The sequence below is a fragment of the Acomys minous genome (genome assembly GCF_964271855.1).
Source record: "Acomys minous genome assembly, chromosome: 6".
Classification (NCBI taxonomy): Eukaryota; Metazoa; Chordata; class Mammalia; order Rodentia; family Muridae; genus Acomys; species Acomys minous.
The window spans coordinates 104765053-104836414 of NC_140487.1; the positions used below are offsets into that span (position 1 = coordinate 104765053).

Consider the following 71362-nt stretch of genomic DNA (forward strand, 5'->3'; position numbering starts at 1 on the left):
CCTGTGGGCACACAGGCTGTGCCCATGGTTGACAAGAAGGCTGCCTGGTCCTCTGCAGCTCTGCAGTGCGAGAACAACAACCTCGGGTTTCATGATTAATGTAAGATAGAAGGCAATGAGATAATAAGGTACCAGATGCCAGATATTAGACTATATGAGATTTATTAAATGAGCATGGGGAGAGAAGGAAAGGGGGGAGGGGTACTCCAGAGAGACAGACAGACTGACTGACTGACTGACTGACTGACAACGACAGGTAGAAAGAGGAGAGAGAGTAAGAGTAAGAGAGAGACAGAGACAGAGGAAGAGAGAAAGGGTGCAAGGGGGTAAGAGGAGAGAGGGCCACAAGGTGGGGCTGTCCTTTTATATAGCCCTGGGCAGGGCCACGCCCCCATGGCAGGCAATGACATCACAGGTAGGCAGACTGAAACAGAATCCTAACATCAGGGTCTACTCCTGGCTTTTCCTTGATTCGTGTTTACCTTAAAGTGTCATTTCTTCCTCTCCTCACCTACAGGGTGATGGGGGCAGGGTTAAACCAGATCCTATAAAGACACTAGATGGGTCTTTATAACCTAGAGGTGGGACTAAAGAGGACCCATAGCAATCCCTGGGTTGTTTGAGTTCCTAGGCAGAGAGATGTGGACAATAGGAGGGGAGGGGCTAGAGGTAGGGAGATGCAGCATTGAAGCCAGAAGCCTGGGGTGAGACCTGGGGGAGGGGAACGGAAAGGGGGGCGGAGTGTCAGGCTGGCAACACAGTTGAGGGGGGAGGCTGACAGAGAAGGACTAATGATCGGCTCACACCCATTCTGGGTCCCCATCTGCAGTCTGTAAGAACGAGCTCGTACGTTTTACACTATCTCTAACCACAGAGAGGAGCCCGTGGGGATGGTGTCATTATCTCAAGGTTAGAACCACGAAGTAACACCGCCCAGGGGATCCACAGCTATTCCTCGGCAGAGTTGGAAGCAGGTCCTGCAGCACTAAGGCCACACTCTGCTGGAGGGACAGTTCTCAGCTCTGATGACTGCTCAGTGGCAGGGCAGCCACCAGAACTGGGCCTTAAAAGAGGGACCTTTGATTTAAAGGTGGGCTCATGAAGTTTGCCGTGCAACTTTGAGCACGCTCCTCGCCCCCCCCCCCCGGCCTCAGTTTCCCCTATGTCTACTGTGGAGAGCTTAGAGATCTACTTGACCACCAGGGTAAGTGGAATGTTGGGTCCCACAGCCTGGGCCACTTGGTCCCCAATATATGAGGCTATTATCTCTTTGTCCCTCTCTCTGGGGTGGTGGCAGAGACAGAAAACAACAAAGATAGAGTCTCTTGGCAGTACACAGCTCACCTCGGAGGCTCCGGGGACAGCTCTTCCCTCCTGCTGGGGAGGTCATCCCAAGAGGCTGATTGCTCACACTTGGAGAGATTCCTCACCTCCTGCCTGGGTCTCAACTCTGTTCAACACTCGCATGCTCACATCAGCTCAGCTAGAATCAGGACCAGCATACCAGGAGGTCAGTTACAAAGGCATGAGTCACAGGCTTAAATGCTGGGGTTGGGGGGGGTGGTGAGGGGGCTGGGTAAAGGCCAGAGGGAGGGGAGGGTGCTGGCCACGGTGCTGAATTGAATCCTAGCTGTCCACTAGGTATTCATTCTGCAAATTCTGGACCACCTGAAAGAGGAGGGGTCACGGAGAGCAAAGCAGAAATGGGGTGCACAGAAATACCAGGAGAAAGATCAATGTCTTTCTTTCAAAATGTGCTCATCTTCCTGTTTTTCTCTTCTATCTTTATATTAAAAAAAAAATTGCCCTAAGTATAGAAGTCTTCCAGTAGTTAGGGAGATAGCTCAGTGAGCAAAGGGCTTGTTGTGCAATCCTGAGGACGTGAATGTGGGTCCTCAGGACACACGCAAAAGCCAGGTGCATCAGCGCACATCAGCAGGCCCAGCACCAGGGGGAATGGGTGAAGACAGGCACATCAGGGTTCGGTAAGACCTTATCTCAAAACTAAGATGCTGAGCAATAGAGGAATTACACCCAGCCTTGGCATCTGATGCCCACACATGGGCAAGCACACACATGCTCATGCACATGTGCCCATACAACATACACATAGAGTGTATCTGTTTTCGAGTTGTTTTTTTCTCCTTTTTGTAGAGTTCTCATTTTTCTCCTTATTGTAAAATGCTCCTCCCTTACCCTAAGAATGAGGTGATATAAGGAACGTGTTGATGAGGTAGACCAGATGTCCAGGGGGAGTCCTACCCTGATATCACAACACTCAAAGCCTGTCCAGGGGACTGAGGTTAAAGGCACAAAAGGCCAGGTCCAGGGGCAGTCTGCCTAAAACAATGTGACTGAGCCTGAGTCCTGAAGGAGCCTGAGTCATCCCTAGCATAACCTGAAGCCCAGAAAGGGCTAGTTTAGAGCTCCAGGTTCACAGCATGGGACAAAGCTAAGACAAGATGTGTTTTGATTTCCAAGAGGCTCACAAGGGAGGGAGAAAAGCCAGCCAGGATGGCTCCAGCCCAGACAAGCAGAGATGCTGCAAGGGTGAGCCCAACATGGTAGGGGCAGGGATGAAGCTGGGCAGGGGTGCTCAGAAGAGAGGGGCCTGTCATAGTCTGGGACTGCAGCACCCCGAAGATGAAGGAGGACATGGGAGTGACAGAATTAGGGAGTCTACTGAGTGGAGACTGGGCATGAATGGGCATTCTCTCAGGACGACTGGTAAACGGCTCGAGAGGCATCTGGCCCCGACCCACTCTTATTTATAATAGAGACGTCTCCCCGGGGGGGATTGGCAGCTGATGATGGGGTTTCAGGCACTGTGGCAAGCATGAGGGATAAGATGACACCGGGGTTGCATATGATGCTGTGCAGGTGGCAGCAGCTGCCATTCTGTTGTCACAGACTGGCTGGTGACACCAGGGTTCTTGCCAGCTAAGGCAGCCTGACCCTCAGCCCTTCCTCTTCCTACCAGCATCTCAGTGTGAGATGATGACCACACATCTGGCCCAGCAGTTCCTAGGGGCCTCCTCCCAGAGGCAGAAGATGATGTGCATATAATAGCAGTTACAACACTAGGGCCATTAAGGTCCCTAATGCAATGGACAGTGTGCTTCCACCCGTCACACCTCTGCTTGGGAAATGCTCTCCCCAATGCCTACAACACCCACCCAGTCTCCTCTTTTCCTTCCCTTCAAACCTGGCTAGCTGGTCATGTCTAGATCAGCCAAGGCCAGCAGAGTCTGTGGCCCTGGGCCTGAAACAAACACTTTTGGTCTCCCAGTGTGATGTGTCTTAAGATGGAGAGCAATCTTTTTCACTTCTGCCAGCTGCAGACAAAGAGATGGGCCCGGAAAACAGGTGCTGACTGACATGGCTGATGCTGCCGTCATGGAACCACCATGTCTACAAGTTGGGAGAAATTTTAGGACCAGAAATATAAGGCTATCATAGAGAAGCTTATATAGAAACTGGGCTGCCAGGAGGCACCTGACTGGCCACCCAGGCTGTACTCAAGGAGAAGTAGGGAGAATTGGCAGAGATTCAGTGAGTGGTATGTCTGCATTTGAAACAAATTATGAAGTAGCTTACATTCATTTAAAAAAAACTCAGGGGCTAGAAACATGGCTCGGGGGTTAAGAGCACTGGCTGCTCTTCCAGAGGATCCAGGTTCAATTCCCAGCACCCACATGGCAGCTCACAACTGTCTGTAACTTCAGTTCCAGGGGATCCTACATAGCCCACCCCCTCACACAGGCATATGTGCAGGCCCAACACTGATACACATAAAACTAAATAATAGGAAAATCAGACAAAGAGAAGAACAGAATTCCCTTCATCCTGCATTCAGAAAGCACCAACTACTGACAATCTATGTGTGTTCTTCTAGGCATTTTTACCTTTACATTAACAAAAATGTCATTTTTTTTCCTACTAAAGAATGATTTTTTTTTACCTTATCCCTCTTTCTATATATTCTGTAGTAGATTCCTTCTTATGGAGCAGTGGGTCAAGAGACTGGCTCATTTCTTTCCCAAGTATATGTTTTTCATACATGCATTATGGAAAATACAATCAAGATGCCCAAAGTAAAACTCACCCATTATTAGTCACTGTTCAAACAGACAACAGAGCATTTTCCCCTGAGATTTAGTCCCTCCCCCCACCAAGTGATTCTGTTTTATGAGGGTCAGGATGCTGGGAAGATGGCTCAGTTAGTAGCAATGCTGCTCACACATGAGGACCTGGGTTCTGGTCCTCAGTATCCACGCAGAGCCCCAGTGGGATGGAGCCACCCATACCTCCAGAGCCAGGAGGATGGAGACAGGTGGGTCCCTGGAGCTCAAGGTGTAGCCAGCCTAAACAATCAGTGAGACACTGACCAAGGCGGAGGAGTCAGTCAATGAGTAAAGGCTTACTGTCAACACTGATGACCTGGATTTGATCACTGAAGACCCAGTTCTCCAGGTTGTCCTCTGACCTACACACACACACACACACACACACACACACACACACACAATCACTCAATCATTCAAAACATGCTCAACTTCCTGTTTCACAGGCTGGATCCCCCTCCCGCCCACCTCCCCCAGTAATAAAAGGCTATGAGCACACCATCCTGTTAAATGCATTTCTACAGCATCCGTTTAACATGGTGTTTGACCTGGATCTACTTGTCCTGTTCCGTTCTGAGCAGGGAGGTCACTGCAGCGGGGAGGCTAAGGCCTGTTGGCCCAGAGTGCAACACTTCCTGCCCACCCCCTCTCAGGAATGAAATGCTCTCTCGAAGACCCTGAGCACCTGCCTCATCCAGCCCCCTGAGCTGAAGTGTGAGCTTCCCCTCCGATGGGCACGGGGTCTTCCTGCAATTTCTCCACTGCTGCCCACCTGTGCAGTAAGTAGATGCTAGCCCTTTCCTTTGCCACTTCCCAGACCCCAGGACCCTCTAACTTTGCTGCCAGCTCGAGGCCCAGCACGGGGAGAGTGTTGACTTTGAGAGAGGCGGGTCTCTAGACTCAAGCTAGGTAAGAGGAAGTGTCATTTGCTTTGGTACCTTGGCCAGCTTTCTCTCGGCCTGGTGGCCTTGAGGGAAGGACAGGTTAGCAGGTGTGGGACAGGGGTTGAACTAAGTGTGACTTGAGGCAAGCAGCTCTCCCCTGCTCCGGGGAGCTCAGTCTCCCCCACAGTTATGTAATGGGACCCACGGGCCATGTGGTACCTAAGGCACATCCCCCACTCTAGAATGTAAGGCCCAATTCAAACCCATGTGTTCTTTTCTTCTAAGAAGTCGCAGCCTGTCTTGTGATTGGTTTAATCCAGTCACGCACCAGGGCCTTGAGACATTTTTAAACACGATAATTATTAGCTGTCACCTCATTCAGCCCTCACAGTACGCCTAAAACAGGAGCTGCCATTTTTATCCCCTCCTTACAGAAGAAAACACTAAGTTCAGATTTTGCAGCTCAACAGGAGAGGCCAGATTCTGAGCCAGGGCAGGGCACCTCCAGACACATGCCCCTGAGGAGCAGTCACGGCCTGCTTGGTGACACACGTGGAAAGAACTCCTACATGGATGCAGTCGATGGAACTGAGGCCAGAGGGGGAAGATGACCTCTTCCAGAGCACACAGCAAAGCCATGGCAGAGCTGGGAGAATCCAAGCTATGTACCCTATTGGCCCACCATCACCTCTTGCCCTGAACTGTGTTCAAAAAGGGAATCATGGGAAAGCGGATGCAGCCTTGGACCAGAGTCAGATGGCCAAGATGAGTGGAAGCTGGGGGAGGAGGGGGCTGAGAAAGCCTGTTTGTTTAGCCCCAAAATCACCTCATGGAAGTGTTGACTTTGGCCAAGTCCCCAGATTGACTGTGGGGCAGGAAAGGGTTGGTCCAGGAAGCTCCTTTCTCCCCATCCCTCCTCAGACAGCCCACCGTGGTCCCCCCTTTCAGTCACTCACACCAGAGATCCCTGTCTATTACCTACTATAGGCTAAGCTCTGAGTGTGCAACCTCCAACAAGGCCCCTGGGTTCTGTCAGAGTGAGTGTGCAGGGACCGGACCCCCTCACCACAGCGTGTATACTCAGGGCTAGGAGAGGCGGGGTCAACTCAGACAACTCCAGGCACCTCCCGGAAGCTGAGACCTGGAGGTTCAAGAGGAGCTAGGCAAAGTGTTTCTGGACCACAACAGTCTCTTCAGGGACAGGAAGTGGGAAAGGAGATCTCTATCCTAAAGATTGAATGTGAAGGTGTTCCTGTTTCCTTTTCTATTGCTGTGATAAAACACTGACAAAAGGCAACTGAGGAAAAGGGTTTATTTGGCTTACACCTCTGGGTCACAATCCATCTCTGAGGAAAGTGAGGGCAGGAACTGAAATAGAAACTATGGAGGACTGCTGCTTACTCCCTCAGTCTCTGGCTAAGGCCTAGCTAGCTTCTTATACAGCCCAGGTCAGCCAGGTATGACGTCACTCAGAGTGGGCGGGGCGTGATGGGGGCGGGGCCCTCCCAGGTCAATCGCTAGTCAAGGCAATCTCTCACAGGCAAGGCCACTGGCCAATCTGATCTGGGCAGTTCTTCAGTTGAGGTTTCCGCACGCCAGGTGACTCTAGATTATATATCAAGTTGACAAGAAACCTAACCAGCACAGAGAGCAAAGCGCAGAGCAGTGGAGCTGGAGAGGGGAGCAGGGATGGATTGGGCCATGCCATGAGCCACCCTGGGGAGCAACAGGGAGCCATGGCAGGGTTTTAAACAGTGAGTGTAGTTCTGCTGTCCAAGGTGCAGCAAAGATGGAGGCAGGGAGACCTGAGAGAAGGTGGCAACACTTGGGAGGCGGAAGCGAGGGGGCGGATGAGAAGTGAAGGAAGCAGGAAGCCAGGGGTTCCTGCTGGCACCGTCTTAAAGGTGGATTTGCTCACCCTTGACCGCCTGTTTCATAGGCATAACAGCTACAGTACTTGACACCTGGCTATGGGCACAGCCTAGCCCCACATATCCCTGGCCCCACAGAGCCTTTTTGATACTTGTACTCACTCTCTCCCAGAACCACAGTGTCCCTGGGTAAGCGTCTGTGATGACAGAGAGCTCACAACTGTGTCCCACTACTGAATAAGAGTTATGCCTGGAGGTGGTGGCAACGTTCCTTTAATCCCAGCCCTTTAGAGGTAGAAGTAAGTGGATTGCTCTGAATTTGAGGCCAGCCTGCTGTGCAGACTGAGTTCCAGGACAGCCAGGGCTACACAGAAAAACTCTGTCTTGAAGAAGAAGAAGAAGAGGAGGAGGAGGAGGAGGAGGAGGAGGAGGAGGAGGAGGAGGAGGAGGAGGAGAACAAAAAAAAAAACTAAAAAAAAAAAAAGAAAAGAAAAAAAAAACAAATAAAAGTTACTAAGTATGCACCTGTGTCCACTGGTCCCGGCCCTGTCTTCTGAGCACCATATCTGTTTGCCCTCCTTTCCTTCCATGAGAGAAGGCTTTTGTGGCCCTCTCTCAGTGCCTTCTCAGGGACCCCCTCTGGCTTTTCTACAGAACAATCAGAGGCAGAGCAGACCTGGAAACTGTAGAGCTAGTCTGTGTTTGAACCTGACCTTTCCACGTTCCAACTGTGTGGCCTTGAGTCAGATCCTCACCACACCAGCCTCGGTTTTCCCATCTACCCCTGGGGCCCATGAGAGAGCTTAGCAGGTAAAGGCCCTTTCCGCCACGTCTGAGGGACAGAGCTCAATCCCAGGGGCCCAGAGGTAGAAGAACAAGCTCCTAGAAGTTGCCCTCTGACCTGCATCCCGCCTCCCCTGTACACACACACACACACACACACACACACACACACACACACACACACATACACACACACACACGCACACTATGGCATGCATATGCCATCTGCCTCCCAGAAAAAAAAAAATGAATGTGTTTTTAATGTCTACTTTTGTTGGGTTGCCATGTAGACCGAGCCTATCTGCATAATAATAACGCTTCGTGACAGCTAGAGTTTTCCGAGGACCCTTGAGCACCAGTGAGTTCTTACTGATCTAGGCCACGTGCCTGGCTCAGCCATGGTCAGTGTTCAGAACACGCTTGGGGGAAAGCGCGTGGATAGCATGAAGGCACAGAAGCTTGCGGATCTGGGTTCAGGTTGCTCTTCCGTCCTGCAGCCTCCCCGGCTGGTGAACAGTGCTATTGGGGGTGACTTGCTGGGTTAAGATGGAAATCACAGAGTGCTGCTGTCGCGTCTCCCCATCTCAGTCCACAGCCTCCACCAAACACCTGCTAGACACCCAAACAACTCACCCAAGCTCCCACGATCTTTTTGCCTCTGTCACCCTGGACCATACCTTCCCCCCCCCCCCCACGACATGGGAGCCTAATGTCATCTGGGACATGGCTGCAGAGGTACACCTGCCTTGGGTGAGCAGTCCACCTGATACCCCATCCTTTTGTCCAGACAAGGGCAGCCTGCAGCCTGCGGTGGTCATTGTCCCAGCACTGAACTCCCTGGCCACACTGCTGGTCGTCAGCTGCATCCTATGGAAGACATGCCGACGGCGGGCCCGGCTCACCTATCCCAGCCCGCCAACCCCATGAAGGACCCAGGTAAGCCACTCTAGAACCCTAATGAGCATGGCGATTGGTACAGGTGATCCTAGCGCTTGGGAGGAGGAGAGGAGGAGGATGGTGAGTTCAGAGCCAGCCTGGGATACATGGGAAGAGCCTGTCTGGGAAAAAGGAAAAAAGGGGTCACTATAACGAGAGGGAGGGCTGTTTGTTTGTTTGTTTGTTTGTTTGTTTTTCCGAGACAGGGTTTCTCTGTGTAGCCTTGGCTGTCCTGGACTCCCCTTGTAGACCAGGCTGGCCTCAAACTCACAGCAATCCGCCTGCCTCTGCCTCCCGAGTGCTGGGATTACAGACGTGTGCCACCGCGCCCGGCTCCGGACTTCTCTTTTACTTAGTTACATCATGAAAAATACCCAATAAAAGCCCTGCCACGTCTGCACACACCTGTGCCACTTGGAGGCAACATAAAGAGAAGAAGTTGTCTTCACTTTCTCAAGGCCACAAGTGATGCTGTGCTCCACTGCCCTGAGCCTTGGTCACCACGAGGGTACCTGCCTCTTAGATTTTCCCCTGCCCTACCCAGGTGGCCATTCCTCTACAACCCCTTAGGTCAACAGCAGTTCATTCCATCACCCTTGTCATCATGGCCATGGTGACTGAGATCCCTATGAGTGTGTACACCTATGTGTCTGGGGCGGGGGATGGGAGGGAGAGGGAGGCGTGAGTGCGGGCCCACAGCCCATGGCATATATGTGCAGGGCAACTTTGTGGAGTTGGTTCTCTGACCTGGACCAGCAGGTTGCTCACCAGTGACAGATCCTTGAGAAGAACCAGGGCCTCAGAAAATAAAGAAGAAAGGAAAGTTGGGGTTGGGAGGTCTTACACAAGCTGTGTCTTATGCCAGGTGTGTGTAGTAAGCAGTATGGCATCTTATATACAGTTGTCAGAGGGGAGGAGTGAGACAGAGTCAGCAGGAAGCTAATCAAGCAGTGTGCATGAAGGAAACAATATCTTAAGTGTGTCACAGGAACACACACACACACACACACACACACACACACACACAGCTGCCTTGGGACTTAGCACCATAGCTTAGGACGGGAAGATTGAGTTCTCAGGATATGGTCACAGCTCTCCCAAGGCCCTGGACCCGCGGCCATTAGTGGCCTTGCCACACATATCCCTGGCTTTAGACAGGGAGCTATGTCCTTCTCCATCAGAGCCTCAGGAAAACGCTCCCCTAAGGCTCTGACCCCAGGATATCACTGGCTCTGCCAAGCATGTTCCTGGCTTTAGACAAGGATTGCCATTGTTTTCCCACACATCAGGAACGCCTTAGACCAGCCTGGCTCCTAACCGTTCCCTCTGTGGGTCGAGCTCAGGGCATCCAGCTGGTGCAGCAAGCAGGTGTGCTGAGCCATCTCCTTGGCCCTAGTTTTCGTACTTTTAATGAAGAATGAACACACACACACACATACACACATATACACACACATACACATACACACACATGCATACACACACACACACACACACACACACACACACACACACACACACACACACACACCCCAGTACTATGGATATAACTTTGGGCTTTGACCTGCTAGGCAAGCACTGTACCACTAACCTATACCCCCAGCCTTTTTTACTTGAGACTAAATTGTTCAGGCTTGCTTTGAACTCAAGCTATGGGTTTTCCAGTTTGTGATCCTTCTGTCTGAACTTCCTAAGCATCTTAGACTGCAGGCCTATGCCACCAAGCCAAGCTGGGGGAGGGAGGGGGGCTTTTATTAGCTAAAATTAAAAGAGAGAAATAAAATGGATGGGCACAACTTTAGTCAGCATAGCACAGTACGTGTATGAAGCACATATATAATTTTAAACTTTCTAAAAGCCACATTGAAAAGTTTCATAAGTGAAGTGAATTTACTTTAGCAATATAGTTTATTTAATTCAATATATACATAAGATTATGTTTCAGTGTGTAATTGATATTTTAAAATTATTGACTTTTTTGCAATCTCCTTTTAAACTATTTCTTTGAAATTGATGTGAATTTTATGCTTACTCGTCTCAGACTAAACACACTTCAAGGGCTCCACAGCCACAGGCATGTGGCTGACATAATGAGTGATGTGGGTTTTGGCCCCCAGGAGTGGGTGGGGCTGGCATAAGTCTTTCTCTCTGAAAGCAAGGGCTATCCCCTTAAGGAGATTCAAACCAGGAATTCGCATGGTCAAATCTGACTTCTCCTTAAAGACCAGGCTGGAGAAGAGCTGAGTTTGGGAGACAAATCACAAGGCAGCTGAAGAACTCCAAGTGGGGCGAGGCTGGCTCGGACTTAAGGTCGGTGAGGAGATAGATCCTAGCAGGACTAGGAGGCTGAGGCAGCAGACCATCATGATCACGGCCCTCACACGCTAGCCCTGGCTCCCATCTGTACACCTGTCTCCTCTGTCCCACACCAAATGTCTTCCTTATCCTGTCTGGAAATGAAAATGGTGCGTCCCTCCCAATGTTCTTGGTAGAGACACACATAAAGTGCTTCACAACAGGAGAAAAGAAACTCTTCCTTCCTTCCTTCCTTCCTTCTTTCCTTCCTTCCTTCCTTCCTTCCTTCCTTGTTCAGTCTTCTCACGACCATGGCCCACACCTGAGAGCTCCATCCCACACATAACCCCCAATCCAGACATCTAAGAACCTAGAACAATATGGTGTCCCCTGAAAATCTCTAGGATGGGGCAGAAGTGCTGCAGTAGGAAGTGCTGTCTGTGGTAGGGATGTGGCCAGGGTTGTACGTAACTGGCCTATGGTCCGGCTAAGACAGCTCCACAAATGAAGGAGAGGTGGGGGTTGAAGGTTAATGTAAGGGAGTGGTTGCAAACACTACCTGCGGAATTGAAGCTGGAAAGAACCTGCAGGCTTTGAATTTTTTTTAAAAAAACCATCTTATTAAACCCGGCATGGTGGCACATGCTTTTAATCCCAGCACTCAGGAGGCAGAGGCAGGCTGTGAGTTCAAGGCCAGCCTGGTCTATAAAGTGAGTCTAGGGCAGCCAAGGCTACATAGAGAGACCCTATCTCGAAAACTAAAAGCAAAAACAAACAAAAAAAAAAAAAAACATTTTATTTGGGGCTATTTAATACCTCTACCTCCCTTCCAACCCACTTACCCTAGATAGGAGAGAAAGAAGGTTAGTAGGGACAGTGGAGGCGGACCTTTTTTGACTCAGTTCCTTAGAGTGGTTCCATTCTCTGTCGTCAAGATTTCAACAGCAAACAGTGCAGCAGGAACAAGCAGCAGTGGGAGCAACAGCAGGGACCAAAAGCAGCCTCTTCAGAGTTTTCTCCGGAACATTTCTCTTTAGGAGCATCTAGAATTGAAGCGATGCACAGCCAAGCGACACGAAGCAATGCAGAGTATATGAAGCGACGTCTCTCTGGCTTGGGGGGGCTCCTGTTTACCTCCTCTCAGTGTCCACGCCAGGCTGTTTTCCAGCTGACAAAGATCATGCGCCCTCTCACGAGTCTGTTTCCAGCGGACAAACATCACACACACTCACACGAGGCAGTTTCACACCCCACACTTGGGATCAAAACAAAAATATGTTTACATCCACTATTTTAAAAATCTTCCCAGCTGGGCAGTGGTGGCGCACGCCTTTAATCCCAGCACTCAGGAGGCAGAGGCAGGCGGATCGCTGTGAGTTCGAGGCCAGCCTGGTCTACAAAGTGAGTCCAGGACAGGCAAGGCTACACAGAGAAACCTTGTCTCGAAAAAACAAACAAACAAACAAACAAATAAATAAATAATAAAAATCTCCCCATGCTGTTCACAACTGTTCCAGCTCTCCCATCTCACCTCTTTATCCTACTTTTTTTTTTTTTTTGGTCGTTTTTCCCGTTTTTTGAGACAGGGTTTCTCTGTGTAGCCTTGGCTGTCCTGGAGTCACTTTGTAGACCAGGCTGGCCTCGAACTCACAGCAATCCACCTGCCTCTGCCTCCCGAGTGCTGGGATTAAAGCGTGCGCCACCACACCAGGCTTTCTTTATCCTACTTTTAAACAATGAGTAGGAAAGCACTTTTCTGTCCACTTACGGTTGGGTGTGGCCATGTGCCTGATTTGGGCCAATTTGATGGTGGTAAGTCCTAGATGGAGCAATTGCGAACGATACACTCTAAGTAAGCTCTCTTTTTGTTCTAATATAGTGGCCAGCATTATTTGTCTAAAGGATTATCAGTGGAGCTCACAGAAGGCCCATAGTGTTTAAGTATAAATACCCTTTTTAAAAAAAAAATCTTACAGTCTAAACCACTGAAATGTGGGGACTGTTTGTTCCTGCAGCAGCACTTAGGCTGCCTGACTTACAGAACCGGAAGAAAGGACATTAACACGGAAGAGTTAACACGAAACTTGGACTTCATTGCGGTGCCTGGTGTTGGTGGCATCAGATTACAAGAGGGAGAGACTAATTGGAAAGACAGCACATCCTGCTTAGAGAATTAGATTCACGGCCTAGCACAGGGCCACTGTAGTGGGTGGCAGAGGTGGGGAGAGGGCAGGGTCTCGGAAAGAGGCATAGAGATGAGGATGGCAGCACTGGAGGCTCGTCAGTGGGCAAACCAAAACCCTCAAAGACTGAAACTGTTACACAGCACTGGAGTGGCAGCCACAGACTAAAAGGCTTATTATCTCTACCTAAGATTAAGTGATGAATGCAAGGAGGGTGAGGATTCTGCGTCCACTTTCGTGTCCCCAGTACCTGAAACAGCACCCGTCACAGAAGACACATGCTGAATACATGATCTGATGAGGCGGGAGCGCCACACCACGCACCACCTGGGAGGTACACAAACCTCCCAGGGGAAACAGAGTTCCTTCCAGCGCAGTGTGTTTTTCTGCACTCTTGTCTTCTCTGGCCCACAGTGGCTGTTTTCTCTCTCCTCATCCCCCGAGTCTTCACAGTTTATCTTCCTCTTGCAGGAGATCTCAAGGAGGCTCCTTTTACAGCTCACCCCCAGTGACGCGTACGCAGGAAACACTTCAGATACCGTCCCACACCCTACTAAACACAGACGCCATTCTCCCCTGCCTTCTCCTGTGTCCTCATCTAGTTCCACTGACAAATGTCTTCCATCCCTTCTCTGAATGTACCTAAGGTCCTCTCTCGCTTTTTACCCCTACAGCCAGTGCCTAGTTCAATTTGTCATCATCTCTGCTCTGGTCCAAACCTGCCTGCTGTCTCTGTGCATCCAATCTCAGGAGAAGGATCTATTGTGTGCCTTGAAACTAGGCAGAACTTAAGCCTCCAGTTTCTTTTTTTTTTTTTTTAAAGATTTATTTATTATGTATACAGTATGCATCAGATCACATTATAGATGGTTGTGAGCCACCATGTGGTTGCTGGGAATTGAACTCAGGACCTCTGGAAGAGCAGTCAGTGCTCTTAACCACTGAGCCATCTCTCCAGCCCCAAGACTCCAGTTTCTATGAGTCAGGAGCCTAGCAATGGTTTAGCCAGGTGCCATTGACTCTGGGCCTCCCACATGGCTGTCGTCAGCTCTTAGTCTATGCTGCCATGGCCCCAAGCCCAGCCTGGTGGCAAGTCCACTTCCATATGATTGTTAGAAGACTTCAAATCTGGCGATTGTTCAGAGTCATCAGTTCCTGCGTGTACAGGCCTGCCCACAGCCCAACTCAGAGCATGGCTGGTGTCTTCCCCCTGAGCCAAGAGCAGGCACCCTAGATGAAATTTAATCTCAGTCTTGATGCCATTGCTTCTAACGTAGTCTGTTCATTAAGATGGGATCATTAGGCCCCGCCCCTACTCAAGCAGAGAGAATTGAGCCGGGATGTTGATACAGCAAGGCAGGGTCATTGGTGACAATCTGGTGACAATGGAGACTGCCTGACATGTCCCTCCTAGCTCACCACCTAAAGTGTAAATGACACCTTCTCTCCCCTTCTCAGAAATTCGGAGGACTCGCTTGAACACCCAGAACATGCTCTTTCGTAACATGCCCCAACCTCCAGCCCGTTCTCACCTTCCGTTCTGCACTTGAACTCCCAAGGGCTCCGAATTATCATGTCACCGTGCCTGTCACATGACATCCCCATGAAATGCCACTGCTTCTTGGCAAGTCTGTTCCGGGCTGCGCAGGCAGTTATATTTATCTCTGGTTAGACATCCTTTGGAGAGCTCTAAAACAACCCTCAGCACAGCAAATTACAACTCTCTCCCCTTGAATGTGTCATGGGCTGGCAAACTGAACCTGGTCAGAAGCTCATTTCTTCCCAGAGTTGCATTTTGGAGCCACCCATTCCCATTTTTTACAGAAACCTAGCCCCTTGGCGTGGTTTATACAAGACCCTCACCAACTCCAGTCCTGCTGTTAAAATGTCTAGAAAGCAGTCGTTTGCGATAGGGTGCTACTAAGCTGACACACATGCTGCTAATGAAGGCAATTACGCTCCCTGCCAGCTGCCTACACATACAGGAAGGAACTGGGTGAGGACAGCGATTATGAACTCTCTAGGGCTAGGCAAAGACGCTTCCTGACTCTAGCTGCTGTCTATTCTTAGACAAGTTACTTCATATTTGAGTTTGTTTCCTCATTTGTAAATATAAACAATTTAAGGTAGTCACTGATCGCTACTATATACCAGGGACTGTATGTTTTAAATATGTTAATTTAAAAACATATAAAGATGGTACTATAATCTCATTTTACAGACACAGACATCGTGGCACGGAGTAATTTACGACGCGAGACGCGGCTAATAAATCATAAAACTAAGCTTACGACATAGGCAGTGGGGCTGAAAGTCTTTGTTGTAAAATTCATTCCACAGGGTTGTGTGGGTAAAATGAAATAATGTGATTAAGGGCAAGGGCAGAGCAAGGAGTACCCGACAATAGGCATTCTTGTTTTGAAATGCGGGTTTTCTGCAGGATCTCTGCAGAGACACCCGCACTGCTTTGCGGTTCTGGACTCCACTTAGATGGAAGCAATGGTAGCTGATGGACCAGAGGGCGCTTCCTGCAGGGTCTGGGTCCCGGGCATCTCTGAGCCGGAGATACCAGGTCGATCCCTCTCCTGTCCCGGCCTGACCAGTTCCCCGTGGGAGCCCCGCCTCGGCAAAGGCTCGAGTTTCTATTTGTTGAAGTTGGGGGCGGAACCTCGCCTCTTGCTTTCCACCTAAGCACTCGCAGTTTTTTCGGATTGGTAAAGTCGATTCCTCCTCCCGTAAGGCAGAGGGCGCAAGAGCACATGGCTCGAAGCCGAGGCGCTTCTTGGGTACGGAAGTGACGTCAAGAAAACGGATCTCTCCGGGGCTTGAGAGCAAAGTTAAGTAGTTTCCCCTGAAGCTGGACTCTCCTTCGCACATTTGGTTCCGGGAGGTGACTTAAGTGTGCTTTCCAATTCTGACGATCTCATTTCTGTTTTTAGATGAAAAATATCAGTGTCCTAGAGAGAGGGACCTCTCATTCATTCAGTGCTTCTCCCGCGGCCCTTCGGAGCAGGAGAACCCCGAGAAGCGGGCGGTGCTCCGCCTAAGGAGGTCCGGGCCATGTGTCTAAACAGTATCCAGATTCAGTCGCAGGAGTGGTTTGCCCGAGTTAGAAAATAAAACGCGAGACGCCCTGTTAAATTTGAATTGCAGATAAAGGAGTAATGTCTTTGCCTAGAAATAACTCCAGATTTGTCACGGATACACACGTACACGAACACAAGAATTTATCTGCATTCAAACTTACACTGTCTCTTACCTGGCAATCCTACCCCTAAATCCTCCTAGGAAGCCGTACTAAGGCTCTCCATATGCCCACGTGTCTCTCGTAGAAGCTAGCGCTAAGTGTTTCTGAGCTCCGTTCAGCCCAGGTGTAACCCTTAGATTAATCCCAATGGTGACTGCACAATCTGTTTAGGAGCTGAGCTCAAATGTTCCCTCCTTGGGCTTCAAAACCACCCTCCACCTTAAAGGCCAGTGTATTCCAAAGACACTAAGGAACTTAAGTGTGAACCCGAGAGGAGGCTGGGGAGCTGGACGGAGGAAGAGTAATAATATATCTTTTAGCGGGACCTCAGTGGGGAATCAACGGAAGGATTTTCAGCTGAATTGGGAAATCACCCAAAGGGAAATGGGACTCGTGTTTCAGAGCATTACTCAGATCGCCAGGATATCGCGGCTGGTGGTTTTACACAAGGGACTTACAGCCCCACCCCCACCCCTACTCCTGTCTCTTTCCTGCAGAAGTGAGCCAGCTTGGACAGATAGGTTTCCTGGGATTCGGGTAGGGAAGAGGGCCCTCAGGACAACGTTTCTCCGTCAGACCTCAGGAAGCTCTGTGGCTGGGCCTGCTTCTCCTAGGTTGGAGGAAGAGAGATAGGAAGGGAAAAGCCACCGCCAGTTTTCCTCCCTCTGGTCTTTGAAAACGCCATCTTTCCAAAGTCTTGTCGTACTTGTGTTTCAACAAGTGTGTAGGACTTTGTACGCAGCCATTCCCTAGTGCACTGTCACTACTAAAGGACGCATAAGGATTTGTCTCTATGCCAGCCTCTACCACCGCCCACACACACATTAAGTGTCGAATTTCTGAGGAAATCACCTTCGATGTAAATGCTAGCCCTTGGGCTGGGGGGCTTAATAGCCATTTACTTGCCCTGAGACATTTTCTGAGAGACCGATATTTAGTGGTCAGTGTTTTGTAAGCGAATTAACAGATTCAGGCACTTGGAATATACTTTTGGGCACTTGTTCTGATCTGGGTGACGGGAACACAGTGAACAAAGACGTCCCTGCTGTCAGGGAGCTCGCATGCTAGACAGCCTGAGAGATGACGCACAGACAAGCACGCTGCCAAGTGTACTGACTGATGATCGCTGGGCCGAGGAAAAGGAAAAACCAGTTAAGTGGAAGGGCAGGCTGGGAAGTGCTGCTTTTCAAAGGCTGATCTTAGATGTCTGCACTCAAAGAAAACATCCGAGTACAAGAACCTGAATGAAGTGAGTGAGCCGCACAGATGGTTCTAGGGAGAGAGGTCAGCCGTGGAGTGTTAGCAGGAGAGGAGGCGGTGTGCCTGGGACTAGCGAGAGTGGATAGTACAGGAAACAGAGTTGATTAGAGCTTTCAGTGCCATGCTTAGAGAAACGAGGCCAGGATCATGACAGGATCTGGCTTCTGGCTGAGGGGTAGACTGTGGAGCAGGAAAGAGAAGAGACCAAGCCGGGCGTGGTGGCGCACGCCTTTAATCCCAGCACTCGGGAGGCAGAGGCAGGCGGATCGCTGTGAGTTCGAGGCCAGCCTGGTCTACAAAGTGAGTCCAGGGCAGTCAAGGCTACACAGAGAAACCCTGTCTCAAAAAACCAAAAAATAAAATAAATTAAATTAAAAAGAGAGAGAGAGAGAGAAAGAGAGAGAGAGAGAGAGAGAGAGAGAGAGAGAGAGAGAGAGAGAGACCAGCCTCTAGAGAGAGAGCTTGCGTGTCTGCTTTGGGCAGCCGCAGGTCGGCTGAGTTCCTGGGAACAAATGAATGCAAGGAGGAGCTTCAGGAGGCAGGTGGGGGTGGGGAGTGTTGGAAGGAACATGTCCCTCACTGAGGTCTAGGAGAGAATGTGTCTGTGAGGGCCACTGGCAGTAGACTGTGACAAAGCCCATGGTGGCCAAGGGTGGAGGAGACCTATGGTCAAATTCCTCAACACTGACCCCAAAGCTCTCACATTTAATGCTTTTTTCTTTTTTCTTTTTGGAAAAGGAGATTAAGAAACGATGCGAGAGAGGGAAAAACAACGGGGAAGAAATGATTACTGCGATTGGGGAGATGGCTCAGTGGTTGCTGTTCTTACAGAGGACCAAGGTTCAGTTCTCAGCACCCACATGGCAGCTCACAACCACTGGTTCAAGGGCTCTGACACCCCCTTTAGGCCTCTGTGGGCATTGCATCCATGTGCTGCACACACATGCATTCAGGCAAAACATAGGAACTATAAATAGTAAGTCTTTTTTTTTTTTTTAAAGAAACAGGTATGCATTAATATTCTCAAATAAGCCCTACATAACAAAGTCTGTCCTTGGAAAGGAAGTGGGACATAAACACACAAAAGATGCTGTTCTGGCTCCATATCAAGCTGGAAGTCACTTCAAAAGCCACCAAGGCACACCAGGGAGGCAGCGAGTCAGGCCTGAGCTACAGCTCAGCCAGCCATGGCTCCACAGGACCTTCCACCTTTGGGGCCAAGTGCCAGTTCCAGAAAGAGCCACTCCCATTCCACTCAGCTCCTCTCAAAAAATAAAGCACGAGTGGGTCCAGATGTCCCACGCAGACACCTCAGCGTGGGAGTCCCTGTAAAGCCTGGCTCCAGGCAGCTGACGGGAGCAAGGGAGTAGTTTCTTGTCGTTCTCCTGAGCCCACATCCTGAGCTTTCAACCTGTTGTCAGCATACGAAGGCGAGGTGCAGCCTTGAAGTGGAAGACACTCTGGACTGTGGTGAACATACGGCTCCCTGACTCATTAGATGACCACAAAGCCATGTGCAAGCCCCAGACCGACTGAAACCCCGATGCCAAGTGGCCGCGCTGATCCCAAGAAGCACTCCACAAAGGCAAACACTGCCATCCTGAGATGGCCCAGATGGGTAGGGCACAAAAATGGAAAGATTAATAGTGCCAGGAGTTCGGGGCGGGGCGGGGGGAGGGGAAGGGTGAGAGCTCAGTGCTAGGAACACACTGAGGAGCGCTCCTCCTCTTACGTCTTAAAGGGTGAACTCGGGCCAATGAGATGGCTCGGCAGGTAAAGACGCTCTCTGCCAATATGACAACCTGAGGTCACTCCTCAAGACCCACACCATGGAAGAATAACAACTAAAAGCTGTCCTTACACACACACACACACACACACACACACACACACACACACACACAAATACACACCTGCCAATTCCGTTTCTCTCTTTCTGAAGTTTCTCTGGCCCAGGCTTTAGCCTTCATGGTGGGTCACACAGAGGCCACAGCCAGTCATGACTCTAGGGAAAGGTCACAGCTCTGATTGCCACCTCAGTTCACCCTACCTCATGATGCGCTCTCCCCTGCCCCCCCCCTCTCTCTCCTAGACTGCTATGGGAAAGACTCCAGTGAAGTATTTTTAAAAAACTAAATATTTATTTGCTTCATATTTACAAAGGTGGGGAGGAGATTAACGGTGACCCCAAACACACCCCCCACACCTGGATGGCCAGGCCAGTCACGCTGCAGAGGCAGACACGGCTGGAAGGGACAGGATTTATGTTGCATACTTGAACTACAGCGAGTGTAAGACTGGTCCTATTTACAGGGCAGAAACACTACAGGTGGAGCATGGGAGCGGCAGAGCGAGCACCAGAGTCCTGGCCAGAGGGTACCAGCTCGCCGCCTTGCCCACCTCTCCCGAGGCATCTCCTTGGCCCCGCTGGGATTCTCCGGGGAAATAGGCCTGCTCACATGATGCTTGCTGGGGTGAAGACAGGGCCCATACACAAGGTGTCCGTGATCTCCCAGCCGCAGGACAGGGGTTTGCACACGTCCTCAGCATCCTGGTCTTCTTCTGCAGGCAGCAGCTGCCCTCGAAGCGCTTCCCTGAGAGCAAGAGACAAGTGCTGATGGCAGCCGGCAGGGGGACAGAGGTCCAGAGCTTCCGTGGCCCCTGCTTCTATAGGTCCTGGCCTCGTTACACACAGGACTCTCACCTGAACCCCAAGCCCAGACAAGAGTAATGACAGGGGGGCCTGTGACCCTTGTCCCCACTGCTTCTCACCCGTGGTCCCCAGCCCTAATAAAGGAAAGATGCTCACATTTACTGAGATTTTCTGTGCATCAGACATTGTGCCCGCTACTTGCCCCGCCCCCGCCCCCCCCCCTAAGTTCTCAGTAAAAGCACTGCAGGAAACCAAGCAGTTTCCCAAAGAGGAAGCTGAGACTTAGAAAGGAGCAGCCACTCAAGACTCCTCCCCAGCAGGTGGGGAGACTAGGACTGTGCCCAGCTCTCATCTCCGCACCCCAGGTTTAAAACGGCCCATTGCCTGCCCCACCCCGATGCCACAAACTGGCTCGAATCCTCTCTCCCCCATGAGGATGAGCAGTCCCGCCATCTGATCAGCTGCTCCAGCCACAGCCAGGAGTCTTGCCGCACACCCCCGTCCAGTCCTGCCAAGCCCAGCTCCCAAGCAACCCGCTTATTCATGTGTTTCTTGCTGGGGTCTGCCAGCTCCCCTGACCTGCTGCCGCGCCTCCAGACAGACACAGCACAGACGGCAAACTCTCCTCCTGCACCTCCATCACCTTCCTGTCACACTCAGAGTCCACTAGATTGGCTCCTGAGCACCCCCAGTGTTCACTGTGGCAGCCCCAAATGCCATCACATCAGCTCCTACACCCCAGTGCCGTGCTATCCTGCCTACATTACCCAGCCTCACTGACTCGCACCTCCTCAGCATCCAGGTTTGGAGCCCTACAGACCCAGCAGGGCCCTACTCCCTGAGCAGCTCTCCTCCACACCAAGGCTTCAAGGCCTGCACCCCCAGCATCCCTTCCCCAGCAACAGGGCTGGGGGTGTGGCTGTGTCTCTTGCTGCTGCCATGCTGCCAACAGGCTAGCACCCTATGGTCGCTCACTGGGAAGACAGGGGTCGACACTGGGGGACAGTACAAGAAGCATGTCGGCTTGCCTTTTGCCTCTGGACGCTACCCTCTCTCTCCCATGCAGCTCCCCCCAGTCATTTCCCACGCTGCCCACACATTCCAGTCCCCCAGCGGTAGGAAGACCTCCCTGGACACTTCATAGGCAGCAAAGCAAAGGCAGACGGGAGGCTCGACACCTTCATCTCCTTGTCTGTAAATGCAGGTTGGCCCAGTTTCTTATTCAAACCCATTGGTTACCCCAGGGCCTTCAAGACCAAGTCCAGACCAGGCCCCGAAGGGTCTCAGCTCAGTCTTCCCGACATGCCGCTGGTTGAAGACAGACCGCTATTGGCAATTCTGTGACAGAACAGGGCCCTCTCGGGCCTCCTCCCTTTTCAGTCACCTGGGCTTCCAAGGCCTAGCGGAATCCTGAGAATCTTCCATGAACACCCTTTCTCACAGACTTCCCTTCCCAGGGCCCTTCCTACTCCGCCAGAGCCTTTGGATATAGATCTGTACCTTGGCTCACTGGACAGCATTAGACACTCCTGTACCCTCAGGGCCTGGCACTGAGTAGGCCTCAAAGCAAAACACGGTAGCCGTATTTTTGCCCCGGGAGACTTTCTGACATGCCCACTTCTCTATGTCAGTTGTTGCAGGTGATGAATGCAGGTGACTCTCCTCAGCCTCATCCACCTGTAGCTGCCGGTGACAGTCAGGGACTCACAGTGAAGCCTGCACGTTGTTTTAGGGGTTTCCCCCCTCTTGGCTTTGTCAAAAATACACTCCAAGCCAGGCACACTGGCACACGCCTTTAGTCCCAGCACACAGGGAGGCAGAGGCAGGTGGATCGCTGTGAGTTCGAGGCCAGCCTGGTCTACAAAGTGAGTCCAGGACAGCCAAGGCTACACAGAGAAACCCTGTCTCGAAAAACCAAACAACAAAAACACTCCAATGATAAAATGACTGCATAGGCCTACCCTGAATCCCACACAGGGTAGAAAAAACAAGTGTGTCGGATACAAGAATGAAATGTGTACCCTGTCAAACCTGGCATTCGCTGATGCTCCTGGGGGCTCGCAGGATAAAGGCCCCACTCAGTTCTGAGAGGCCTGCATGCAAGCCCCTCCCAGCTGCTCTTGCCTTCTGAGCCCAGTCATAACCTGACAGCAGCTGTGTGACCTCTCTGGAAATGACCATCACAGAGATTTGTGAGGTGAAAGGAAAGAATGTGACGTGCCCCACAGAAGGTCTGACAGGAGGATTCCACGGGCATTGGCAAGCTCCACTTCACACAGCTCTCATCTTGTAGGAGACAGGCAGGATTACTGTTACTCCCCACTCCTAGATAGGAAACCTGAGCTCATTGGCCCTGCAGGGCTTTCCAGGGTCACAGAGCTGCCACCAAGCTCCCACTGCCACCTGCGCCTGCTCACACCCTCCTCCCTGCACCTACGGCTACAACAGTCTTTAGAAAATGCTGACCGGACCAGACCAGACCATGCCTCAAACGTGTCCTTACCTTCTGTACCCTTCATTCCATCTCCAAAGCCTCCCCAGGACTGGGCCTGCCTCCCCATACAGCCACAAGCAACCTCCATTGAGGAATACAACCCACGCCTTCCCATAGGACCGTGCGTCCCTCCCCGGCTCAGCTTCACCTGTGACCACGGCCAGGTGCCCAGCGCAGACAGGGCCTTACCCAGGTAGCCAGGAGCTCCTGAGCTTCTGGGCTCTGCCTCCCTACTGCTCTGCCCAACTCGGCTCCTCACCCCACTTCCCAGCAGGACCCCCTTACCAGGCTAGCCGGGACATGGCATAAGTGATTCTGTAGGCCTGGGTCCCCCCGACGAGGGACTTTGTGTCCATGGTGTAGGCACCCATGTTGTCAAAGACCAGCCAATCCCCTACGTGTAGTTGCGGCAGCCAGAGGCCCTCAGCCACACAGTCGCAGCCATCAACTGCCGGGCCCCACAGGCTGCTGCTGTACAGCGGTTGATCCGCAGATGGTTTCTGTAGGAGAGAGGGGGGGATGCCTCAGCCCCGTGGACATACCACACACACACACACACACACACACACACACACACACACACACACACACACAGCACTTCCTCCTTCAAACACCTGCCGTGACTCCCACAGCTAACGTGGGTGGTATTTAAAGGACTCCTCTGCATCTGCGCCTTCACGCTTTATTTAATCCAGGTCTCAACACCAGTGGGGTGACTTTGGGCTAGAACACAAACTTCTCTGTGCCTCAGGTTGCTTATTTGTAAAACAGGGGCAAATACTGCCTGCTCTGCAGGGCTGAGAGAGCAGCTAGCAGAGGGGAGGAGTCCAAGGAGCTCACGCTAGTGCTACTGTTGCTCTCGTCGTGGCTGCGCTTCTAGCTGCACTGCTGCTCTCAGAGCTCCGCTGCCTCCACACCTCCACTGCCCTTCCCACGAGCTCACTCCCAGCCTCTCTTCCAGCCCTGAAACTTCCTCTTCCAGGATGCCTGGCCAGGAGACAGAAGCCAGAGACCCACAGGAGAGCAACACTCGCCCTGACTCAAGTCCCAGTCCAACAGACTGTCACCGAGTCTCGGGCCTGGCAGAACAATGACAGTCAACACACTGACCCCCACTTCCGGGAACCGGGGTTCTGAAGGCTAAAGATTTACTCCAAGGCAAGCTTCCTCCCTCCCCCCACCCTTCCTCCCCCGTGTAACTCTGGCTGTCCTGGAACTTGCTCTGTAGACCAGGCTGGCCTCGAACTCACAGAGATCCACCTGCCTCTGCCTCCCAAGTGCTGGGATTAAATGTGTGTGACACCTCTACCCAGCTAGCTTCATATTCTTATTTACAAGCTTCTGTAACAAGAGAAGTTAGCCGTGGCTACTCTGAACTCTTTCCTGTCACCCCAATCTCTAGAAAACATTGAGTTAACAGTCTAAGTCTGGAGGGACCAGTGTTCTTTAAATGTGTCCACAGGACCTTCGGGAAAACAGCCTTTAAAGGCTCCTCTACCACAGAGAGAAAAGACATCATTTGGATTATAAAATTAGATTCTCTTGCTTGTTAATAGCACAAGCGTAGAAACAGTTGTGTGTGTAATGCTGGGGTCAAAGGCACGACTTCATGCATGCTACTGTTGAGCCACATGCCCAGCCCTTTTGTTTTATTTTTATTTTGAAATAAACACTTGTGGTTGCCCTCTGTCCCTCACTATATTTGTTTGTTTATTTACTCATTCATTTTTGCGTGACTAGGCATGGGACGTAGGGCCTGGCACATGCTACACAAGTGCTCTACCACTGAGCTGTATACACAGCTTGCTTTGTTCTGTATGTCTGAGACAGGCTCTCCCTCAGTTAACCAAGCTGGCCTTGAACTCACTCTGTTGCCCATGTGGCTTTGCATTTGACATTTCATCAAGACTGCCTCAAAAATAGGAATAGCTAAGATGTTAGGGGAGGGGCAGGGACATGGCACTTGAGGGCCTGGGTTCAGATCTTCACCACGCATGCACAAAGCCGGCCATGGCGGTACATGCCTGTCATCTTGGCCTGGGAAGGCAGAGGTGGGAGGGTTCGTGGCCAGCTACTCCTGTAGGCAGTGAGCTTCTGGCCCAGTGAAAGGCTTTATCTTAAAAAAGAAAAAGGGGGGACATGGAAAGGTGTGGTACATGGCCTTGAGGGGACCCCACCAACCTTCTAACTCTTTTTTCCCCTGTAACTTTTTAAAGTAAATAATTCCTCTATATACCACATAAAATATTCAAAATGTTTTTACTGGAAAACAAGATGAGTAGACAGGGCAGCAGTCAAAAGCAGAGTGGAACGCCAGAACAAAAATCCTATTTGTGGACATACAGGCAGGGGTCTGAGGAGAAAGCTCAGCTATATAGCTTATAGCCAAAGAACCACCTTCAGCAACCATGTGACTTACCGCTGGGAGGGAAAGAGGAGCAAAGTGCAAAAAGCCCACCTGTCTTCATTATAACACAGAAAATGCAGGTCTACAACTCAAACTCAATGCCCAGTCCATGCCAAGCTGGCATTCAGCTGCCTATTGCACAGTCCATTCTTGATTAAAAAAAAAAAACTACAGACAAAACAAAGCTCTGCATGGCGAGAGTCTATGGACCTACCCCTAACTATACAGGCTACCCCTAACTATACAAGCTAACCCTAACTATACGGGCTAACCCTAACCATATGGCTAAACCTAACTATATGACCCTCATTCAGAACCAGAAGTGACTTCAGGGATCAAAGTCAACCTCCTCATTTTTCCAAAGACAGAAACCAGAGCAGCAGGCTTCAAAGGCATTCACTAACCTGGCTAGGATTTCTCTACTGCTATGTGACAACGCCAGGTCTTGAACCTGTATTTTCTGACTCTGAGTCTAAGGCTTCCTACCATCGTGACTGTCTAATACATCATGAGAAATGCTGACAGCAGCTAATAGAGTGGGGAAGGATGTATATAGAAATGAAGAAATAAAATGCTGCATTACAGACATGCCTATCCACCTAGAAAAAACATGAAATGGGGCTGGCAAGATGGCCAACAAGTAAAGGTGTGTGCTGCCAAGCCTGGCAGGCTGTGTTCAATCTCCAGGACCCACATGGAGAAGGTGAGAACCAACTCCCGAGAGAGAGAGAGAGAGAGAGAGGGAGGGAGGGAGGGAGGGAGGGAGAATAAATAAATGTAAAAAATCTCAAAGGAGTTGGGAAGATGACTAGAAGAAATCAGTACATCTTAGTACTGGTCTCTGCTCAAAGACAAAAGAAGTTTCCACTCACAAAGTAACAGAAGCATTAGGTTATAAAAGTATTGGATGTAGGGGCTGGAGAGATGGCTCAGAGGTTAAGAGCACTGGCTGTTCTTCTAAAGGTCCTGAGTTCAAGTCCCAGCAACCACATGGTGACTCACAACCATCTCTAATGAGATCTACTGCCCTCTTCTGGACTGCTACCTCACATGCAGGCAGATACTGTATAAATAATAAATACATAAATCTTTTTTTAATTATTGGATACATTTGGGCTGCACTAATACCTAATCAAGGAAAGTAATAAGACCCAAAGGGAGAAATAAAATACATGAGCTGTACCCTCTCCTACCTAGGAAATGCTAATAAAGCAGAAAATTCCTCCCTCACTTAAAAGAGGCTAAATGATTTATTCATAGATATTGCCCAGACCCTTTTCTTAGCACTAGAAAGTATATAAAATAATTATGAGCTTATCAAAGAATATCAACAAAATAATGACATTGTGGTTAGTTAGTTCATATAAAGCTACCCTTATATCATGTATAAAACACAAAGAATACAAAAAAAAAATCTGGGTGCTTGGGTTAGAAGCTGGGTGCAGCTAAAGAAACACAGTTTCGAGCCTGTGACCTCAGGACTCCAGAGGCTGAAGCCAGAGAGTCAGACGCTGGCTGCACAGTGAGACTCTGCCAAAGAACAAAAAGCAAACCCAAAAGAAAAACTCTAAGCTGGCTGTGATCCCAGCACTCGAGAAGGCAGAGGCAGGTGGAACTCTGGTGAGTTCGAGGCCAGCCTGTCCTACAAAGCGAGTCCTGGACAGCCAAGGCTACACAGAGAAACCCTGTCTCCAAAAACAAAAAAGAGGAGGAGGAGGAAGAAGGTTGTAAACTTTGCAGTCTCTTCAAAGCTCCCTGTGTGGCCCACCACAAGCACATCCCCTTCCTTTTCTTCCTAGGGTGACTACCACTCTGTTCAGCAATCTCTTGCTTTGAAAATACAGCTTCTACGAGTGTACCTGATGTTAAGTGATATGTTTCACGCTGCATGCTTTTGACAGGTACATAGCTGTAATCACGGAGTATGGAATCTCCACAACTTGCTTTCTCGCTGTTGAGATTTCCATCCCATGGACACCTGTGGCCACAGTTCACACATGTGGAACGCACTGATTCCATCCCCCCCCCCCCCCCCCCCCCCGCTGACAAACATCCAGGCCGCTTCTGTGTTTTATACTGGGCAGCTGCTGCTAAGAATGTTCTGAGAAAGCCCCCTGCAGCACACACGTCAAGCATGATAATGTCATCGTGTTTTCCCAACACGCGCGCACACACCCGCGCTCACCTGGCTGTGTCTGCGACACCCAGCTATGGCACTTCCTCACCCTCCCTCCATACTACTGTCATCGGGATAAAAGTGGCATCTCACTTTTGATTCACTTGCACTCCCTTGGCTGCAATGAGCAGATTTCCTTTTCAGTTGGACTCTCCTCTTCTATGAACCGCCAAACAGATTTAAAAAATAAATAAAAAATCAATTCTTCATTTAACACAGGCAAACACCAGTCCTCAGGCAGGAACAGTGATGCCCACTCACAATCCCAGCACCCAAGAGGCAAAAGCAGGAGGACTGCCACAAGTTCAAAGCCAGCCTGATCTACATAGTTCATTTCAGGCCAGCTGGTACCACATGTGATAGCCGGCTACCAAACACACACATACTACATATATACATACCTACATGCATACATACATGCATACCTACATAGACAATAAAGCTTTAAAGTCTTTCCTTATGTATTTGAAATAGTCTGTTTCAAGTTTCTTTGTCCCAGGTGAGCGCCCCATCTGTGACATCACTAATGGCCACATTTCAGGTCACTGCAAAGAGAAGCCATCCTTCAGTTCCTAGGTGCTTTCCTCATGCACTTCCCCTCAGGACCAAAGGTGGCAGTGTTTACCTCCCTTAGCAATTACCTGCCCTGTGTGTGTGTGTGTGTGTGTGTGTGTGTGTGTGTGTGTGTGTGCGCGCGTGCGCGTGTGTGTGTGTGTGTGTGTGTGTGCGTGCGCGTGTGTGTGTGCGCGCGCGCGCGCGCGCGCAAGATGATAACAGCAGGAAAGAACTCCATGAACTCAAAATGGATTTGGGAGCTAGACTCAAGAACTGCAGGCTTACTCCGTGAGGAAGACGGGGAAGGTAAGAAGCCACCATGCCAAGTCCTCCATCTGTGCTGACCACTAAGAGAAGCAAAGAGTGCAGAAAGTAAGAGTGCAGCCAGGTAGTGGTGGCGCACGCCCTTAATCCCAGCACTCGGGAGGCAGAGGCAGGAGGATCCCTGTGAGTTCGAGGCCAGCCTGGTCTACAAAGCGTGTCCAGGACAGCCAAGGCTACACAGAGAAACCCTGTCTCAAAACAAACAAACAAACAAAAAAGAGTGCAGATCTGAGACCCCAGAAGAATTGGCAAGTGGGGGGGGCATTGGAGGACCGGCTGGGCAGACACATCACAATGACCTGAGCTCTGAGGATCCCTAAAGCTCCTGCACAACCTCTGTCCTGCGCCGATGTGAGGCCCCAGCCAGCACTCATCACGCAGCCAGCCTCAGTTAAAGGTTGGCAGCCTGAAGGGCACACAACACTGACCATAAAGGCAGTCAGGGAGATGCTGGCAGCGGAAACCGTGGCTGCGAACCTCCTTCCCACTCCTCTGAGGCTGATGAAGGGAACAGACAGCAGGTCAGGAGGGCGCAGCGGTGAAACTCAAGTGTAAGCTGAGTACGGTGCCACCAATTAGAGGCCGGCCTGGGCAACACAGGAAAATCCACTTGCAAAAACAAAAACAAAACCTTAAGCCGGCCTAGTCCCTGGGCAGGGAATTCATGCCACGCCAGTACTGTAAGCCAGATGAAAGGCTCAGAGGGTCAGAGACTCCAGGGGCAAATCAATTACTGCTGTCTTTCTAAACGAACACGTTGCCAAACTGCCTTCTAAATGTTCGTCTACACTAGTGGTCCTCAACCTTCCTAAGGCTGTGACCCCTTCTACACAGTTCCTCACGTTGTGGTGATCCCCTCTCCCCCCCTTCCCCTTCCCCCCTCCCCCTCCCCCCTCCCCCCCCCACCAACCCAACCATAAAATTATTTTGTTTCTACTGAACAACTGTAATTTTGCTAGTTATGAGTCATAATGTAAATATCTGATCTGCAGGATACCTGATATGTGACCCCTGTAAAAGGGTCGGTTGGGGCCCCCCCCCACAGGGGGTCGGGACCCACAGGTTGAGAACTGCTGCCTACACCCACCCATCCATAGGAACAGCAATGCAGAGATTCCTAACTGGCTTTTGCACTCGCACTGATCACAGCTGTGCTGACCTGCACAAGATCATACCAACATTCCAGCAGGCAGAACTGAAGGGGGACAGGGCATGAAAGTGGGAGGAGGATGCGGCGGGGAGGGCGGGGCTGAGAGGAGGGGACTGGGAGACATGCTATTTACATGTATGAAATTGTTGAATAAACAAAACACGTTTTTCCACAGTAGAAAATGGGAACAGGAAGTAGCAAGCTATTACTACTACCAAATCTGAAGAGGAGGATGTGGCTGCCACAAGAATACCAAACGTAAACATCTGAATTCCCCTGCGCATCCGGGAGGCTTCCTCATATTTAACTTCCGAACAAAGTGCCACTAGGCCAGTGCACAATGTGTAGGCTCCCGAGCGAAGCTGAGATGGGTCCCCTGCCTGCCGCGGGATAAGGAGTAGAGAGAGCCTTGAGGAGACCCCGAGGGGTGAGGCTAGAACGGCAGGAACGTCTGATTTTCTTCCTCCACTCAACCACGTCCACTAAAGCTGCTCGAGGCCCGTGTGCTTTGTTGCTCTGTTCCCCTGTTTATATGAAAACCTGTCGCAGACAAACTTGATTTTTTTTTTACTTCTAAGGACAAACGCCAGAGCGGGGATCACAGACGTCTGTCAAGATACTCAATGCCAGAAACAGGAAGTCAAACACCAAGCTAGAGTTAGATTGGCTGAAGTACTATGAAGCCACACAAAAATAAATAAAACTATTTTAAGATGTGTCAATGGCACATACATCCCATATAAATGAAAAGGAAGGTTATGAAACAACATGACCCCAGTTCATAACATAAACGAGTACTTTGTGTTTTCTAAAGAGTAAAAAATACAACACTCTGAAAAAAATTATGAGCAGTAATCTTCACCCTTACTTTTTTTTTTATGATGATGATGATGATTTCAGATTCACTCTATGTAGCCTAGGCTAGCCTTGAACTCACAATCCTTCTGTCTGGGCATCCTGAAGCTGAGATTCCAAGTGCATGCCATGCATGCCTAGATCTTTTGTCTTTTTTTTTTTTAACTATTCTTAGTGCCTGTTGAACCCAGAGCCTACTGTACGTTAGTCATGTCCTCTACCACTGTGCTACACTCCCCTCTGAGACTACAGTTCACTGGTAGTCATTCTCAGCAGGACTCAGCATGTTTGGGGCCTCAGGCTTGAGCTCCAAGGACAAAGGCATATTCCTAGGGGGTGGGCTCACCTTCTGCAGGGTGGGGGTTGGGCAGGTGTTGTCAAACAGGACTGAGTTGAAGATCCCATAAACGCCTTCATCAAGGTGGTACACAACGGTCTTAGGGGCGGAACTGGTCTCCTCTGTGAGGGAGAGAGAGAACGGGGCCACACAAGGAAAAACGTGAGGGCGCCTGGGAGTCAGAAGTCGGCACTACAGCGGGCTCAGTAAAGACAGGGCAATGGCCTTCCTTCAGCTACGGGGTGGAGTCTCCAACAGAAGCCACTAAAAGCCATCTTTCTGGCGACACGGCTTCACTTCTATGTTGGGAAGGCACCTACCCTCCCTGCTGGGCTGGTCCAGAGGAACCTCCTTCTTGGCAACAATGCTGACGGCCACACTGAAGGCAGAGGTCACATAGTAACGCCCCAGCTCGGCAAGGATGTCCACACCGCAGCCCTCGGGGAAGTAGAGGTCCAAGGCTGAGTTGATCACAGAGGCGATCTGTGCGGAGAGGAACATGCAGGACCACCATGCATTTCGGGAAGAAATTGACAGTTGCTAAGGTCCCAGCTGGGAACTGGGAACTTCTAGCCAGGAAGGCTCCTGGGGAGGAGGGGGTGGGGCTGGAGTGAGGACCTAACTGTTGAATAGCTCACTCACCCAGATAATCCCACATAGCAAAGGGATGTTCTTTCCTGTAATGCGTGGTGCTCAGATCCCAGATTCCCTGGCAGAGACCCCTTCCTTCGTAAACAAGCAACTTGTTAACTAGCAGGTTAGATTCCGGATAAAAGCAAACACAGGGGCTGGAGAGCTAGCTCAGAGGTTGAGAGCATTGGCTGCTCTTCCAAAGGTCCTGAGTTCAATTCCCAGCGACCACATGGTGGCTCACAGCCATCTACAGAGAGATCTGGTGCCCTCTTCTGGCATGCAAGGGTACATGTAGGCAAAACACTATATCTAAATAAATATTAAAAAAAAAAAAAGTAAACACACAAAGCTAGATCTGTCATCATAGTGGGCAAGCCATTGATCACTGTAAACTTTTAGAGTGTCTCCTTTCATTCTAATACAAACACTATTTATTTTTAATTATAAACACAGTTGGGTTACATGGGCTTGGGGTTTTTGTTGTTTTGTTTTGTCTTGTCTTGTCTTGTTTTTATGGGAGACGTGTTAGTTATTTGAGCTAGGGTCTCATGCAGCCCAGGCTGGCCTCAAATTCCTGATCTTCCTACATCCACCCCCCAGGTGCTGGGATTACAAGCATGCAATCTCATCCCCAGCACACGTATTTTTTAAAGGTTCATTTATTTACGTATGTTGTGTGTGTCGGTGTTTTGCCAGGGTGTCAGATTCCCTGGAACTGGGGGTATGAGCCCTCATGTGGGTGCCAGGAATTGAACTCGGGTCCCTCGGGAAGAACAGCCAGTGCTCCTGACATCTGAGCCGTCTCTCCAGCCCCACACGTATGTTTTCACAATCTGTTGCACTCAATGGTCTCTGAATGTCCTCTCTACATAAATGAACGTTTTCATCATAGTCCAGCCAGTCTGTGCACCTGAAAACGCACTAGACTTCTGCTACGTCTACAAGGCTGCAATTCTGGAACCTACTCAGGCTCACTTCCTACACATGGAGGCTACAGAAGTATTGCACAGCTAAGGAGATGGCGCCCCTAGGGGTCAGAGTGGGAATCACACGTTTATGATGCCCTTGGCTCTCAGGTGGAAGGACCCATACACTCCTAGCAGAACAAAGGTTGGTTTTTCGTTCCCCACCCTTCCCACCAGGCTTATCAGCTCCTTCAAGGGTGAATAAGGTGCATCAAAGAGATTATGGCATGTAAATATGTCTTGGCTGAGCCTCTAACTAGCTAAGTGCTCGGGATGGAGTCAGGCAGAGGTGAGGGTTGCAACCAGCTCTGCTGTAGACTTGGGAAGTGACAAAAACTGTAAGCCCAGCTGAGCCACAGCACAGGGTTAATAAACAGCATTAAAATCCAGGAAAGCACTAAGCCCAGGACGGGACATACAGGCCAGATGTACAGTGGGCTCTGTACATCTCTACAGTGCACCCGTCCCCCACCACAAAAAAACCACCCCCTTGGCCACACAAGTTACCTCTTCAAATCTCACTTTGGCTCCCTCTAAGCCAGGAAAGCCACCACCAAGGTCCAGAATGTTCATCGTGTGGCCCAGCTCTGCACCCATTTGAAACACAAGCCGGGCATCCGCGATGGACTGGGCGTAGGCCTGAGGGTCAGGACAGCCACTGCCAATGTGAAAACTGGGAAGGGAAGAAAAGCCTCGGCTTACATACACGGTCTAGGTACCCCCACGTTACAGACGCAATGACTGATGCCTGGAACATTAAATAGGCTACAAAGGCCACGTGGAGAGCTAAGAGTGGACAGGGGGCACTCCTCCCGTCCCTTCTTGCTTCCCTGGGATGAAAGCTGAGGTCCCAAGGTACCCAGGATATTCCTGTCAGTTAGCATGTGGCTTTGTTTATGTGCCGCCATCTACAGGCTGGGGAGAAGAGCCCTCACTGTACAAGGGTGTGGCATTAGGCATGAGGCACTTGGCACGGAACCTCAAATACAGAACAAAACGGAACTAGAGAAGTGGCCATAACTCTACCCTATCTCTGCCTGGAAAGAAATGGCTCCAGAACATGGCTCCAACCGCTGGCTTACAGGCATGCAGAAGTCCCTCAAAGCCATGCCCACGGGAGGAAGCTCCTGAGATAAACCTTCTGGGCACTGTGGGGCTGTGGAAAGGGACGCTGATAAACCTTCCTTCTAAAGAGGGGACATTCTCCAGAGGCAGAACTGCAGGCCCAGGGGCAGGCACTGCTAATGGCCCGGGATGTCCGTGAACAATTCCTGGCAAAAAAGGTACTGGGTCTGGCCTGGGCAGGCTGGCTGGCTCCCAGTGCACACCTCACACCCACCACCTCCACGTGGCTCTTCTTGGCGTTTTCAAGCAGATGTCTGCAGGATTTCAGCGACGCCCCGAACCTCAGGCTCAGGTGACTCAGGGAGTGGGAGTCCTGAGTAGCGATGCACAGAACCATCCTGTGGAGAGACGCAGCATCCCTACTGGGTGAGGCCCCGATTGCCTCGCCCGCGACTGCCACGCCCCGCGACTGCCACGCCCCGCGACTGCCACGACCTCAACATCAGACTAGCGATCTGGGAACCACACAGCTGAGCGGCCACTGACCCCTCAGCCATCTTAGGTCACCCCGGCACTGCCAATCAAATTCTGAGTCACCTGCCAGGACCTCGTCAGCCCTAACCCAGGTAGCTCAGGTCTTCCCCCGCAACTCCATACCAGGCAGGCTTACTGCGTTGGCAGACACATCACACAAGGGGGAACCATATGTCAAACGAACTCCCAAGAAGAGTCCTTACACATGAGGGGTGTTCTTTGGGTGAACCAGACTGGCTCCCAGACACCCTACTGTTCCTCAGACTATCAACAGCTAGTACGTCACAGCCAGAGCAAAACATCGGTCCCCACTCCATTTGTACTGCGCCCCCACCCCAGAACCAATATTACTGTGTCCTCCACACATCGTACATGATATATTCAAGCAACACCACACCTCTGTGTATCCCGACACCCACATATTTGCTTGGCTGTTTATGCCTCCCCAAATTTCACTCTTACCTCAAAGCCCATTTCAATGTCACTTTTCCTGAAGCTGTGACTTTGGGCTTCCTAATGCCTTGAGTCTTTTCTACTTAGGGCTGTAACCGGTCTGTCCTGGATCTGGGTCTTGTCCAGGAGTACTACTCCATCCTCCCTAGACCTCTCTCCTCAGCTCCCCGCTCCCTCCCCTGCCACGCTCACCCAACAGCCCAGCCTCCCTGCATAAGCGATCCTTGGCTTACTTGGCACTGGGGTGGCTCTTGACCACCTTGGCCAGCTCCACTTCGTTGTCGAAGCTCAGCAGCCTCACCCCGTGCTTGGCAGCATACTTGATCTGTGCGATTTGCTTACAGGGGTTGGCACAGATGATCTTACTGGCGGGGACACCGATATGCTGGACCAACTCCATCTCTGCCTGTGAAGTTCCAAAGGTTGTGGATGAGGACGCCCCCGGGCCTGCTGGCCTGTGGAGCCTAGGGGAGCCACATGAGGGGCCAACTCATAACCATACACTGAGGCATCCACATTAAGTGGACTAGCTCATTTTTGTTGGTTGGTTGGTTTGGGGTTTGGTTTGGTTTTTTGAGACAGGGTTTCTCTGTGTAGCGCTGGCTGTCCTGGAACTCCCTCTTTAGACCAGGCTGGCCTCGAACTCGGAGATCTGTCTACCTCTGCCTCCGGAGTGCTGGGATTAAAGGTGTGTGCCACCACCATGGCAGCTCTTTTAAGACAGCAGATGGACAACAGTCATTTCATGCTCATTACCCACTCTCTGATGGCAGGGCTGCCATGTACAGACACACAGACACACGGGTGGGGCACTGCACAATCCTGGGGAGGTCCCGTTCATAACAAAGAGGTCACATCTGCGTATGGATTCTAACTTCCTGTCTGCAGAAAATCTCATTCTAATACAATAAGTATACTTACTCCAGAAATTAAATGTCTTTAAAGGGACGTGCACTGGGCAAAGGAGATGGCTCAGCAGTTAAGCACACTTGTTGCTCTTGCAGAGAACCTGACTCAGTTCCCAGCACCCACACAACACCTAACCATCCATAACAAACCTAGTTCCACAGGACCCTCTGCAGGTACTAGGCATGCACGTGGTGCCCACACATACATGTAGGCAAAACATCTTTATGCATAAAAATAAATAAGTCATTTTTTAAAAAAGACAGAAACACACACTTTCTAACTCACACCAAGGCAGTATACAGACTCACTGGCATCTGACAAACTGAGATGTCTAAGGAACGTTGCTTGGGAAATAGTATGAAGAGTCTTCAAATAATAAAACATCCTCAGCATGCATGATCACCTGCGCATTTGGGCTGTGAACGGTTTACCTGGGAGTGGGGAGGAGCTTAGGTGGCCCCGCCCCATTCCGAGGCAAATAATGACATAAAGCTAGGTGTGCTGGCTGGCTCACACCTTTAGTCCCAGCATTCAGGTTCCAGGCAGAGGCTGTTGGATCTCTGTATTTGAGGCAAGCATGGTCAGAGTGAATTCTAGGCCAGATAGAGCTACATACTGAAACCCTCTCCTACCTACCAAAAAAAAAAGGGGGGGGGGGAGTGTGATTGACAGTTGAAAATGGAGTAGTTGGAAAGAGAAAGAGGGCCTGTTGAAAAGAAAGAAAAAAAGGAAGGTAATGAGAGGAATGTAATCAAAACACTTTATAGCCGTGTATGAAATGTCATGATGAAACCTGCTATATGATACAGAAACCCGATATGGGTAATAGTCAGGAGTTCAAGGCCAGCCTGGTCTAAAGAGGGAGTTCTAGCACAGCCAGGGCTACACAGAGAAACCCTGCCTCAAAAACCAAAGCAAACCAAACCAAAACCAACCAACCAACAGAAAAGGAGCTGGCCCACTTATGTTGATGCTTCAGTGTAGAGTTATGAGTTTGCCCCTCATCTGGCTCCCCTGAAGTCAGAGAGGTGGCCACACTCCCCTGTTCAAAGTAGCATCAGTCACAATTGGCAGGACACAAAGTTAGCATAGACCTCTGTTCACAGATGAGAGGCTAAAGAAAATATGGTAGAATACAATTCATTCTCTTAAAAGCAGGAAATCCAGCCAGGCGTGGTGGCGCACGCCTTTAATCCCAGCACTCTAAAGGCAGAGGCAGGAGGATTTCTGTGAGTTCAAGGCCCAGCCTGGTCTACAAAATGAGTCCAGGACTACGTAGGGAAATCCTGTCTCAAAAACAAACAAACAAAACAAACAAAACCAGCAACAACAACAAAAAGCAGGAAATCCTATCATTTATAATGTAAATAAACACAGGGGACATTGTGGCAAGTAAAGTGAACCAAGCACATAAAAGATGTATGAACTTGCTTCCCATGGGTTCTATGCATGGTATATACATGTTTGTGTGTGTGTGTGTGTGTGTGTGTGTGTGTGTGTGTGTGTGTGTGTGTGTTTGTGTGTTTGTGTGTGTGCAGGTGCATGTGTGTGCACATGTATGTGGAGGTCACAGGTCTACATCAAGTACCTTCCTCAATCACTCTCCATCTTAGTTTTGAGCCAGGGTCCCTCACTAGACCTGGAAGCTCACTAGGGGAGCTAGACTGTCTAGAGAGCAAGTTCTGGGGACCTCTGGGTCTTCCAGCACTCAGGCCACAACCACAGGCCCATCACCTGGCATTTCACAAACTCGAGTCCTCATGCCTGTCAGGCAAACACTGGTTGTTTTGGGGTTTTTTGTTTGTTTGCTTGCTTGCTTTGGTTTTTTTGTTTGTTTGTTTTTGGTTTTTGGTTTTTTGAGACAGGGTTTCTCTATGTTATCTTGGTCATCCTGGACTTGCTTGTAGACCAGGCTGGCCTAGAACTCACATCGATCTGCCTGCCTCTGCCTCCTGAGTGCTGGGGATTAAAGGCGTGCACCATCACACCCTGCCAACAAACACTGTTTTAAATGAGCCAGTGCCCCAGAACCTGCATTAACTATGTTGAATCTACAAATGCCAAAGTCAGAGAAGCAGAGGGTAGAAATGGTTAAAGCTCCAGGGGCTGAGGAGGTGAAAAGCAATGGGATGTTGGTCAGAGGATGCTGTTCTAGTTAAAAGGAGTCAGTTCAGGTGATCTACTGGACATCAGGATGGCCACGGGAGTAACACGTGTTGTGTGCTTAGACATCGCCAAGAGAGAGGATCGCAGGTTAGGGACTGGAGAGATGGCTCAGCAGTTAAGGGCACTGACTGCTCTTCCAGAGGTCCTGAGTTCAATTCCCAGCAACCACATGGTGGCTCACAACCATCTATAATGTGATCTGATGCACTGTATACATAATAATAAATCTTTTTTAAAAGAAAAATGAGTTAAAGCATGTGTTAGCTTGGTTTAGCCATTCCAGGGTGTGTGTGTGGTGTGTGTGTGTGTGTGGTGTGTGTGTGTGTGTGTGTGTGTGTGTGTGTGTGTGTGTGTGTGTGTGTATGTGTAATTATCTGACATTTAAGAAAAGTCTTCAAGGCCATGAGTCTTTCTGACACAGATCACTGAGCCCAAAGGTCTGTGCTGCACTGGTGGGCCAATGAATACATTCTCTATCCCCTTGGGTCTCTCCTTTACTTTTTGGTTACTGTTGTTCTGTGAGAGTTTTTTTTTTAATTACATTTGTTTACTTAGAGGAATGTGTTAGATGTTAAAGGACAACTTTCAGAAGTTGTTTCTCTCTATCCACCCTGTGGGCCCCAGGGATCAAAATCTGGTAGCTCAGCTTAGTGACAAGAGCCTTTACCAACTGAGTCATCCTGCTAACTCTTACTTTTGTTTTTGAGACAGGGTATCACATAGCCTAAGCTGTCCTTGAAATGAACTTTGAAATTTTTTTGAAGTACTTTATTATTATTGTATATACACAGGCGTGGGTGGGTGGATGGGTCATGTGCACATGTGGAAGTCAGAGACACCTGTGGTGGTTGAATCTTCCATCCACCATGTGGGGCTAAATAAGGACATGTCCCGTGGCTGGGGATCAAACTATGGCTTTTTCTGCATGCTAGACAAGTACTCTACCAACTGCTACATCCTTAGCCATTTCAGGTTTGGGGGTTTGCAGCATTGAACCTCACCCCTAGCTCTTCCTCACCTTTGCAGATCATGGCTCACACATGCCTGGTGCATCTGTGACATGGATGTGATGTGGGGGTGCTGAGTAGCCATGTTCACTGAGCAGAACGTGCAGCAAGAAGGTCCTAAAAATGGGATGCTTTCTATCAAGTGCTAGAAAACGTTTTTCTATATAGATTCACTGTTTTTGGCTTCTTGAGCCATTCGGTCTGTCTTGCCTACCCAACTGCCACTGCAAAATAAAGCAGCCACTGATGATTCATAAATGAATCAGCACAGTGATCTGATGGAATCAGGGAGTGGACATAGTTTTCTGACCTGCCTTATCAGGACTGTTTCGTTCAGTTCTTACAGCCCATGCAGGGGTATGAGCAGCTGTGCAAGGCCAGCAATGTCTTAGCGCACATACATACACATGCACATAAAATAAAATGTTATAAAAATAAAATTAAAAAGCTATGCATCAGGTGTAGTGGTGTACGTCTTTAATCCCAACCCGCAGGCAGAGCTCTGTGAGTTTGAGTCCAGCCTGATCTACAGAGAGAGCTCCAGGACAGCCAGGGCTACACAGAGAAACTGTCTAGAAAAAAAGAGAGAGAGAGAGAGGCAGGGCAGTGGGAGCTTTGCAGCAAATAACAAAGCCCCAGCCCGAGTCAAGCATGCCTCTACAGGAATAAGGAAGTCAAGACCAGGCAGTCTGGGAACACAATAGGACAAATGAGAGCTGTCTGTAGCCGTCCTGAGTCTGATTCTGACCAAGCAGCTTGGCTGTGGTTGTTTACACGCACTTATTCCTGTAAGACCCACGGCCATCAAATGTCAGGACTCACTCGTCACATTTCACAGAGGGGGAAAGCTGAGTTCAGAGAGGCCCGCCTGCCAAGGGCGACAGTCAGTAAGTGGCAGCACAGGACACAGAGATCTAACTCCAAGAGCTGGATGTGAGCTGTCACGGCTCACAGACCTGTCACCGCGCCAAGTCTGGGTGACTATGAATGTGTTCCCTCCCTCCCTACACGAGGTGAAAAGAGGCAACGGTGGCCCTGTGAGGCCCTGTGATTTCAGGAATTGTGGTCACTCGGGAAAGGCTTGCTTTATGTCAGCCACTGCAGTCCAGTCACATGCAGCCGCCTTTAATCTTCCTAATCACTTAATGAGGTAGAAACAAGGTTTGGAGGGCTAATAAGCCATTAATTCAAAGCCATATAGCTTAACTTGTCAGAGCTCAGCCTACACTGACAGGCACCCCGCGAGCATCGATTAATTTGCCAGGCCGTGACAGGTGTTGAAGAAAACAAGTGGTGAATAAGGCGGACGGGGTCTTAGACTTTACGGAGCTTTCAGGCTGACAGGGCAGAGGCACAGACAAATGCGGGCTGAATAATGGCAGATGGCCAACGGGTTCAAGGTATCACGTCATGGAAGGGTACAGAAGGCTGGAGAATGAGGAGCCCCGGGTGTGAAGGACGGAGGACAGCCCAAGGAGTTAGGAGGGCAAGCAGAACCCACCCCTCAGCGGAGCCTCAGACCAGTCAGGGATGACAGCAGACAAGACGGAGCAGCTTTAGAGAGGTCCTAAGGCCCAACCGAGGGCTGAAAACGATGGAGTGGCCTGGGTTCAATCCCACGGGGGATGATGAGGTGGAAGGTGTGGGCAGAGGCAGCCACCTAGGAACCAGGAAGCAGTGCGTGGATGTACATGTTATCCTGTGTGGTGAAAACAACAGCGTCAGGAGTTCCAAGGAGACGTACAACAGCCAGATGTGACCACGCACATCTGCAACAGCAGCACTGTGGAGGTTGCAGCAGGATTGGGAGTTCAAGGCCAGTCTCTGTGAATTGGGGAGTGGAGTGAGAAGGAGGGAGGGAGGGACGGAGGGAGGGAGGGAGGGAGGGAGGGAGGGACGGAGGGAGGGACGGAGGGAGGGACGGAGGGAGGGACGGAGGGAGGGAGGGGGTCAGTTGTGCATTTTAAGTGAAAGGTCTAAGTGCTTGTTTTGGCCACCTAAGGAAAGGCTTCATGGGATTCTAGGAGACTGGCCCCTGCCTGTCACAATCACCTGAAAGAAATGATAAAGCCATCCTAGAAAGGACAGGAGGCACGTTCTGGAGGGAGGATGGCATGGTGGATGTTGGGGTGAGGATGTGAGACTGAACACAGACTGTGTCAAATGGGTAGACAGGTGTGAGGTGACGATTCAAGGGAGGGAGGGAGGGAGGGAGGGAGGGTGAGGAGGGAGGGAGGGAGGGAGGGTGAGAAGGGAGGGAGGGAGGGGGGCAACAGTGAATGGATGGTGTTTGAAGTGGTGGGAGAGCTTAAGACTCGGCCCAGGGAGCTGCACTAGTCCCAGCAGCAGGCAACAGAGAAGCCAGCCCCTAGGGCCTTCAGAGGCAAGAGCAAGAAAAATACACACGGGGTAAATCACCAAAAGTGGTCTCTGAGGGTGGAGGCGTACCCGAAGGTTTCTCTCCTCTCCACACCCCACACCCTTTCTGTGCACTTTTAAAGCCTTTTAACCTGGGAATTTATAATACTGTTGGATCTTTTTAAAAAGAATATTCACTTGGTTCAGTACTGTTAAGAGATGATAAAGGAACGAATCCCCCCGACCAGATCCAGATCCATTCGCGCAGAAAGCTTCCCAAAGCCTGCCACGCTGAAGCCACTGTGAACAGTCTACACCATGGGCTTTCTCCACATCACGAGACGCCTCCGGTGCTTCCGGTCAACCGCTCTCATGTTTCTAATCGCTTCCGTTCCACCAAACCCCGGATGCAGATCCTCTACCGAGGCATGCAACCCGCACCTTCATGTCCTCTTTGAGTGACTCAATCAATGTGCTACTAGAATTATCCACAAATACGGGGACTTGGGGTTGTTGCTGTTCGCAATTATTTTTTGTTGTTTTGAGGTAGGTTCTTGGGACACAACCCAGGCCGGTCTCATAGTCCCGGCAGTCCTCCTGCCGCCATGCTGGGCTTATATGATCATGTTTAAAAATAAGGTGTTCACTGGATAGCCGTGCCTTTAATCCCAGCACTCGGGAGGGCAGAGGCAGGTGGATCTCTGTGAGTTCCAGGCCAGCTTGGTCTATAAAACAAGTCCGGAACAGCCAGGGCTCTGTGTAACAGAGAAACCCTACCACCAAAAAATAAAAACAAAAAGTGTTCATGAAATCTAGGAGCAGTGCTTATGCTTATAATCTCAGCACTGCTAAAGTTTGAGGGTAGCCTGGGCTACATAGTGAGACTCTGTATCTACAATTAAAAAAATAAGCAGCAAATCAAATAAATTAAGTGTGGTGGTATATTTACTACTAACCCCAGCATTCAGAACATGAATTAAGAGGATCAAGAACTCCTGGCCAGACTGTCTAAATAAAAAATAAAACATAAAATGGTCATTGCATCCTCTCTGATCCCTGGGTACCTTGTTAGATGAAATTCTTAGGCCTATCCAAACCAGACAGCTCTGCTGAGTTCAGCCACAGGGGGGAGCAAGGGAGTAGGCTGGGGATGCACTAATCCAGAAAGAGGCTAGGAGGCAGGATCAAAGACACAAGTGCCTGGGGAAAGAAGCAGGAGGCCCAGAGCCTGTGCCTCTGGCCTGACTGCTTGTCAGTGCATCCAGCCCTTGCTCTTGCCAGGCCTTTGGTCTAAGTCCAGAAAGGTCACCCACTGTGACCCACCAGAAGAGGGCAGCCTCTACCCTTAAAACACCTAGGGGTGGTTAGTGATGAGGACCAGCCTAGCACATGGTAAAAGCAGGTTATAAGTGGCAGCAAGCAGCCACTCAGATAAATGCACCAAGCAATTTGTGTGACAACACACACACACACACACACACACACACACACACACACACACACACACAGCTAAGGAGGATGTTTTCACCAGCCACCCGCCAGCACAGCAAATCTTCTCCAAGGATCTTGGAAAAGGCAACAACCAATAGAGGCAGAGATCACATTGTCGGAGACAAGCTGGCATCACCTGGTGCATGACCCTGGGCAAGTGGCTCGACGTCTGTGACTCACTTCCTTGTATGTTACATGTGCATTCCGGGGACTGCTGTCGGAATCCGGGTAAAAGAATGACCTCACGGAACTGTTTCGAGACTAAATGAGATCATCTGCAGAAAATGCCGGGCAGAGAACCTGACTCAACAGAAGTCCTCAGCAGATGGTAGATGCTGTCAGCATACCCTGGTTTCCTGTCTAGAAGTTTCTCTGAGACTCTGTACCCCACAGTTCTGTCCTTTGGCGGCCACCCCCTGAAGCTAGAGGACCAAGCACCTCATCCCCGAGTTTCCAGAAGCTGAGGGATCTAGTCAGTGGGCTTTCACCCTTTTTTCGTGCCCAGTTCAGGGGAACCAAAGGATTGTGTTCCTTCTCACCTCTATAGGAAGACCCGCCGTGCTACAAGAGGCTGCAGGGAGAACAAAGCCTTCTGCCTCACTGGGCCTCATGGCAGACACACACTGACCGAGGCACACAAAGAAGGGCAAGAGGAGACTCCTCGCCCACAAAGAATGAATAACAGTTAACTTTCTAGTATAGGTTAAGCTGCCTGCTCATCTCCCACCCCAGTGCACACGTTTTCCTCACCTAGGACCACTCTTAGCCCCAGAGTCTTGGCCAGGCCAGCTCTCCTTTCTCCTCCAAGAATTCTTTCCAAGACTCTATTCACATCGCCCAGTCACACTGCTGATCTCCTCAGAAGAGCCATTGCTTGTCATCAAGAAAATGAGGTGCTGACATCACAAGGACTGTTGACAGCAGCAGGCTTGCTTCCACCTCTGGGCTCCCTCGCACTGGCCCTGACCTCTGCGTGGAATGACCTTCCTCTGAGTCCTCCACCCGGCTCAGTCTTCTGCCTCGTTCAAGCGTGAATTCAAATCTCAAGAGAAGCCTTCCTTGGACAAACTGTCTGAAGAGTGCGATCCAGCCAGATGTGGTGATGTGAATCCTCTTGGGACCCCAGCACTTAGAGAGGCGAGACAGAAGGACTGAGAGTTCAAAGCCAGGCTGTGGTAAGCAGTGAGTTGTAGACTGGCTGTGGTCCATGGTGACTGACCCTGCCTCAAAACAAACCAAGTACAGTCCCTTCCCCCAGCTTCACGACATCTCACCTACAACATCACATATGGTCATTAGTTAATGCTTCAGAAAGCACCATAAAAGGGGGCCTTTTCTTGTTGTTTTACTCACAGCTAAATTCCCACCCTGAAAAGAACGTTGCTGGGTGAATGAATGAGATAGATTTAAGCAAGCTTTTAATCCAAGTGAAAACAGAATGAAAGTCCATAAATGAACAGCGTTTGTCTTGCTCAGGGCCACACAGTGAGACCCGCCCCGGACAGCCACGGCTACAGCCACGGCTACACTGTAGCTCATGACTATGCACGGAAGCAGAGCCAGTCAAAAGGAGCCACCAGGAGAGAATTAAAAGAGCAGAAATCAAATTAGGAAGACAGCCTGCTGCAGCAGCAACGAAACGCTAAGAGGATTAGTCTTAAAACCACAGTCACACGATAAGTTTATAAACATGGGGGGGGGGGGAATCCAACAGCAAAGGAGTGGTTTGGTTTTGTTTTAATTACAAGTTTAGTACCTACTGTTCTAGGCCAAGAAATTTTAAAGCTGCTATTAAATTTAAATTTTTTTCTAAATAGAAAAAATTTTAAATGTAGGTGTTTCTTTAAAAAGAAGAAAAATACCCTAGTATGGTGATACATCCCAGCACTTGGGAGGGCGTAAGTTAGGAGTATCAGGAGTTCAAGGCCAGCCTCAGCTACATAGTGAGTTTAAAGTCAGCCTGGACTACATGAATCCCTGTCTTAAAGAAAAAACAATTATAAGTAAATAATAAAGCAGAAAGATAAATTCAAAACCATCTAAAAGGTGACCCATATGCCCAGAGACATCTCAGATTCCTACTTCAGAGTTGACAAGTTCCTCTTCCTCCCCCCTCCTCCTCCCCCTCCTCCCCCTCCTCCCTGGAGCCTCCTCTTCTCTTGAGTAAGTGACCTTCCCAGAAGGCTATGGTGAATTAAAGGTCCCTCTCACTCCCTGGAGTCACCAACAGCAGGAGGGCCCCATCTGGTGAGCATCGAGGCTGCGTGCGCGGTGGGGGCAGAGGGGCTCACCTTGTCGGCACAGCTGAAGCCCAGCCCCAGCTCGGCTAGGACCTTCAGCACGCCCAGGCTGCTGTTGCACCTGACAGCATAAAAGGGCCGGACTCGAGGCAGGTACTTCAGAAAGCAGAAGTGCTGCCTCACGACAGCACCCAGGTCGGCCACGAAGAAGGCAGCCACCTTGCCCTGCACAGCAAGAGGCGAACGGATGTGAGACCCAGGCCCCTCCCCGTGCATGCTGTCCACAGTCCTTCCATAGATTGGCCAACAATGCCCTGCTGTAGCCTTCTGAGGCTCCCACGTCCTCCAGGATGGAAGGCAATGTCGGGCTGACATTTAAGGCTGTGTGACCAACCCCTCCTCTCGGCCCAGCTAAAGCCAACTACATACACTGTCTCTCGTTCCCACCCCCAAGCCTGTGTTCTCACCCTGCTCTCTGTTGGGTTTGGCAAATTTCCAATCTACTGTCATTCAGCCTACACATGTATGTGTGTATATGTTATACATAATATAGTATATATTATAATGTGTAATAGTTTATATACTAGCATATATATTATTTTAATCCATACCACTTAGTGCTCTGGCTGCATTCTGCATGTCCTTTTAAAGCAGCAGAACTGTATATACAGCTGTCTGCCCCACAAAAGGCAGACACTGTGGCTTACAGCCCACTGCCATGGACACACTGGTCCTCAACCCACCTGCAAGCCACGCTTGGTCCTCACAGACACGGATGAGCCTGTGGTGAACCCTCCCTGGGACTCATTTTCCTTTTCAAGCAACTTTTTTTTTTAATGGATACCCACTTACTTGGTGTCCAACATAATAATTAAGGGGCAGAGAAGGCCAAAGACCTTGAAAAGGCTTGGATCTGGAAGGAAAACAGCCCTTAAGTAGTTACAAGTCCCTTCAATAAATGCCAGATGGGACTCTCTACAAATCAGGTTAGCAGCCATGAAGACAGTAAATACAAAACCAGCCAAAAGCAAATCGGGGGTGGGGGGTGGGGGAAGGCAACAGTGATGGGAGGGAACGCTAGAGCTGAGTAAAGGGGAGAAAGATGCCCCAAGGGGGCACAGGCCAGAGAAGGTCGAGGAGAACAGCAGCACATCACGTGTACAGCGATCCTGCTCCAACGGAGCAGGGCACAACATTGGGAGGTTAAAGTCAGAAGTGTGGCTGTGGAGGCTGACTGGATCCTGTGGCAGGGAGGCACTGTGGCAGGATTCTGCTCTGGAGGAGAGCTGCAGGAGGTGAGAAAGACAGGAGGTCATGGGGACTTCGGAGAGATGAGGGCCAACTACAAAACGGAGCTTCTCCAGTGAAGTTCCGAGAACCTTAAAGGCGAACTTCATGGGGCTGGGGATGCCCGGATGTAGGTGGGAAGAGACCAAGAGGTAGGAACCCCTAGGTTGCCACCTGCGGGGGGGGGGGGGGGGAGACCATGCATGTGCTGCTGCTGCTCTTCTTTCAAGGCAGGAAACACGGGGAGGGCAGACGTGGGGCCAAGGACCAAGAATTGGGCATAAAAGGAGCCAGTCTATCAAATATCAATACCAAGTGAGAGAATGGGGGGACGGGGGCCTCCTGCCGGAGGAAAGGATAAGGAACCGACCCACACCCCATTCCTGTTCCCCCTCACCGTGGTGGCCTGTGAGGCCCCCAGAGTGAGTTCCTCCAGCAGATCCCGGGTGCTGAAGCCCTCTTCCACCATCACAAAGTCCGATTCGCTAAGGTAGCCAGCCATGTTGAGCAGGAGGAGCCCAGGGGCTAGATGGAATCGCTGCCTTGGAGCACCGCTGGCTGCCTTGGCCACCGCCTTAGAAAGTATGCAACACACTGTAGGGGAGAGGGAGATGGAGGGTACCGCTGGGGGATGGGTTGCATCCCTCACCTCCCAAGGCCTGGGTCCACACCCCACTCCATCCCCCAGCACAAGCCTGAGAGGCTGAGGTTCCCTGGGAACGGTGATGTTGCGTCTGATAGAGCCTCAATCACCCCCATCTGTTAAATGGGATTGTTTTGGAGTTCCTTTCCAGTTCTGAAACTTGGGATTGGAAGGAAAATAAAGAGCGTGGGAACAGATCTGAGAAACCTAGGTGGGGGAAGTCTCGAGGACGCCTCCAGTCCCGACCACGCCTACCTTAAGGGGCCAAAGACTTGAGCTTGAGTTTTAGCCTGCTCTCTGCTGCATGACCTTGGGTCAGTTTCCCCATTTATAAAAGGTTGATTCTGACACGCTACGAATGCTCTAAGCACCACCAGTGGGGGTCTGTCCGCGGGACCCCTCTCTCGAGTGCAAGGCGGGGGGGTCCCGCACCCTAGTCCCAGACCTCCTTACCAAGCCCCGTGCTCCTTCGCGGGGGCCAGAGCCAGGCGCGCTGCTAGGGGGGGTCGCCGGTGACCTCGAAACTTGTGCAACACCCCGAGGAGGAGTGGCAGTTGCGGAGCCGAGGCCCCTGCTGAGAGGAGGCAAGGGGTGCCAGGCAGCGGGTCAGCGCCCAAAGTCGAGGGCGCCCGCTCCCTAAGGCTCCCCCCAGCCATCCCCTGCACTCGCCTTAAAACGCATTTACACGGCTTCGGCCCATAGGTCTCCCCAGCGAGTGAATCGGATCCTCGGCGCCTCCGCTCGCTCGCTCCCCCCGGCTCCGGCCCCGCGGCCTGCGCCCCGCGCGCCCAGCAGCCACCGACCCCACGCCCCGCCCTGCGCCCGCCGCTCGCTTATATAAGCCCCGCCCGAGCCCCGCCCCCTAGTGCCCCGGCCCCGCCCATGACCGCTCTGTAGCCCGGGCAACTGGGTACCGCCAGCCCATTGGTCGATTCGGACATAAAGCATTCAGCTTTGCGGGGCTGCTCCGCACAGCAGCGCTGCTGGGCAGCTGCCTGACTGGTGTCCGCGGAGGTCCGCGTGGGGAAATCCTTCGAATCCCAGGGCGTCTACACTGTCGGAACCGCAGATCCTGCGTCCTGGGTCTCAAAAAGTGGTTCTGGGGAACTTTTCTGTCCCTGGCTGAAGTCGGTGGCTCGCCGCTCCTCGAATGGTCAAGTTCTGGCTCCTCTCTTGGAGCCCAAGTCAAATATCCTCTCCCAGCATTATTTTGTAATACGACCCTTTTACTTAATCGCCTCGCCCAGGCATCTTAGACTCCCAACCCAAATGCCAGCTCAAAAGTGGTTTTTTGTTTTTGGTGTTGTTTGTTTCTTTGTTTGTTTTTAGGCTTTTTGTGGCTTCACGAGCTCAGGGCGATGCCTCCCGTCTTCACTCTCAGAACCCTCAAGACTCCAGTGAAATGTTTGTCAACTCAAAGCTTGTCTCCTCCTCGTAGACAAATGCCTGCTCATCCATCAGAGTCCAGTGCAATGTCTTCCTCTTACCGAGCCTTCCCTGGCTCCAAAACGCAAAGGGACTCACAGGCCATGACTCTGTCAGAATCCTCCTTCCTTTGACATTTAGTACCTGTTGCCGCAGTGGTGGGGCAGGCCTTCAATTCCAGAGGTAGAGGCAGTCGAATCTCTGTGAGTTTGAGGCCAGCCTGGTCTACAAAGCAAATACCGGCCTAGGACTGAGAGCAAGGCTCTTCGAGTGCTTAGCGTACTCAGAAGCTAATTCAAGTTCACCAGGTGGAAGTCAGAATGCTGGTTGTCTCTGAACTCGTGGTTACTGATTAGGAAGGGACATAAAGGGGGGGCTGGAGAGATGGCTCAGAGGTTAAGAGCACTGCCTGCTCTTCCAAAGGTCCTGAGTTCAATTCCCAGCAACCACATGGTGGCTCACAACCATCTATAGTGAAATCTGGTATCCTCTTCTGGTATGCAGGCATATATGAAGGTAAAACACTGTATACTTAAATAAATAAATCTTTTTTAAAAAAAGGAAGGGACATAATGGAACCTTTTGGGGTGCTTTTGATGGTTATAGAAGTGTGTGTATGTGTATGTGTGTGTGTTCCTCTGAATTATACACATAAGATTAGTGCCCTGTTATATGCCTTATGTCACTACATTAAGAATTTACAAGTTTTAAGCTGGGCATGATGGCACATGCCTTTAATCCCAGCAAATCTCTGAGTTTGGGACCAGCCTGGTCTACAGAAAGGTCTACAGCCAAGGCCACACAGAGAAACCCTGTCTTTTTTTTTTTTTTAAATAAAGATTTATTTATTTATTTATTTATTTATTTATTATATATACAATGTTTGCCTGCATGTACACCTACACACTAGAAGAGGGCAGCAGATCACATTATAGATGGTTGTGAGCCACCATGTGGTTGCTGGGAATTGAACTCAGGACCTCTGGAAGAGCAGATGGTGCTCTTAACCACTGAGCCATGTCTCCAGGCCTGAGAAACCCTGTCTTGCAGAGGACCCAGGTTCAGTTCCTACTACCCACAGGGGAACTCCACGTAACTGCAGTTCTGGGGTATCCAACACCCTCTTCTGACTTCCCTGGTCACCAGGCACACCTGTGGTACACATATGCAAGCAAGCTAAACATTCATACACATAAAATAAGTCATTAAAAAAGAAAGAAGGAAAGCCCTTGGCATATAATAAGAGTCTCGTAAATGCTACTGACTTTCCAAGAATGCCCCAAGTTTTATTTGGTAGGAATCTGTAGGTAGTCTCACTTAAATAAACTGCCTTTTAAATTATTCTCTGAAGTGCACCTGGGGCTCAGGTGATAGAGGGCATTCCAGTACACACCAAATAGACAGGGGATGTTGGTACCTACCTATAATCCCAGCACTCAGATGTGGGGGTGGAGATAGGAGGACCAGAAAGTTAAGGTCATTCTTGCCTACAAGGGGAGTTTAGAGGTAGCCTGAGCTACAGGAGACCTTGTCTTAAGAAAGGAATAAATGGCCGGGTGTGGTGGCGCATGCCTTTAATCCCAGCACTCTGGAGGCAAAGGTACACAGATTGCTGTGAGTTCGAGGCCAGCCTGGTCTACAAAGTGAGTCCAGGACAGCCAAGGCTACACAGAGAAAACTTGTCTTGGAAAAAACAAAAACAAAAAAAAAAAAAAAAAAAGAAAGAAAGAAAGAAAAAGAAAAGAAAGGAACAAATGAAAGAAAACCACCAGTCCATCTGTAACAGTTGTTCAAGAACAGTCTAGATGCTTTTGGGAAAAGAACAAGTGGCTTGTGTGTAGCTTATGGTAAAGCCCCATTGACATCTCCCTCAGCAAAAAGGGTGAGAAAAGGACTTCCTCCTCCTCCGGATATCCCGAAACATTCTTGAAGACCCATGTGGTTCTGGGCCAGGAAGAAACACTAGGATAGTCGTATGGATGGGACAGCTTGCTATGCAGTGAAAGCTATGCAGTGAAAGCAATGTTTCAAATCAGTGGAGCTAAGAGCTTGATCTACCATGAACATCCATGCACTTGCCAGGCTGGAGGCAACCTAGTCAAAATATAGGCGAAAGTCAAAATATAGTGCGAAAGTCAAATACAGTGCAAAAATGGGTCAGTGTGGGACCATGGAGTCTGGGGAAGCCATCTTCTCATCCCCACATTCCCTCGGCCACACATGACAACTGAGTGGCCCACCTGGCCTCCTTTCTCCCTGTGAACCAACTGGAGAATCAGACTGACTTCTCTGGGTACTTCTGCCTGGAAGCTTTGTGCTGTCTGTGCCCGGGAGTATCTGCTTTACAGGAGTCACTCCCAGGCCCCTGCTTTGAGTGATAAAGGTCATTTCCAGCGTGGGACTTGCAGTCCTTGTCTGTGAGGAGTCCTAGCCCCCCACCCCCCTCTCTCTCGGATCAAGGTTCTCCTGAGACCAAGCATCGGAAAGAGGGAGACCTTGAAAGCCTTGGCAGAATGGCAGAATCATCAAAAGATGAGGCTCAGAGAAGGGAAACACCCAAACAACATTGGCTTTGTGTTTTTATTTCTGAATAGGGAGGGGAGGATATAGGTTTATAGAACAAAAGGTAGATTATTGAATCTACTAGCTTCAAATATCTTACATCGGTATTGTAGATTGATGAAAATTAAAGACTTTTGATTGATGGAAATTTAAGACTATTTTGTTCAACTTTTGCTTCACATTGGTAAAAACTTAAATTGTATATTGTTATTCAACTTTTGCCTTAAGTATTGTATGTTATAGTTGATAAAATCTTATTATATATTGCATGTTAGTGAAAACTTAAGATCATTTTGTTCAATGTTTACTTGATGTATTATTCATCTGCAACTCATTCAAAAAGGTAATGTCTTATAAAAAACTAACTATTAATAGCCTGTTCAGGAAGATAAAAGGTAAAAGTTGGGAGCTGGGTGTGGTGACACACTCCCAGCACTTGGGAGGCAGAGGCAGGCGGATCGCTGTGAGTTTGAGGCCAGACTGGTCTACAAAGTGAGTCTAGGACAGCCAAGACGACACAGAGAAAAAGTTGGCATTTAGTTACCTATAAATCTTACTAGATACTAATTTACTTGATCATAGAACAGGTTTGTCTAATGTCTTGTATATGTCTTCAAAGGAATAGATTGATAACTGTAAGAACAGATAGAGTGATGCTCTTCAAACTCTTCAGAGATCCACAGAATGTGGCATTTAATGATGGAGGGCCTTTCTGACGGAGAGAGACATCTGCTCCTGGCTGCACCTCCGTATATATCAATGAAGATGAGGGCATCAAGAGACGAGGGCAGCAGAATAGTCACTGGCCTGAAGAATTGCTCTTATCTCTACTGCTGATGACAGGCTGACTGTCTGCTGTGATCCAGAGTGATGCTGGGAAGTTGACTGTCCAGCTTTCCAGAGACTAGGTGGATCAGACTGTCAAAATCCCTGCTTCACAAAGCAATTTGTTGGATGTTTGGGGCAGATAAGGCTGAAGACTGATTGCCCCAATGGCGGAGAGAACCCAGTGACTGTCCAAGTGGTCAGCTCTCTCTGTCCTACGGAAGTTGCCTGCCTGCACTTCCTTTTCATTAGATAGAATTTCCTTCTTGGGTCTCTGATGGGATTGAAGACTAGATAACCAGAGTTATTAAAAGCTTTAGTTTAAGAATTAAAAACACAATTATAGATTGATAATTGCAATTTCTAATGAAGACTTTAGAAAACTTTAGACAATTGAAAAGGACTCTCTTTGATAGGACAGTGGAATACTTTATCCATGGTTAACAAATATAAAAGGACTGGGTTATGTATTTGATACCTGATGACTCTGAATATATGTATATTTGTATATAGTTCTTTTTTTTTTTTTTTTTTAAAGAAAAGAGGGATGTGTGAAAGGACTGCAGGCTTTGTCCCAGGTGAAAGCAGTCTTGAGAGGCTTTGCCCCTCCGGAGGAGGAGAAGGAGGAGGAGGAGGAGGAGGAGGAGGGGGCTGCAGGTTTGGACCACGAGGGTGCAGATCGGATCCAGGAGAGGATTAGCGTGCAGGCCCAGAGACACCAAGAGATCCGTCCAGTGGAGCTCATACCTGGAAGGTTTACTCTTGTTTCCCTTTAACCTTTTTTCCTTCCTGTATAGAATAGTTGCGTTGTGTGCCAGGCGGCGATCACTCTCACCTTTAATCCTAGCACTTGGGAGGCAGAGGCAGGTGGATCTCTGTGAGTTCAAGGCCAGCCTGGTCTACAAAGAGAGTCCAGGACAGTCAAGGCTATACAGAGAAACCCTGTCTTAGGGGGCGGGGCGAAAAAGAATAGTTGGGTTGTATAATAAACTCTAATTGTTAAGAAACAGAGCCTACAGCTCTGTGTTTTATTTCTGAATAGGGACCTCACTAGTAGCTCAGGCTGGTTTAGAACTCACCATGTAGTCAAAGCTAGTCCTAAACCCATAGTAATCCTCCTGCTTTTCAGCATCCTGAGTACTGGGATTACAAATGTCAGTTACATGCCTGGCTTCTGCTGTTTTTGTTGTTGTTGTTGTTGTTGTTGTTGTTGTTGTTGTGGCTTTTGTTTATTTGGTCTGGTTTGGCTTTTGGTTTTTGGAACATCTTGGGTGTTTGTTCATCTGTTTGTTTGTTCACAACAGAGTCTCATGTCGCCCAGCCTGATCTCAAACTAGACATGGAGCCAAGGGTGACTTTGAACTCCTAGCATTACAGGCATTCGACACCATGGCCAGCTTTAAATTTTAATTTATTATTTGACAATTTCCTTCGCTGGCTCTCCTTTTTAAGTGCTCGTTGAGCTGACTGCCCTTGGGTATCATGGTCTAAGTCTGCCTGGCATTAGTAGACACATAGTAGGTACATTTTAGCTCCTTAGTGAATGAACACATCAGACTCTAGTCTGCCCATTTGTAATCTGTCAAGAGTTACAAAGAGAGGAGAAAGTCCACAGCCTGGACTGTGTGCAGATAGGCCGCCTTTCTCTTTTTCTCTATTATGTAAAAATTACATCACTGAATCAATATGATGGTCTATGTCCTGAGAGATGTGCTTGTGCCCATTTTGCAAATGAGGTATCTGAAACTCAGAGAATCTCAGTAACTTGCGTAGAGTATCACAGCAAGTAAGTGTGAAGCCTAGTTTTAAAACCAGTGACTGCTGGGGTATGGCTCAGTGGTCAATGTGGGAGGCCCTGCATTCACTCCCCAGCATCACTCAAAAAGAAATTCTGCGCTAGGTGGTGATGGCACATAACTTTATTCCCAGCACTCAGAAGTGAGTTCCAGGATGGCCAGGGCTACACAAGGAAAGCTTGCCTCAAATGAACAAACAAAACTGACAAAAAAAAAAAAAAAAAAAAAAAGAGCCAGGCAGTGGTGGTGGCGCACGTCTTTAATCCCAGCACTCAGGAGGCAGAGGCAGGCGGATCTCTGAGTTCGAGGCCAGCCTGGTCTACAGAGGAAGTTCCAAAACAGCCAGGGCTGCACAGAGAAGCCCTGTCTCAAAAAAACAACAAAGCAAAGAGCAAAAAAACAAAAAAGGAAATGTGGTGACTCTTAGTTGTGAGTGTTGGTATATGTACTGTGTGTAGGTACATAAGGACATGGATAAGGACATGGGCACATGAACTAGCGAAGGCCAGAGCACCTCGAGTGTCAGTTTTCAGGTGCCATCCATCTTTTTTTTTTTTTTTTAGGCACGGTCTCTCCCTGGTCTCTCCCCCACCAGGTTGACTAGTTTCTCTGGCCAGCAAACACCAGGGATGTATCTTTCATCTCCTCCCTAGCATTGGGGTTAGAAGCACATGTTATATCCAGCTCTGTGCATGGGTCCTGGGGTTCTAATCTGGGCCCCCATGCTTGCTTTACTGAGTGATACTCCTCCACAGACCCTCACCCTTAGCTTTTAACTTTTCTGTTTGAACACCAAGCAGCGACTGGGAACTCTGGCCTGACTGTCCTGCTGGCACCCAGCCCAAGGACTCCTCTCTGCCTGTCTCCTTGCCGTATCCTCAGACCTCCCTGACTGCTCTGCAGAGAGCCCTTGGGAGCTAGAGAGTTGGCAAAATGTTTATTTATTCAGGCTCCCCAAAACTACCGTGCCTGAATTCATTTCCTAGGGCTGTTGGAACAAAGCAGCAGCTGGTGCTGTGATACAACAGAAAGAAAGAAAAAAAGAAAAAGAAACAACAAAAAATGTGTCATTGCCCATTTCTGGAGGCTGGAAGTCGGCAATGAGGTGTTGACAGGCTAAGCTCTCTCTCTCTCTCTCTCTCTCTCTCTCTCTCTCTCTCTCTCTCTCTCTCTCACACACACACACACACACACACACAGCTCTAGAAGAGAATCCTCCCTTGCCCCTCAGCCTCTGCTGTCTGTGGCCATCCTTGGCATTCCCTAGCTTGTGGGTACGTCTCTCCAGCACAGTGATTCTCAACTTTGGGTTGGTTGTAACCGCTTTGGGAAGGGGGTTGTTGAATGACCCTGTCACAGGGGTCGCCTAAGACCATTGGAAATATTAGATATTTACTTTGCAAGTCAGAACAATACCAAAACTACAGTTATGGAGTAGCAGTGAAAATACTTTTACATCTGGGTTCAGCACAGATTGAGGAACTGCATTAAAGGGTCGCAGCATTAGGGAGGTTGTGCTCCAGCGCGCTGCCATCTTCTGGGAGTGTTCGCATCACTCTCTCTGGATGTGCCTGGCTCTGCCTCCAAGTCTCCTTCAGATGAGGACATGCCTTACAGTGCGACTTACCATAATGAGTTCCATTTAACTTCCTCAACTCTGCCAAGGGCCAAGCGAGAGCACAGTACTGAATGTTAGACCTTTAACATACTTTTGTGTGTACATACATGTTTATGCTCAAATGGGGGGGGGCTTGCATGTGGATGACAGAGGTCAAGACCTGGTACCCTCCTCGGTCACTTTCTATCTTACTTTTTGAGATAAGAACTCTCATTAAATTTAACATTAACCAACAAGGCTAGGCTAGCTGGCCAGAAAGCCCCCCAGGGATCCTCCTAGCTCTGATTTGCCATCATTAGGGTTTATAGACACACTCCCCGGTGCCCGGCTTTTTATATGGGTGGTAAGGAGCAAACCTGTGCAGCGAAGACTTTTCAAACAGAGCCATGTCCCCCACTTAAGACATTAACATACCTTGGGGGTAGGAGACACAGTCCAACCCATCATGACCTTAAATACCCCATGTCACTGTCTGGGATACACAGGTACATGGTGTCCCCCAAATGTCAAAATTGTAAGGGAGAAAGTGCTCAGTGACTAGCAAAACAGACTGTCTTCCTCACTTATTTTATTTTATTTAGGTTTTTTTTTGGGGGGGTTGGGTTTTTTTATATTTGTTTGTTTGGGTTTTTGGTTTGTTTATTTGGTTGGTTGGTTGGTTGGTTTTTCAAGACAGGGTTTCTCTGTAGCCTTAGCTATCCTGGACTCACTTTGTAGACCAGGCTGGCCTCGAACTCACAGAGATCCACCTGCCTCTGTCTCCAGAGTGCTGGGATTAAAGGCGTGTGCCACCACCACCTGGCTTCCTCGCTTATTTTTTATATTTGCTTCCGTGTGTGTGTGTGTGTGTGTGTGTGTGTGTGTGTGTGTGTGTGTGTGTGTGTATGTGTGTGTGTGTGTACGCACGCACGCGCCCGCCCCAGCGCATATGGAGGTCAGGACAATTTGCAGGAGCCAATTCTCTCCTCCTACCATGTGGACCCCAGGGGAGCAAACTCAGGTGGTCAGGCTTGACAGAATGTATCTTTTATGTGCTGAACCATCTCGCCAGCTCTGCATGTTCACAGTGACTCACTCCTAGGGGAGAGGGAAACAGAAGCAGATAAACACCACTGAGCATCTCGGAGAACGCTTAGGAGCCCTGCAGGAAAAGCATTTTAGTAGGCCCATTAAAATTCAGATTCAGTGGTCCTCTAAGGTTATGTAGCTAGTAAGCTGAAGCAGGACTTTCACCCTGGATGGTCTGATTTAATGCCAGTGGCATGTGCCCCAGGAAGTAGGCATGAATGTAGTACGCCATTATGTTTCGGGTGATTTTTTTTCCCCTCCTGTCCCTTAGCTCCCATAATAATGACTCATGAGACTCATTATACAAATACCTAGGCCATATAGCTAGGCTCGTCTCTTACTAGCTCATAACTTAATATAACCCATTGTATTAACCTACATTCTGCCGCGTGGCTGGTTACCTGAGCTCAGGCACCATGCATCCATCTTTGTCACATCTTGCCAGCTGAACGCATCCCTTCCCCGCCTACCCCCCAACCCCCAACCCCCAACCCCCAGCACCTGGCTCTATCCCAGAATCTTTTTTGCCTACAGAATGTCCCACTCCTATTTCCTGCCTAAGCTATAGGCCATAGGTTTTTTTTAACTGACAGGTGTTGCATCCGTACAATACATAAGGAATTTCTTCTACAGTTCCCCTTTTTGGTCCAATAAAAGGCTCTTTCTTAGTGCACGCCTTTAATCCCAGCACTTGGGAGGCAGAGGCAGGCAGATCTCTGTGAGTTCGAGGCCAGCCTGGTCTACAAAGCAAGTCCAGGACAGCCAGGGCTACAAAGAGAAACCCTGTCTCAAAAAAAGAAAAAAACAAAAAACAAAAAACAAAAAAGGAGGGGCTCTTTCTTATATAAAAACTATATACAATAATAATAATTATTATGAGACTATTATAAAGGCTATTAGGTAAGATTTTAAAAGAATGCATTTTAGCTGGTGGCTTGAGAGGGTAGAGGTGATGTGGTAGGAAGGCATGGCACAGTCAACAGCAGTGTGGAGAGTACTCCTCACATCTCCTTGGACCAGAAAGTAGAGAGTAGAAATCAACCTTCGTCTGGCTTTCCTCTCTCCTCATACTCAGTGCAGGGCCCCAGCCCCTGAGACACACTTAGGATGGATCTTCTCCCTCTGCTAACCCTGACCTCTCCGGAAATGCCCTCACAAGTGGGCCCAGAGGCGTGTCCCCTAAGTGACTCCAAATCCAGGCAACTTGATAACAAAGATGAGCCAGCCCAGGATGCAAAGCTAGAACAGGCAGTGCCAGCACCGGGCTGAGGACAAACAGCAGGAGACCAGAACTGCAGCTGGGGCGCATGATCAGACACATGCGAGCTGGCAGAAAAGAAGTAAGCCCAAAGTCAGTACAGCAGATCCTTCAAGGGCTCTGGTGCTGAAGCCTCTAGAAGCCAGAAATGGAAGAGCAGCCTGAGGACTTTTGGACGTCAGAGCTATTCACAATTTAAGGATGGAAACCAATAATAGCAAGGTCCACTGTTCACTGAGCACTTACTATATTTATCCCAGGCTCTGTGCCATGTGCTTCATTGCAGCAGACACTCCTGAAGTGCTTGCTCTAGTGCCACAATCGATTTACATGTAAATCCGACAGTGATGCGTAGGGACCTCAGACCCTTAGACTCCTTAACCCCGCTGCAGCCTTCAGTGCAGGATCAGCGGCTCCAGGTTACAAGGCAGGATAGAAGCCCAGAGAGATAAACTTGTTCAAGGTCACACAACTGGAAAGTGGTACTGATCCATGGCATCCGTTTCCCCCACCCCCTTCATATCAAGCCCACGGGATGGGAATCGCTATGCTCACCCCACAGCAGTGGAGGCTGGAGCCCAGAGTAGCCAAGTAGCATGCCCAAGATCACACAGCAGGAACGTGGCAGAGCCTAGCCTCAAACCAGGGTGTGCGCTAATGAAGCACTTCAAGACATGTAACTAAGCAGAACCAGAGCCAAAGAACTCTGAACCGTAGTTATCAGAGAGCCCTCTGTTTGCCTTAATCCACAGGCAGGCAGACACAGAGGGTCTGTCTCTGCCAGCACCAAGGAGGCCAAGTTCCAAGATGCTTGGGTCCTCTGGAAGAGCAGCCAGTGCTCCTAACCATCGAGCCATCCGTTGGGCCGAAATAGGAGAGTGTTACATCCTCAGCCTTCCCCTAGGCGAGATGCTCAGGGGCCAGCACACATGCTTTGAATCTCACTGTGTTTATTTTTTTTTCTGCTAGGCCACACCCAAATGTATAATAATAATAATAATAATAATAATAATAATAACAACAACAACAACAACAATAATAATAATAATAACAACAACAATAGAGTGTGGTGATTATGGAATTCACGCACTTTCCCTCACGTCAGACCTTCCAACAAATGTGACGAGAAAACAGATGTCACCACATCACATACAAAAAGCCCACCCAGCCAAAAACACTGGCTTCCTGCAGCGGCTGACAGCGCCAGCAGAGAGTGCAGCGGGAAAGCCAGCCGGCCAGGGCTCTCGACTGCCTTCTCCAGTGGGTTCGCAGTCTTAGGCAGGCAGCAGAAACAACTCGGGAATGTGTGAAGCCGCAAGAGTGCTGGGCCCCGTGCCAGAGACTCTGGCTCAGTCTCCGTGGGGGCCTAAGGACATTTCTAGGCAGTTCCCTGGTTTGGTTGATGCTTTGAAAAGCCCAGGCTCAAAGGAACTTGAATCAGTCCTGGCAGCCAAGCCAGTGCAGGACACCTTTTAACAAAGGCACCAGGCTCTAGCCTCTGAACCCCTCTCTGGCAGCAAGAGCAAACTAGCCTCAACCGGATGACTACGCTGCCTGTAGACAGTAAGAGCGTGCACACGTGCACCTATGAACGTGCACGAGCGCACGCACGCACACACACACACACACACACACACACTCATCACTCATTAATCCATCTTTTAGGGCAACCCTCACTGGCTTCATAACCTTGGCAAAGTGGTTCACTTTCCGAGACCTTCACGTTGGCTTTCTGTAAAATGGGCTGATTACGAGTACTTCCTTCTAGGATTGGTTTAAGGAGCCTCTCAGCATGTTAAAGCCTCCTGCCCAGAGCCTGGCACATGCATTAGCAAACGCAGCCCATGTCATAGCCATTACTGTTAAGCACCCTGGGCCATGGCACATAGAGTCAGAAGAGGAAAACTCCAGAGCCATGTCAGAGGGACAACAGCTGGGGTCATGGGAGAAGCAGTCCCATGGGGAGGTGGTGTGTGAGGTGCAGAGGTGTAAACCAGTGTCTAACTCTCCTCTCCCCTCCGCCCCCCCCCCTTATAGTGAACCTACAACAAACCAAAATACCATTCCACCAAAGTCCGACTTGGAGAACCAATGAGTTTATGGGCTTGCTTACTGAACATGGCTGGGGTTACTTCCAGAAGTGTTAGTGACCCACAAAACAGCTGCATCCACCATAGTCATGACTTCTCCATGGCGCATCACTGGAGTACATACACACACACACATACACACACACACCACACACACCACCTTTGGTCAGCCTTCCACACACTATACACGGTCACAACTAGGGAAGACTCACACTGGCCATCCTAACTGCTCTGATGACAAAACACCCACGGGGCAGAGGCTCAGCAAGTGAGTCAGCACAGCACAAGGGGGCGCTGAGGAGCAAAAAACAAAAAAAAACAACTCCGTGGTCTTTCACCGAGAGCAGAGGAACAGCACAGTTTGATGTGCTAAGCCAGAATATAGCAAGCCAGGCCCAACTGGGGTCTCCTCCTGAATTGCTAGGTACTCACCGGAGGAAGAAAAGGTAGGCCCAGTCAGCCATGACTGCACCTCAAGGTTCTGAATTTCCCTCCCTCGTTGCTGACTGGCCCACACAGGGGAGGGGAGAGGCGCCGGGGAGTGGGGGAGGGTGGGGGGTGGGGAGGAGGGGGGTGGTGCCCTCATCTATAGGCCTCCAGTTAACCGATTATTGACTGGGAGTCTAGGGAGAGACTCAGGACTGGACAGCGCTCCTCTGTCAAAGGCACTTCTGTCTTAAGCTTGCAACTGTACTATTGCCCCTGAGAGATCCTTTGGACCAGCGTGGGTCACAGGAGCTGCATGAGAGTCCTCAGTCTCATGGACCTCGCTCTGCCATTTATCTGGGCCTTGATTTTCCTCATGGTAGAGTGGAGATAGTAAGACTATATACCTTGTGGGGCTGATGTGGTGAGGAAAGAGGTGACCACCTGATATGGCTGGACTCCTGGAGCTCCCTCTCCAGCTCAGCTTTAGGACCCAGTACCTGCTGTGACGGTGGTAAGACCTTCGGGAAGTGACTCCCTCATAAATGGATGAGCACCTTTAGGAAAGAGGCTTTCACCTTTTTTGCCACACAAGATGGTGCCATCGTTTTTCCTTTTTTAAAAAAGAAAATGTGTAAGTGAAAAAAAGAGAAAAGGAAAAAAAAATGTGTGTGTGGATTAAACTTCAGAGTCCAGTGCACATTAGGCAAATAGGCTACCTCTGGGCTATTTTCTAGGTCTTTCTATTTTTACCATAGGTTGCCTGGCCAGTTAGCAGTACAGTGTGGCACACAATAGGATTGCTCGTTACTATAAATGGTTTTTAGAGTATATTAAATCTCTTTCCCATTTCATTGTCAATATAAAGAGATTTATTTTTATATCTTTTCTCCACTCTGCTATCAGATACATTGAATACGTTTTTTTCTGAACTAGCGATTTTGTTTAATTTCCAAGCACAGTGTCAACCTGGGAAATTAAACAAAATTCTAATAAAAATAAGAAAAGACCTATCTTTGATTCAGGAGGAACTGAACAATGCTCTCTTCTGGGACTCTAGGCAAGAATTTCTTCCTATTTCCTGTGTTCTGAGACCTCTAATACTTATGCAAATTTCATCTCTTCTGTTCCCCTTTCATTGGCAAATAAGGAATTATAGCTTCCTTTTTCAATGTATCCTTTGTTGCAAAGAAAGCGTTTTTTTAGCCAGGTGTGGTGGCACAGGCCGGTAATCCCACCACTCAGGAGGGGAAGGTAATAGAACCAGAAGCTGGGGCTGAAGAGATGGCTCAACAGTTAGGCACCCTGGCTGCTCTTCTGAGGACCCTGGTTCAATTCCCAGCATCTACCTGGTGGCTCGCAGCTGAAACTTCAGCCCTGAGGAATCCAACACCTTCTTGTAGCCCCTGAGGATACCAGGCACGCACACGGCACACAAATGTACATTCAGACAAAACACCTATAAGACCCAGAGGCAAGGTCCTACTTCTCGGAGCCCAATGAGACATGAGAGTCCAGTCCAATGCAAACAGCAGGGGATGCTTTATTGATCCGCCGCAACGGGATCTACCAAGCTCTATTGAATGGGAGACCCAGAATAAGCAAAGCTTGGGTCTTTTATGCCCGTACAGAAGCAGAATTGGCGGTTAAGTAGAGTTGTTGGACCATGATTGTTCTTAAGAATGCCCTTTAAAATGATTAAGGGCAAGTTATCTTATCCCTGAGGGGGCAAGAGCTCAGCTTGGGACATCATATGCTGTCAGATGTTCGGGGACAGGTTTGAGGGTGTGGTTTTTCTAGGAAAGTATAAAGCAGCCCTAAGGCCATCTTGGAAAGTACCAAGTGGCCAGGGTTGAAAAACAACTTTTCTATCTCTTCACACCCATACATGTAAAAATTAAGTTAATACCACTAATAGTTCAAAGCTCAGGGTCATCTTAAGCGACATAGAGTTTGGGCCGCAAGAGACCCTGTCAAGGAGGAGGAGGCAAAGGAGGAAAAGGAAATATTGCTTAGCCTTAATAATAACAAATACCCATTCGTTACTATTAAATCAGAAATAATTCAGAATGCGCAGCTGTTAACAGCAGCCGGAAATCTAACCTTTCTGGTGATACAGCCTAAAACTACCTCCCTCCCAAAGCCTCAGCCTCAGGGGGGCCTTGAGGAGGCCTTCCTGTCTCACATCCCCTCTCGTGGTCCTTTGAATAGGTATGGCCCCCGTAGTCTCATGGTTTTGAAGGCTTGGCCATAGGGAGTGGCTATTAGTGGGTGTGGCCTTGTGAGAGAAAGCCTGCCATTGTGGAAGCCGGCTTTGATGTCATATATGCTCAAGTTGCCCCCAGTGTGACAAACACAGTCTCCTTCTGCTGCCTTTGGATCAAGATGCAGAATCTCGGCCCCTCCAGCACCATGTCTGCCTGCACGCTGCCATGTTCCCCACCATGATGGTAATGAACTGAGATTCTGAAACTATCAGCCAGCCCCGGTGAAATGTTTCCCCTTGTAAGAGTTGCCATAGCGGGGCCGTGGTGGTGCACGCCTTTAATGCCAGCACTTGAGAGGCAGAGGCAGGAGGATCTCTGTGAGTTCGAGGTCAGCCTGTTATGCAGAGAAACCCTGTCTCGAAAAGCCAAACCAAACCAAAGCAAGAGTTGCCATGATCTCCTTGTCTCTTCACAGCAATGAAATCCTGACTACAACACCTCTATTTCCCAACTTGATATCCTGAGTCAAAAATCACCTCTTATTTTCCCCTTCTTTCTTGGGATCTTCAGAGACCAACACTCAGGCTAAACTTGAAAAACACATGACTTTTCACAGTGAGGTTGGCTGTGGGGTCTTGTTTCAGAGCCTTGGCTGGCCTCAAGTTGACTATACTCTTCCTGCCTCAGCCTCCCGAGCGGCAGGTAGAGGCCCATTTCACCGTACCCAACGAGCAGCCCTGTTGGTAGTGCTGGGAGTGGGAGAAGCAACAGCATCTCTAGCTTCTGCTACATCAAAAACAAACATCACCAAAAGCCATGAAGAACATGGTCTCAAAGCTGAGATCAAAATTTGGGATCTCTAGGGTGTGGTTGTTTGAATGAAAATAGCTCCCATAGGCCCATAGAGAATGGCACTATTAGGAGGCGTGGCCTTGTTGGAGTAGGCGGGGCTTTGTTGGAGGAAGGGTGTCACTGGGGGGGGGGGATCTCAGATGCTCAAGCCAAGGCCAGTCTGTCTCTCTCTCTTCCTGCTGCCTGTTGATCCAGATGGAGGGGATGGATACTGCTCCAGCATCATGTCTGCCTGCATGCTGCCATGTTTCCCACCATGACACTTTGAACTGTAAGCCAGCCCCAATTAAATGCCTTCCTTTATAAGAGTTGCCATGGGGCTTGGAGAGATGGCTCAGTGGTTAAGGGCACTGCCTGCTCTTCCAGAGGTCCTGAGTTCAATTCCCAGCAACCACATGGTGGCTCACAAACATCTATAATATGGCCTGATGCCCTCTTCTGCAGGTAAAGCACTAATACACAATAAATAAAATAAATAAATCTTTAAAAAAGAAAAAAAGAGTTGCCATGATTATGGTGTCTCTTCACAGCAATAGAAACCCTAAGACACCAGGGGCTGATGGCTGTAAAGAAATGACACCTGACTTGAAATAGTCCCCACTTGATGCTCTGGGCACAGAGGATAAGGGATTCTATGTGACACTATCTTCTAGGTAGCCGCTGTTGGCTCAATTTTCTTAACAGATATATTTCATTACGAACTTATTAACCGAGAGTACCTCACTTATAATCCAACTAACCCAAACAATAAGAAATGAAGATTAAAGAATACAATAATGAAACTGTAAGGATATCAGTTCCCAGGAACAATTCTCCTGGCGTAATCATCAGGATTTCTTCTGCTGTAACCTGGAGCAACCAGAACCTGGAACCTAAGCCAGAGCCCAGAGGCCCTGAGCCCCGAAGCCTTCCCTCAAGCAGTTCTCTCTAAGACTGTCTCAAAATGGAGCAATGAACAGCCAAAACTATCCTAAGTCTCCAAATGCCCTGCCTCTTGTTTTTGGCTCACATTTATACCTCCTCTCAGAGTTTGTTCAAGGATGTTTTTTAGCTGGTTAATAAGCAATCTCCCCCACATGGTGGTTTGACTTCTAAGGGGATAAACATCACCTGCTCTCTCACAAGTCTTTTTCTCATCCCCCACTTGTGATCTAAACAAAAAAAAAAAAAAAAAAAAAACCATGTTTATCTCTCCTTCAAGCTGCCATTATAAGAATGATCAAAGGTACCGTCTCTGAAGCAAGAGCAGCCTCCGCCAGACTTCAAATCTATTGCTACCTAGACCTTGAACATCCGAAGCCCTGAAACTGTTAACAATGGATTTCTGTTGCTTATAAGTCATCTAGCCTGAGGTTTTCATTACACAGAATCAACCCAAACTTAAGAAGATGTTATGTGAAATGATCAAAATGGTAGGATAGCTTTACACCCAGAATTACCTTTACTGTCATCTATTTGCATTGGCTTGAGCGGCTTTTGTTCCTATGGTCTTTCCTTGTTGACCTGAGCACTAGACTGGGAGTTCTTGGAAAATTACTTCCCTCTCCAAGTCTCCATTCCCTTCTCCCTGACACTAGCTATCTCAGAGACTCTCAAAGCCCTGGCATTCCCTGCTAGTCCCTCTGCACATCTGAGATCTGGAGTAAGACTGTAGCTTTTCTCTGCTAGCTGAGTGCCTCTGCCATGATGCCATAAAAGGAGCCACAGGAGTCTGACCAGAAGAATGTCCCGGGCCTGCACTTGCTGTTTCTTTCCTCACTGTTTGAGAACCACATGGACTTCACACCCTAGACACTCTCAGTGATCTGGCAATTTGCTTCAGCTTCTGGAGTCACAGCTTTCTCCACTATAAAACAGGTCGTCAGAGAGGTGTTGAGAAGAACATTCTAGAACAACCAAGTGCTAGCACATGAGGACCAGCCCTGGGTGTTGTAAGACCAAAGAAAAAGAGGCAGACAGATCAAGGAATACACAGAGTACAATCTGATAGGGGCTCTCAGAAGCTTGGCCCTGGCCCTGGAAATAGCAAGACTGAATTGGATTCTCACAATTTGGGGTCCAAAAAAGGCATATTTATGGGTTAGGATGGAAGTAACTTCATCCTAGGCAATTGTACTTGGGTTAGCTCAAGCTTACACCAAAAAGTCAGACTCAGTGGGGCATTGTGGCACACGCCTTTAATCCTACCACTCGAGAGACAGAGGCTGGAGGATCGCTGTGAGTTTGAGGCCAACCTGGTCTACAAAGTGAGTCCTGGTAGCCAAGGCTACCCAGAGAAACCCTGTCTCGAAAAACAAAAACGGAAACAAAACAAAACAAACAAACAAACAAAAAAGTCAGACTCCTGCCTAGAGTCAGATTTCAGCTGTAGAGTTCCACATACCACTTTAATGGTTTTACCTACTTACAGTTTGCTGGGAAACTATGCAGGGCTATCCTGGGGTAATCGTGGTAATTATGACTCAGGATGGCTACAGTCACATCAAGCTGGATCCATGCAAAAAAGTAAGTAAAGATGAATGCAAACCACTTTACCTATTGCCCAATACATAAAACATGTTCCAATCATATCAGACTTTGCTAGCTTTAAGCCCTGGAAGGATGCCTGCTACTGCTGAGAGGCCATAGGCAAGAGCTTGGGTGCATTTCTGGAGTCTTCTAAGGCAAACCAGTGCTCACCTGAGTCTGTGTGGAGCTACTGTGAGGCTGATCACTAGGCATGATCTGTGGCTACTTCGGAGACACCAGTTGCCCATGTTTGGACAGAAATCCCAGCAGCCTGTCTCTCCATCTCAGAGGCTGATGGCAGAAGTCTGAGTCACAGAGAGTTCCTGGGAAAACTGTTTGGACCAGGAGCTCTTCAAATGCCTTTCTCCACATGTGTGATCTATTGAAATGATTACATTGTCATTTATTACATCAGTCGGTATACGAACCAGGCCCGACTGGGCTGCCTGCCTGTTTTGCTGTTTCATGTCCTGTTTCTAGCAGCTTCCGTGTCTGTGTTTATGTTGGTTAGCTAGTCATGTTTACTGCTCCGAGAACACACCCCTCCCCTCCTTGGGACTTTTCCTCCTGTGTGCAATCACCTCTTGAGGGATTTCACCTGCGAGTGGGATTCCCGTTTTGCTGCCTATAAAAAGGCTCTTTGGACAATGAATAAAAGCTGCTGCCGCCGCTGCTGCTGCCACCGCCGCCTCCGCTACTGCTGCTGCTGCTCTCTTAGCACGAAGGACCTGCTGTTTTAGTGTGTGTGTGTGTGTGTGTGTGTGTGTGTTAAATCTGCAGTCCCTTGCCCTTGGCTCGGTACCGCGGTGGCGTGGGCGCCATAAGTCGGGGCCTGCAATGGAGCTGAAGGATCCACATCGACACTCACTTCTATCCATATCTCAGCATACAGCTTCCTCCAGAATAAGTGAGCGGGAGAGGGAGGGAGGGAGGGAGGGAGGGAGACAGAGACAGAGACAGAAAGAAAAAAAGAAAAGAAAAGAAAGAAAGAAAGAAAGAAAGAAAGAAAGAAAAAAAATGACCAATATTTAGGTCACAATTTTGAGACTGACAGTCTCAATGAAGCAGTCCTTGTACTTAGCCTTGGTGAGGAGCTCATAGGCAAGGGCACCGCAGAGGCAGAATGCTGGGAGAAGAGATGACAGGGAAGCCAGAGGGGTTCAAGGCAGGGTTTGTTCTCCTTATAATTTCTTCTTGGGAGAACCCCCTCGTAAAACCAACATGAATGCCCTCTGAGGCTGAGGCCCTGTGCCATGGCCACTTTCTCTTAGCCTCAGTGCTTTCAGGTTCTCCCTCCTCAACACTCACATCAAGGACAAAGTATCCAGTACTCAAAGCTTTGGGGGGATACACTCAAGCCACACCCAAACCTCAGCACATACTATTACATGGGCCAATACAATACAGGATGTGATTTCCCAAGGGAGAGGATCCCAGGAGGCAGGGGTCACTGAGAGCTGTCTTCAAGGCCTGCAAGCAAAGACCAGGCCTCTGTCCTATGCCTCCCTCCAAGAGCTCCACCAGGGTGACAAAACAGCAGTTGCAGTGTGTGATGAAGTTCAGAGGGGCCTGTTAAACAGCTGCAGGGTGCTGGAAGGCAGCCAATTGTCCCAGCTACCTGGATTGAAATGCCACAGAGGACATCCGACTGCCCCTTGATGATGTCTGTTGAGTGACTGGCTTCACTTTGCCCACAGCCCTGGTGCTCCTGAGATCGGGGAAAGACATGGGCCAGGGAGGCCAAGGATGTGACCAGGTGGCAAGTGGGCAAGGGAAGGTAGAAAGCTGGATTTTGCCCAGGGATGGGGCTACAGAGAGTCAATTAATGGAGGCAGCTGGCCCACCGGGCATGAAGTTAAGAGGGGAACCAGAGAAAGGCCACCATCAAAGGAGGGTTATTTAGTACCCAGCCCTGATCAGCTTGGCCTTTGAGCAGTCCTACTCCCAGATCTACTAAATACACACAGAGACAGATACACACACACACACACACATGCACATACACAGACACATGCACTCACACATGCACGCGCGCGCGCACACACACACACACACGCATCACTAGTTGAGCCACTCAGCAACACAGAGGTAGTGATATGACTCATTTGGTAGGCTCCTTCAGTAGCATGCACAAAGCCCTAGGTTTGCTGCCCAGGAGGAAAGGGAGGCAGGAGGATTGTAAGTTCAAGATTATCCTTGTCTTCATAGTTTGAGGCCAGCCTGGGCTACATGTAACCCTGCCTCAAAAGCAAAACAAGCAATCGGGAAAAGAGGGCAGCTACAGAGACATCTCGAAAGCTGTGAAGGGAGGAGGACAAGCAAGGGGCACCCAAAGAAACAACAAATCCTTTATTTCTCTTAAGCCCCACCCATCAGAGGGCAGGGGTCATTGTCAGAGCAGATCACGCCCACTTCCCCTTCCGGCCTGCTGGACTTGGAATCCAACTGAAGACTGACCCTTGGAAATGTAAAGACCACATTAATCCCTTCACCAAGAAACTGCACGTACAGCTAGAAAATACTGGCAAATTTCAGAACCATTTGAAAAAGTCTTGAGGGAACCAAATGCCCATCACCAAGGGGGGGATGACAGATTATTGTTAGTGGGGGAAAAATGTTTATTTATTTGGTTGGTTGGTTAGTTTTGATTGTTTTGGTTTTCCCAGACAGGGTTTCTCTGTGTTAGCCTTGGCTGTCCTGGACTCATTCTCTAGACCAGGATGGCCTCGAACTCACAGCAATCCTCCTGCCTCTGCCTCCCGAGTGCTGGGATTAAAGGTATGTGCCACCACCACCAGGTTGAAGTAAAACTATCTTTTAAAATAGTTGTGCTAACTGTTTTGTATACAGAACATGACAGTTGCAGCTGGAAAACCCTTCCTGTTTTTCTATTCAGAGCAAAGCTCATCTTTAAAAAGAGTAAGGGGAGCCAGGCAGTGGATCTCTGTGAGTCCAAGGCCAAGCTGGTCTACAGAGTGAGTTCCAGGACAGCCAGGGCTACACAGAAAAACCTTGTCTAGAAAATGAAAGGGAGGGGACCCCGTTGAGAGCCAGTAAGATGGCTGAGCTGATAAAGGCACCTGCCTCGAAGTCTGACAGCCTGGGTTTGATCCCAGAGCCCACATGGCTGAAAGACAGAACTAACTCCTGCAAATTGTCCTCCACATACATGCCAGGCACATGCCTGTACACACACAAACTCACACACACAAATAGATAAATGTAAACATCAAACCTAAAGTAATAATAAGAAGAGGTTCTAGAGAGATGACTTGACAGTTAAGAGCATTTGCTGTTCTTCCAGAGGGCCTGGTTCAGTTCCCAGCACCCATTCAGGGTAGCTTGGAAGGATTCAACACCCTCTGCAGGCTTCTGAGGGCACTAGCGCTCATGTGGCGTACATGCATACCTTTCTTTAGGAAAAAAAGAACCTGCTCTAGCTGGAAGCGACGGTACACTCACTTCTGCAGTCCCAGCACCCAGAAGGCTGAGGAGGGCTGTTTCAAGTTTCAGGCTTTGCTTCATGAGTTCTAGGCTAGCCTGAGCTATATAATGAGATTCTGTATCAAAAACTATTAGACGCCAATAAAGTAAGTAGCCGTCAAACAATTGAATAAATGAAATGAATGAACTAAAACATTGTTCACAAGGTCTGAGCGCCCACTGCTCACTTGCTTGTAAACAAAACTTTATTAATTACGAGGTCTGAGCACCCCCTGCTCACTTGCTCGCCTACACCTTCAAAAGACGCCCTGTCTCAGGAACCACAGCATTCTGACCTCCCAAGGCTAAGGGTTCTCCACAGCCACTATCCTCAGCTCTGCGTTGTCATCTTCCAGTAGGATTTCTGGTGCATTCCACAGGGGTTTCCTCACGGGCTGTGTTTCATGGCCTCACCCCATTGAGTCTGTGTCTGTTGTGACACGATCTTTCTCTTGGCTCAACTGTAGTCAAGTTTCTGTAAGTTCTGCTAGGTCCATCTGTGAACTTCCCTGGAAAATCCAGTTTCATCAAAGAATCATAAGTCAGCAGGAACTTCCTTGTCCCTGAGATCTGATTGTTCTCGATCACTCCCTCTGCCCCTGCCACCTCAAAGTCAGATTCTCCTGGCCTGTTTTTCATCAAGAATCCTGTTCAGTCAGTTCTGAAGGAGGACCCCTCCCCCCAGGGGTTCCTTCTTGGTAATTTTCCATCCCACCTTGCTCCTGGTGTACACTCTCAGTCGCTTCTCTGCTCTGTTTTGTTGGAGTTGAGCCTAATCGTTGCTTCATGCCTCTCATCAGCTCCATCACACTGGTCCCTGTAGCTGTCACAGTGGTCCCAAACAAAGTCGGCTTTGGCAAGTGTGATTGAATAATCCTTTGTTTAACAGTTGCTGCTACTACCATGAGTGGCTTGTTTTTTTTTTGTTGTTGTTTTGTTTTGTTTTGTTTTGTGTGTATGTGAGAGAGAGAGAGAGAGAGAGAGACAGACAGACAGACAGACACACACACACACACACAGAGACACACAGACACATAGACACACAGACAGACAAGGCTGGCAGCTTTTTGTGAAACTACAAGTTTGGCCGCAGTCACCTCAAAATGGTAGTGAATGGCTTAAATTGTTCAGGTGGCCTGAGCTCAGTCAGTTCTTGAGAAAACCACATCTCATGGCTGTGGTTTGGGTGACAAAGGGACAGGAAGTATATTACACAAATTGGAAAGACGCACTGAATCAAGTGGGCACAAAAGGAGACATGCTGCCAGCCAGGTGAGAGCAAGTCGGTCTGTGATGGCAACTGAAGCCCAAAGACTACAAAGCTCTTGAAACTCCATGTTTATACTCTAGTTACCAAGGTAAGTGGGTCTGGGCCACTGGGCAACAGTATTCCCGTCAGCTTATTTGTTCCAAGCCCAATGAGTGAGATCAGTTAGGACAGACTGAGCTTTGCTCTTGTAACAAACAGATGGACAGTGTGGTGGTGCACAACAGTGACCCAGCATTAGGGAGATGGTGACAGGAAGATCAGGAGTTCAAAGTCATCCTTAGCCTCATAGCAAGTTCCTGGCCAGAGGAAGCTACATGGGGCCCTGTGTCAAACAACAATAACAAAAGCAGCCTAAAACAGGAAAATAAATACCTTGCTTTGGTCATAAAGAGTGACTTTATAGCTGGGCAGTGGTGGTGCACACCTTTAATCCCAGCACTCGGGAGGCAGAGGCAGGTGGATGGCTGTGAGTTCAAGGCCAGCCTGATCTACAAATGGAGTCCAGGACAGTCAAAGCTACACAGAGAAACTCTGTCTCGAAAAACTAAAAGAACTTAAAAATATATAATAATAATAATAATAATAATAATAATAATAATAATAATAATAATAATGAGTGACTTTATGGTTGTATGCTTTAACAAAGAGCCTCTGCTCACCATGGCTTCTCAGGGACTTAGGCTCATGGAGTTTCTGTAATTATGGGTGGTATGGGGTGGGGATATGAAGAGGCAGTCGCTTTTCACTTCTGCTCATGTCCCATTGGCCAAAGTAAGTCATGTGCCCTCACCAAAGTTCAACAGAAAGAAGATATGTGATTGTCCCCTATCAGGAAAAACAGCAAATATTTGTTTTGTTTTGTTTTTTTAAATGGAACTGGCTACCACAAAAAAAAAAAATCATGGCTACAGATGTCACTAGCTATGTGACTTTTTAAAACTCGCCACTTAGCCACACTGAGCCTCAGTTTCCCCATGCATAAAAGGATCACCTTAACTGTGAAGGTTGGTTTTCCTTGTCCACATGACACAATCTAAAACCACCTGGGAAGAGACTCTCAGTGAGGGTTCAGGTTGGATCAGGTTGGCCTGTGGGCCCATCGATGTGGGAGGATCCAGACCCCTGTGGGTGGCGCCATTCCCTAGGCTTGGGTCCTGAGCTGTGTTAAGTCCTGGAAGAGTGAGTGAGGTGAATAATAAGGCCACGTTCTCTCTGCCCTTGATTGTGCTGGGACAGGGGTTTTTGAGTCCCTGTTGCTTGACTTCGCTGCTGAAATGAACTGTCACTCAGAAGTGTGAGCTAAAACAAACCTGATCCCTCCTACCTTGCTTTTATCAGGGTGTTTTATGGAAGCAACAGGGCATGGAAATAGGACACTGGTGCTGATAATACAGATGACTTTGTGACATCATATGTAGTGTGCTGAGCTTGATACAAACACTCAGTAAAGTACAACTTTATAAAATTAAACTATGGTGAACTTTGATTGCTGTGTGAAATCCCTGACAACTTCTTAAACTGATCTTGATCCATTGTTATTCTTTGGTTGGTTGGTTGGTTGGTTGTTTTTTTTTTTTTTTCAATACAGGGTTTCTTGGTGTGGCCCTGGATGTCCTGGAACTTACTCTGTAGACCAGGCTGGCCTCAAACTGAGAGATCCTCCTGCCTCTGCCTCTGCCTCTGCCTCTG

At 49.2% G+C, this 71362-nt stretch overlaps 1 protein-coding gene across 4 annotated transcripts; it reads right to left on the reverse strand.

Annotated features, from left to right (window-relative positions):
• Window positions 1–19702: 19702 nt before the first annotated feature.
• AZIN2 (antizyme inhibitor 2) lies at window positions 19703–47084 on the reverse strand. Of its 4 annotated transcripts, XM_084784474.1 has the most exons (11): window positions 46955–47084; window positions 46739–46859; window positions 46040–46236; window positions 44407–44580; window positions 34418–34590; window positions 33461–33595; window positions 32640–32805; window positions 30855–31017; window positions 30544–30656; window positions 23016–23230; window positions 19703–20177 (listed from the first exon to the last, which is right to left on the reverse strand). In XM_084784474.1, the coding sequence occupies exons 3-11, from the start codon at window positions 46142–46144 to the stop codon at window positions 20039–20041; spliced, it is 1383 nt and encodes a 460-aa protein (XP_084640600.1). In that variant the 5' UTR covers window positions 46145–46236; window positions 46739–46859; window positions 46955–47084; the 3' UTR covers window positions 19703–20038. The 4 variants fall into 4 exon arrangements, with proteins under 4 accessions (XP_084640600.1, XP_084640601.1, XP_084640602.1 ...); XM_084784475.1 differs by lacking the exon at window positions 44407–44580; XM_084784476.1 differs by lacking the exon at window positions 23016–23230.
• Window positions 47085–71362: the final 24278 nt, after the last annotated feature.

Coding starts and splice junctions, on each gene's coding strand:
- AZIN2 (XM_084784474.1), bottom strand. CDS start 46,144: ATGGCTGGCTACCTTAGCGAATCGGACTTTGTGATGGTGGAAGAGGGC. Junction 34,591..44,406: donor GCTTCAGCTGTGCCGACAAG/GTGAGCCCCTCT, acceptor GGAACTTCACAG/GCAGAGATGGAGTTGGTCCA. Junction 23,231..30,543: donor CAACCCCCACCCTGCAGAAG/GTGAGCCCACCC, acceptor TCTCTCCTACAG/AAACCATCTGCGGATCAACC.